The following is a 72,089-nucleotide window of genomic DNA, read 5'->3' on the forward strand; positions in this document are numbered from 1 at the left end:
GTACATAAAATATCAAAAAGTACACCAAATATGTGTTATATATAATGTAAATAAACTATCAAAACCTTCAGTAATTATATTTAATATACTGTACATTAAATATCAAAAATTACACCAAATGTATATTATACACTCTAAATAGAATATCAAAAAGGACAGTAAATATATACTAGACTCTATGTAAAATATCAAAACTACACCAAATATATATTATGTAATTTACATAAAATATCAAAAGTACACCAAATATATATTATATACTCTACATAAAATATCAAAAAGTACAGTAAATATATTTCATATGTTGTACATATAATATTAACTAAAAGTACACCAAATACATTTTACATACTGTAAATAAAATATCAAAAATTACAGTAAGTATATATTATCTACTGTACATAAAATATCAAAAAGTACACCAAATATGTGTTATATATACTGTAAATAAACTATTAAAATCTTCAGTAATTATATTTAATATACTGTACATAAAACATCAAAAATTACACCAAATGTATATTATACACTCTAAATAGAATATCAAAAAGGACAGTAAATATATATTACACTCTATGTAAAATATCAAAACCTACACCAAATATATATTATATAATTTACATAAAATATCAAAAGTACACCAAATATATATTATATAATCTACATAAAATATCAAAAAGTACAGTAAATATATTTCATATATTGTACATATAATATTAACTAAAAGTACACCAAATACATTTTACATACTGTAAATAAAATACCAAAAATTACAGTAAGTATATTTTATCTACTGTACATAAAATATCAAAAAGTACACCAAATATGTGTTATATATACTGTAAATAAACTATCAAAATCTTCAGTAATTATATTTAATATACTGTACATAAAATATCAAAAATTACACCAAATGTATATTATACACTCTAAATAGAATATCAAAAAGGACAGTAAATATATATTACACTCTATGTAAAATATCAAAAACTACACCAAATATATATTATATAATTTACATAAAATATCAAAAGTACACCAAATATATATTATATACTGTACATAAAATACCAAAAAGTACAGTAAATATATTTCATATATTGTACATATAATATTAACTAAAAGTACACCAAATACATTTTACATACTGTAAATAATATACCAAAAATTACAGTAAGTATATATTATCTACTGTACATAAAATATCAAAAAGTACACCAAATATGTGTTACATATACTGTAAATAAACTATCAAAATCTTCAGTAATTATATTTAATATACTGTACATAAAATATCAAAAATTACACCAAATGTATATTATACACTCTAAATAGAATATCAAAAAGGACAGTAAATATATATTACACTCTATGTAAAATATCAAAACTACACCAAATATATATTATATAATTTACATAAAATATCAAAAGTACACCAAATATATATTATATACTCTACATAAAATATGAAAAAGTACAGTAAATATATTTCATATGTTGTACATATAATATTAACTAAAAGTATACCAAATACATTTTACATACTGTAAATAAAATACCAAAATTACAGTAAGTATATATTATCTACTGTACATAAAATATCAAAAAGTACACCAAATATGTGTTATATATAATGTAAATAAACTATCAAAACCTTCAGTAATTATATTTAATATACTGTACATTAAATATCAAAAATTACACCAAATGTATATTATACACTCTAAATAGAATATCAAAAAGGACAGTAAATATATACTAGAATCTATGTAAAATATCAAAACTACACCAAATATATATTATATAATTTTCATAAAATATCAAATGTACACCAAATATATATTATATACTGTACATAAAATATCAAAAAGTACAGTAAATATATTTCATATGTTGTACATATAATATTAACTAAAAGTACACCAAATACATTTTACATACTGTAAATAAAATACCAAAAATTACAGTAAGTATATATTATCTACTGTACATAAAATATCTAAAAGTACACCAAATATGTGTTATATATACTGTAAATAAACTATCAAAACCTTCAGTAATTATATTTAATATACTGTACATAAAACATCAAAAATTACACCAAATGTATATTATACACTCTAAATAGAATATCAAAAAGGACAGTAAATATATATTACACTCTATGTAAAATATCAAAAACTACACCAAATATATATTATATAATTTACATAAAATATCAAAAGTACACCAAATATATATTATATACTGTACATAAAATATCAAAAAGTACAGTAAATATATTTCATATATTGTACATATAATATTAACTAAAAGTACACCAAATACATTTTACATACTGTAAATAAAGTATCAAAAATTACAGTAAGTATATATTATCAACTGTACATAAAATATCAAAAAGTACACCAAATATGTGTTATATATACTGTAAATAAACTGTCAAAATCTTCAGTAACTATATTTAATATACTGTACATAAAATATCAAAAATTACACCAAATGTATATTATACACTCTAAATAGAATATCAAAAAGGACAGTAAATATATATTACACTCTATGTAAAATATCAAAACTACACCAAATATATATTATATAATTTACATAAAATATCAAAAGTACACCAAATATATATTATATACTCTACATAAAATATGAAAAAGTACAGTAGATATATTTCATATGTTGTACATATAATATTAACTAAAAGTATACCAAATACATTTTACATACTGTAAATAAAATACCAAAATTACAGTAAGTATATATTATCTACTGTACATAAAATATCAAAAAGTACACCAAATATGTGTTATATATAATGTAAATAAACTATCAAAACCTTCAGTAATTTTATTTAATATACTGTACATTAAATATCAAAAATTACACCAAATGTATATTATACACTCTAAATAGAATATCAAAAAGGACAGTAAATATATACTAGACTCTATGTAAAATATCAAAACTACACCAAATATATATTATATAATTTACATAAAATATCAAAAGTACACCAAATATATATTATATACTCTACATAAAATATCAAAAAGTACAGTAAATATATTTCATATGTTGTACATATAATATTAACTAAAAGTACACCAAATACATTTTACATACTGTAAATAAAATATCAAAAATTACAGTAAGTATATATTATCTACTGTACATAAAATATCAAAAAGTACACCAAATATGTGTTATATATACTGTAAATAAACTATCAAAATCTTCAGTAATTATATTTAATATACTGTACATAAAACATCAAAAATTACACCAAATGTATATTATACACTCTAAATAGAATATCAAAAAGGACAGTAAATATATATTACACTCTATGTAAAATATCAAAAACTACACCAAATATATATTATATAATTTACATAAAATATCAAAAGTACACCAAATATATATTATATACTGTACATAAAATATCAAAAAGTACAGTAAATATATTTCATATATTGTACATATAATATTAACTAAAAGTACACCAAATACATTTTACATACTGTAAATAAAATATCAAAAATTACAGTAAGTATATATTATCTACTGTACATAAAATATCAAAAAGTACACCAAATATGTGTTATATATACTGTAAATAAACTGTCAAAATCTTCAGTAACTATATTTAATATACTGTACATAAAATATCAAAAATTACACCAAATGTATATTATACACTCTAAATAGAATATCAAAAGGACAGTAAATATATATTACACTCTATGTAAAATATCAAAACTACACCAAATATATATTATATAATTTACATACAATATCAAAAGTACACCAAATATATATTATATATTCTACATAAAATATCAAAAAGTACAGTAAATATGTTTCATATGTTGTACATATAATATTAACTAAAAGTACACCAAATACATTTTACATACTGTAAATAAAATACCAAAAATTACAGTAAGTATATATTATCTGCTGTACATAATATATCAAAAAATACACCAAATATGTGTTATATATACTGTAAATAAACTATCAAAATCTTCAGTAATTATATTTAATATACTGTACATAAAATATCAAAAATTACACTAAATGTATATTATACACTGTAAATAGAATATCAAAAAGGACAGTAAATATATATTACACTCTATTTAAAATATAAAAAACTACACCAAATATATATTATATAATTTACATAAAATATCAAAAGTACACCAAATATATATTACATACTCTACATAAAATATCAAAAAGTACAGTAAATATATTTCACATGTTGTACATATAATATTAACTAAAAGTACACCAAATACATTTTACATACTGTAAATGAAATACCAAAAATTACAGTAAGTATATATTATCTACTGTACATAAAATATTAAAAAGTACACTAAATATGTGTTATATATACTGTAAATAAACTATCAAAATCTTCAGTAATTATATTTAATATACTGTACATAAAATATCAAAAATTACACCAAATGTATATTATACACTCTAAATAGAATATCAAAAAGGACAGTAAATATATATTACACTCTTTGAAAAATATCAAAACTACACCAAATATATATTATATAATTTACATAAAATATCAAAAGTACACAAAATATATATTATATACCCTACATAAAATATCAAAAAGTACAGTAAATATATTTCATATGTTGTACATATAATATTAACTAAAAGTACACCAAATACATTTTACATACTGTAAATAAAATACCAAAATTTCAGTAACTATATATTATCTACTGTACATAAAATATCAAAAAGTACACCAAATATGTGTTATATATACTGTAAATAAACTATCAAAATCTTCAGTAATTATATTTAATATACTGTACATAAAATATCAAAAATTACACCAAATGTATATTATACACTCTAAATAGAATATCAAAAAGGACAGTAAATATATATTACACTCTATGTAAAATATCAAAACTACACCAAATATATATTATATAATTTACATAAAATATCAAAAGTACACCAAATATATATTATATACTCTACATAAAATATCAAAAAGTACAGTAAATATATTTCATATGTTGTACATATAATATTAACTAAAAGTACACCAAATACATTTTACATACTGTAAATAAAATACCAAAAATTACAGTAAGTATATATTATGTACTGTCCATAAAATATCAAAAAGTACACCAAATATGTGTTATATATACTGTAAATAAATTAACAAAATCTGCAGTAATTATATTTAATATACTGTACAATAAATATCAAAAATTACACCAAATGTATATTATACACTCTAAATAGAATATCAAAAAGGACAGTAAATATATATTACACTCTATTTAAAATATCAAAAATTACACCAAATATATATTATATAATTTACATAAAATATCAAAAGTACACCAAATATATTTTATATACTCTTCATAAAATATCAAAAAGTACAGTAAATATATTTCACATTTTGTACATATAATATTAACTAAAAGTACACCAAATACATTTTACATACTGTAAATAAAATACCAAAAATTACAGTAAGTATATATTATCTACTGTACATAAAATATCAAAGAGTACACCAAATATGTGTTATATATACTGTAAATAAACTATCAAAATCTGCAGTAATTATATTTAATATACTGTACATAAAATATCAAAAATTACACCAAATGTATATTATACACACTAAATAAAATATCAAAAAGGACAGTAAATATATATTACACTCTATTTAAAATATCAAAAACTACACCAAATATATATTATATAATTTACATAAAATATCAAAAGTACACCAAATATATATTATATAATCTACATAAAATATCAAAAAGTACAGTAAATATATTTCACATGTTGTACATATAATATTAACTAAAAGTACACCAAATACATTTTACATACTGTAAATAAAATACCAAAAATTACAGTAAGTATATATTATCTACTGTACATAAAATATTAAAAAGTACACTAAATATGTGTTATATATACTGTAAATAAACTATCAAAATCTGCAGTAATTATATTTAATATACTGTACATAAAATATCAAAAATTACACCAAATGTATATTATACACTCTAAATAGAATATCAAAAATGACAGTAAATATATATTACACTCTATTTAAAATATCAAAAACTACACCAAATATATATTATATAATTTACATAAAATATCAAAAGTACACCAAATATATTATATACTGTACATAAAATATCAAAAAGTACAGTAAATATATTTCATATGTTGTACATATAATATTAACTAAAAGTACACCAAATACATTTTACATACTGTAAATAAAATATCAAAAATTACAGTAAGTATATATTATCTACTGTACATAAAATATCAAAAAGTACACCAAATATGTGTTATATATACTGTAAATAAACTATCAAAATCTTCAGTAATTATATTTAATATACTGTACATAAAATATCAAAAATTACACCAAATGTATATTATACACTCTAAATAGAATATCAAAAAGGACAGTAAATATATATTACACTCTATGTAAAATATCAAAACTACACCAAATATATATTATATAATTTACATAAAATATCAAAAGTACACCAAATATATATTATATACTGTACATAAAATATCAAAAAGTACAGTAAATATATTTCATATGTTGTACATATAATATTAACTAAAAGTACACCAAATACATTTTACATACTGTAAATAAAATACCAAAAATTACAGTAAGTATATATTATATACTGTACATAAAATATCAAAAAGTACACCAAATATGTGTTACATATACTGTAAATAAACTATCAAAATCTTCAGTAATTATATTTAATATACTGTACATAAAATATCAAAAATTACACCAAATTTATATTATACACTCTAAATAGAATATCAAAAAGGACAGTAAATATATACTACACTCTATGTAAAATATCAAAAATTACACCAAATATATATTATATAATTTACATAAAATATCAAAAGTACACCAAATATATATTATATACTCTTCATAAAATATCAAAAAGTACAGTAAATATATTTCACATGTTGTACATATAATATTAACTAAAAGTACACCAAATACATTTTACATACTGTAAATAAAATACCAAAAATTACAGTAAGTATATATTATCTACTGTACATAAAATATCAAAGAGTACACCAAATATGTGTTATATATACTGTAAATAAACTATCAAAATCTGCAGTAATTATATTTAATATACTGTACATAAAATATCAAAAATTACACCAAATGTATATTATACACACTAAATAAAATATCAAAAAGGACAGTAAATATATATTACACTCTATTTAAAATATCAAAAACTACACCAAATATATATTATATAATTTACATAAAATATCAAAAGTACACCAAATATATATTATATAATCTACATAAAATATCAAAAAGTACAGTAAATATATTTCACATGTTGTACATATAATATTAACTAAAAGTACACCAAATACATTTTACATACTGTAAATAAAATACCAAAAATTACAGTAAGTATATATTATCTACTGTACATAAAATATCAAAGAGTACACCAAATATGTGTTATATATACTCTAAATAAACTATCAAAATCTTCAGTAATTATATTTAATATACTGTACATAAAATATCAAAAATTACACCAAATGTATATTATACACTCTAAATAAAATATCAAAAAGGACAGTAAATATATATTACACTCTATTTAAAATATCAAAAACTACACCAAATATATATTATATAATTTACATAAAATATCAAAAGTACATCAAATATATATTATATACTGTACATAAAATATCAAAAAGTACAGTAAATATATTTCATATGTTGTACATATAATATTAACTAAAAGTACACCAAATACATTATACATACTGTAAATAAAATATCAAAAATTACAGTAAGTATATATATCTACTGTACATAAAATATCAAAAAGTACACCAAATATGTGTTATATATACTGTAAATAAACTATCAAAATCTTCAGTAATTATATTTAATATACTGTACATAAAATATCAAAAATTACACCAAATGTATATTATACACTCTAAATAGAATATCAAAAAGGACAGTAAATATATATTACACTCTATGTAAAATATCAAAACTACACCAAATATATATTATATAATTTACATAAAATATCAAATGTACACCAAATATATATTATATACTCTACATAAAATATGAAAAAGTACAGTAAATATATTTCATATGTTGTACATATAATATTAACTAAAAGTACACCAAATACATTATACATACTGTAAATAAAATATCAAAAATTACAGTAAGTATATATTATCTACTGTACATAAAATATAAAAAAGTACACCAAATATGTGTTATATATACTGTAAATAAACTATCAAAACCTTCAGTAATTATATTTAATATACTGTACATAAAATATCAAAAATTACACCAAATGTATATTATACACTCTAAATAGAATATCAAAAAGGACAGTAAATATATATTACACTCTATGTAAAATATCAAATCTACACCAAATATATATTATATAATTTACATAAAATATCAAAAGTACACCAAATATATATTATATACTGTACATAAAATATCAAAAAGTACAGTAAATATATTTCATATGTTGTACATATAATATTAACTAAAAGTACACCAAATACATTTTACATACTGTAAATAATATACCAAAAATTACAGTAAGTATATATTATCTACTGTACATAAAATATCAAAATGTACACCAAATATGTGTTATATATACCGTAAATAAACTATCAAAATCTTCAGTAATTATAATTAATATACTGTACATAAAATATCAAAAATTACACCAAATGTATATTATACACTCTAAATAGAATATCAAAAAGGACAGTAAATATATACTACACTCTAAGTAAAATAACAAAACTACACCAAATATATATTATATAATTTACATAAAATATCAAAAGCACACCAAATATATATTATATACTCTACATAAAATATCAAAAAGTACAGTAAATATATTTCATATGTTGTACATATAATATTAACTAAAAGTACACCAAATACATTTTTCATACTGTAAATAAAATATCAAAAATTACAGTTAGTATATATTATCTACTGTACATAAAATATCAAAAAGTACACCAAATATGTGTTATATATACTGTAAATAAACTATCAAAATCTTCATTAATTATATTTAATATACTGTACATAAAATATCAAAAATTACACCAAATGTATATTATACACTCTAAATAGAATATCAAAAAGGACAGTAAATATATATTACACTCTATGTAAAATATCAAAACTACACCAAATATATATTATATAATTTACATAAAATATCAAAAGTACACCAAATATATATTATATACTCTACATAAAATATCAAAAAGTACAGTAAATATATTTCATATGTTGTACATATAATATTAACTAAAAGTACACCAAATACATTTTACATACTGTAAATAAAATACCAAAAATTACAGTAAGTATATATTATCTACTGTACATAAAATATCTAAAAGTACACCAAATATGTGTTATATATACTGTAAATAAACTATCAAAATCTTCAGTAATTATATTTAATATACTGTACATAAAATATCAAAAATTACACCAAATGTATATTATACACTCTAAATAGAATATCAAAAAGGACAGTAAATATATTCTACCATCTATGTAAAATATCAAAACTACACCAAATATATATTATATAATTTACATAAAATATCAAAAGTACACCAAATATATATTGTATACTCTACATAAAATATCAAAAAGTACAGTAAATATATTTCATATGTTGTACATATAATATTAACTAAAAGTACACCAAATACATTTTACATACTGTAAATAAATTACCAAAAATTACAGTAAGTATATATTATCTACTGTACATAAAATATCAAAAAGTACACCAAATATGTGTTATATATACTCTAAATAAACTATCAAAATCTTCAGTAATTATATTTAATATACTGTACATAAAATATCAAAAATTACACCAAATGTATATTATACACTCTAAATAAAATATCAAAAAGGACAGTAAATATATATTACACTCTATTTAAAATATCAAAAACTACACCAAATATATATTATATAATTTACATAAAATATCAAAAGTACATCAAATATATATTATATACTGTACATAAAATATCAAAAAGTACAGTAAATATATTTCATATGTTGTACATATAATATTAACTAAAAGTACACCAAATACATTATACATACTGTAAATAAAATATCAAAAATTACAGTATGTATATATATCTACTGTACATAAAATATCAAAATGTACACCAAATATGTGTTATATATACTGTAAATAAACTATCAAAATCTTCAGTAATTATATTTAATATACTGTACATAAAATATCAAAAATTACACCAAATGTATATTATACACTCTAAATAGAATATCAAAAAGGACAGTAAATATATATTACACTCTATTTAAAATATCAAAACTACACCAAATATATATTATATAATTTACATAAAATATCAAATGTACACCAAATATATATTATATACTCTACATAAAATATGAAAAAGTACAGTAAATATATTTCATATGTTGTACATATAATATTAACTAAAAGTACACCAAATACATTATACATACGGTAATTAAAATATCAAAAATTACAGTAAGTATATATTATCTACTGTACATAAAATATAAAAAAGTACACCAAATATGTGTTATATATACTGTAAATAAACTATCAAAACCTTCAGTAATTATATTTAATATACTGTACATAAAATATCAAAAATTACACCAAATGTATATTATACACTCTAAATAGAATATCAAAAAGGACAGTAAATATATATTACACTCTATGTAAAATATCAAATCTACACCAAATATATATTATATAATTTACATAAAATATCAAAAGTACACCAAATATATATTATATACTCTACATAAAATATCAAAAAGTACAGTAAATATATTTCATATGTTGTACATATAATATTAACTAAAAGTACACCAAATACATTTTACATACTGTAAATAAAATACCAAAAATTACAGTAAGTATATATTATCTACTGTACATAAAATATCAAAATGTACACCAAATATGTGTTATATATACCGTAAATAAACTATCAAAATCTTCAGTAATTATAATTAATATACTGTACATAAAATATCAAAAATTACACCAAATGTATATTATACACTCTAAATAGAATATCAAAAAGGACAGTAAATATATACTACACTCTAAGTAAAATAACAAAACTACACCAAATATATATTATATAATTTACATAAAATATCAAAAGTACACCAAATATATATTATATACTGTACATAAAATATCAAAAAGTACAGTAAATATATTTCATATGTTGTACATATAATATTAACTAAAAGTACACCAAATACATTTTTCATACTGTAAATAAAATATCAAAAATTACAGTTAGTATATATTATCTACTGTACATAAAATATCAAAAAGTACACCAAATATGTGTTATATATACTGTAAATAAACTATCAAAATCTTCATTAATTATATTTAATATACTGTACATAAAATATCAAAAATTACACCAAATGTATATTATACACTCTAAATAGAATATCAAAAAGGACAGTAAATATATATTACACTCTATGTAAAATATCAAAACTACACCAAATATATATTATATAATTTACATAAAATATCAAAAGTACACCAAATATATATTATATACTCTACATAAAATATCAAAAAGTACAGTAAATATATTTCATATGTTGTACATATAATATTAACTAAAAGTACACCAAATACATTTTACATACTGTAAATAAAATACCAAAAATTACAGTAAGTATATATTATCTACTGTACATAAAATATCTAAAAGTACACCAAATATGTGTTATATATACTGTAAATAAACTATCAAAATCTTCAGTAATTATATTTAATATACTGTACATAAAATATCAAAAATTACACCAAATGTATATTATACACTCTAAATAGAATATCAAAAAGGACAGTAAATATATATTACACTCTATTTAAAATATCAAAAATTACACCAAATATATATTATATAATTTACATAAAATATCAAAAGTACACCAAATATATTTTATATACTCTTCATAAAATATCAAAAAGTACAGTAAATATATTTCACATTTTGTACATATAATATTAACTAAAAGTACACCAAATACATTTTACATACTGTAAATAAAATACCAAAAATTACAGTAAGTATATATTATCTACTGTACATAAAATATCAAAGAGTACACCAAATATGTGTTATATATACTGTAAATAAACTATCAAAATCTGCAGTAATTATATTTAATATACTGTACATAAAATATCAAAAATTACACCAAATGTATATTATACACACTAAATAAAATATCAAAAAGGACAGTAAATATATATTACACTCTATTTAAAATATCAAAAACTACACCAAATATATATTATATAATTTACATAAAATATCAAAAGTACACCAAATATATATTATATAATCTACATAAAATATCAAAAAGTACAGTAAATATATTTCACATGTTGTACATATAATATTAACTAAAAGTACACCAAATACATTTTACATAATGTAAATAAAATACCAAAAATTACAGTAAGTATATATTATCTACTGTACATAAAATATCAAAGAGTACACCAAATATGTGTTATATATACTGTAAATAAACTATCAAAATCTGCAGTAATTATATTTAATATACTGTACATAAAATATCAAAAATTACACCAAATGTATATTATACACTCTAAATAGAATATCAAAAAGGACAGTAAATATATATTACACTCTATTTAAAATATCAAAAACTACACCAAATATATATTATATAATTTACATAAAATATCAAAAGTACACCAAATATATATTATATACTCTACATAAAATATCAAAAAGTACAGTAAATATATTTCACATGTTGTACATATAATATTAACTAAAAGTACACCAAATACATTTTACATACTGTAAATAAAATACCAAAAATTACAGTAAGTATATATTATCTACTGTACATAAAATATTAAAAAGTACACTAAATATGTGTTATATATACTGTAAATAAACTATCAAAATCTTCAGTAATTATATTTAATATACTGTACATAAAATATCAAAAATTACACCAAATGTATATTATACACTCTAAATAGAATATCAAAAATGACAGTAAATATATATTACACTCTATTTAAAATATCAAAAACTACACCAAATATATATTATATAATTTACATAAAATATCAAAAGTACACCAAATATATTATATACTGTACATAAAATATCAAAAAGTACAGTAAATATATTTCATATGTTGTACATATAATATTAACTAAAAGTACACCAAATACATTTTACATACTGTAAATAAAATATCAAAAATTACAGTAAGTATATATTATCTACTGTACATAAAATATCAAAAAGTACACCAAATATGTGTTATATATACTGTAAATAAACTATCAAAATCTTCAGTAATTATATTTAATATACTGTACATAAAATATCAAAAATTACACCAAATGTATATTATACACTCTAAATAGAATATCAAAAAGGACAGTAAATATATATTACACTCTATGTAAAATATCAAAACTACACCAAATATATATTATATAATTTACATAAAATATCAAAAGTACACCAAATATATATTATATACTGTACATAAAATATCAAAAAGTACAGTAAATATATTTCATATGTTGTACATATAATATTAACTAAAAGTACACCAAATACATTTTACATACTGTAAATAAAATACCAAAAATTACAGTAAGTATATATTATATACTGTACATAAAATATCAAAAAGTACACCAAATATGTGTTACATATACTGTAAATAAACTATCAAAATCTTCAGTAATTATATTTAATATACTGTACATAAAATATCAAAAATTACACCAAATTTATATTATACACTCTAAATAGAATATCAAAAAGGACAGTAAATATATACTACACTCTATGTAAAATATCAAAAATTACACCAAATATATATTATATAATTTACATAAAATATCAAAAGTACACCAAATATATATTATATACTCTTCATAAAATATCAAAAAGTACAGTAAATATATTTCACATGTTGTACATATAATATTAACTAAAAGTACACCAAATACATTTTACATACTGTAAATAAAATACCAAAAATTACAGTAAGTATATATTATCTACTGTACATAAAATATCAAGGAGTACACCAAATATGTGTTATATATACTGTAAATAAACTATCAAAATCTGCAGTAATTATATTTAATATACTGTACATAAAATATCAAAAATTACACCAAATGTATATTATACACACTAAATAAAATATCAAAAAGGACAGTAAATATATATTACACTCTATTTAAAATATCAAAAACTACACCAAATATATATTATATAATTTACATAAAATATCAAAAGTACACCAAATATATATTATATAATCTACATAAAATATCAAAAAGTACAGTAAATATATTTCACATGTTGTACATATAATATTAACTAAAAGTACACCAAATACATTTTACATACTGTAAATAAAATACCAAAAATTACAGTAAGTATATATTATCTACTGTACATAAAATATCAAAGAGTACACCAAATATGTGTTATATATACTCTAAATAAACTATCAAAATCTTCAGTAATTATATTTAATATACTGTACATAAAATATCAAAAATTACACCAAATGTATATTATACACTCTAAATAAAATATCAAAAAGGACAGTAAATATATATTACACTCTATTTAAAATATCAAAAACTACACCAAATATATATTATATAATTTACATAAAATATCAAAAGTACATCAAATATATATTATATACTGTACATAAAATATCAAAAAGTACAGTAAATATATTTCATATGTTGTACATATAATATTAACTAAAAGTACACCAAATACATTATACATACTGTAAATAAAATATCAAAAATTACAGTAAGTATATATATCTACTGTACATAAAATATCAAAAAGTACACCAAATATGTGTTATATATACTGTAAATAAACTATCAAAATCTTCAGTAATTATATTTAATATACTGTACATAAAATATCAAAAATTACACCAAATGTATATTATACACTCTAAATAGAATATCAAAAAGGACAGTAAATATATATTACACTCTATGTAAAATATCAAAACTACACCAAATATATATTATATAATTTACATAAAATATCAAAAGTACACCAAATATATATTATATAGTCTACATAAAATATCAAAAAGTACAGTAAATATATGTCATATGTTGTACATATAATATTAACTAAAAGTACACCAAATACATTTTACATACTGTAAATAAAATACCAAAAATTACAGTAAGTATATATTATCTACTGTACATAAATTATCAAAAAGTACACCAAATATGTGTTATATATACTGTAAATAAACTATCAAAATCATCAGTAATTATATTTAATATACTGTACATAAAATATCAAAAATTACACCAAATGTATATCATACACTCTAAATAGAATATCAAAAAGGACAGTAAATATATACTACACTCTATGTAAAACATCAAAACTACACCAAATATATATTATATAATTTACATAAAATATCAAAAGTACACCAAATATATATTATATACTGTACATAAAATATCAAAAAGTACAGTAAATATATTTCATATGTTGTACATATAATATTAACTAAAAGTACACCAAATACATTTTACATACTGTAAATAAATTACCAAAAATTACAGTAAGTATATTTTATCTACTGTACATAAAATATCAAAAAGTACACCAAATATGTGTTATATATACTGTAAATAAACTATCAAAATCTTCAGTAATTATATTTAATATACTGTACATAAAATATCAAAATTTACACCAAATGTATACTATACACTCTAAATAAAATATCAAAAAGGACAGTAAATATATATTACACTCTATGTAAAATATCAAAAACTACACCAAATATATATTATATAATTTACATAAAATATCAAAAGTACACCAAATATATATTATATACTGTACATAAAATACCAAAAAGTACAGTAAATATATTTCATATGTTGTACATATAATATTAACTAAAAGTACACCAAATACATTTTACATACTGTAAATAAAATACCAAAAATTACAGTAAGTATATATTATCTACTGTACATAAAATATCAAAAAGTACACCAAATATGTGTTATATATACTGTAAATAAACTATCAAAATCTTCAGTAATTATATTTAATATACTGTACATAAAATATCAAAAATTACACCAAATGTATATTATACACTCTAAATAGAATATCAAAAAGGACAGTAAATATATATTACACTCTATGTAAAATATCAAAACTACACCAAATATATATTATATAATTTACATAAAATATCAAATGTACACCAAATATATATTATATACTCTACATAAAATATGAAAAAGTACAGTAAATATATTTCATATGTTGTACATATAATATTAACTAAAAGTACACCAAATACATTATACATACTGTAAATAAAATATCAAAAATTACAGTAAGTATATATTATCTACTGTACATAAAATATAAAAAAGTACACCAAATATGTGTTATATATACTGTAAATAAACTATCAAAACCTTCAGTAATTATATTTAATATACTGTACATAAAATATCAAAAATTACACCAAATGTATATTATACACTCTAAATAGAATATCAAAAAGGACAGTAAATATATATTACACTCTATGTAAAATATCAAATCTACACCAAATATATATTATATAATTTACATAAAATATCAAAAGTACACCAAATATATATTATATACTGTACATAAAATATCAAAAAGTACAGTAAATATATTTCATATGTTGTACATATAATATTAACTAAAAGTACACCAAATACATTTTACATACTGTAAATAAAATACCAAAAATTACAGTAAGTATATATTATCTACTGTACATAAAATATCAAAATGTACACCAAATATGTGTTATATATACCGTAAATAAACTATCAAAATCTTCAGTAATTATAACTAATATACTGTACATAAAATATCAAAAATTACACCAAATGTATATTATACACTCTAAATAGAATATCAAAAAGGACAGTAAATATATACTACACTCTAAGTAAAATAACAAAACTACACCAAATATATATTATATAATTTACATAAAATATCAAAAGCACACCAAATATATATTATATACTCTACATAAAATATCAAAAAGTACAGTAAATATATTTCATATGTTGTACATATAATATTAACTAAAAGTACACCAAATACATTTTTCATACTGTAAATAAAATATCAAAAATTACAGTAAGTATATATTATCTACTGTACATAAAATATCAAAAAGTACACCAAATATGTGTTATATATACTGTAAATAAACTATCAAAATCTTCATTAATTATATTTAATATACTGTACATAAAATATCAAAAATTACACCAAATGTATATTATACACTCTAAATAGAATATCAAAAAGGACAGTAAATATATATTACACTCTATGTAAAATATCAAAACTACACCAAATATATATTATATAATTTACATAAAATATCAAAAGTACACCAAATATATATTATATACTCTACATAAAATATGAAAAAGTACAGTAAATATATTTCATATGTTGTACATATAATATTAACTAAAAGTACACCAAATACATTTTACATACTGTAAATAAAATATCAAAAATTACAGTAAGTATATATTATCTACTGTACATAAAATATCTAAAAGTACACCAAATATGTGTTATATATACTGTAAATAAACTATCAAAATCTTCAGTAATTATATTTAATATACTGTACATAAAATATCAAAAATTACACCAAATGTATATTATACACTCTAAATAGAATATCAAAAAGGACAGTAAATATATACTACACTCTATGTAAAATATCAAATCTACACCAAATATATATTATATAATTTACATAAAATATCAAAAGTACACCAAATATATATTATATACTGTACATAAAATATCAAAAAGTACAGTAAATATATTTCATATGTTGTACATATAATATTAACTAAAAGTACACCAAATACATTTTACATACTGTAAATAAAATACCAAAAATTACAGTAAGTATATATTATCTACTGTACATAAAATATCAAAATGTACACCAAATATGTGTTATATATACCGTAAATAAACTATCAAAATCTTCAGTAATTATAACTAATATACTGTACATAAAATATCAAAAATTACACCAAATGTATATTATACACTCTAAATAGAATATCAAAAAGGACAGTAAATATATACTACACTCTAAGTAAAATAACAAAACTACACCAAATATATATTATATAATTTACATAAAATATCAAAAGCACACCAAATATATATTATATACTCTACATAAAATATCAAAAAGTACAGTAAATATATTTCATATGTTGTACATATAATATTAACTAAAAGTACACCAAATACATTTTTCATACTGTAAATAAAATATCAAAAATTACAGTTAGTATATATTATCTACTGTACATAAAATATCAAAAAGTACACCAAATATGTGTTATATATACTGTAAATAAACTATCAAAATCTTCATTAATTATATTTAATATACTGTACATAAAATATCAAAAATTACACCAAATGTATATTATACACTCTAAATAGAATATCAAAAAGGACAGTAAATATATATTACACTCTATGTAAAATATCAAAACTACACCAAATATATATTATATAATTTACATAAAATATCAAAAGTACACCAAATATATATTATATACTCTACATAAAATATCAAAAAGTACAGTAAATATATTTCATATGTTGTACATATAATATTAACTAAAAGTACACCAAATACATTTTACATACTGTAAATAAAATACCAAAAATTACAGTAAGTATATATTATCTACTGTACATAAAATATCTAAAAGTACACCAAATATGTGTTATATATACTGTAAATAAACTATCAAAATCTTCAGTAATTATATTTAATATACTGTACATAAAATATCAAAAATTACACCAAATGTATATTATACACTCTAAATAGAATATCAAAAAGGACAGTAAATATATTCTACCCTCTATGTAAAATATCAAAACTACACCAAATATATATTATATAATTTACATAAAATATCCAAAGTACACCAAATATATATTGTATACTCTACATAAAATATCAAAAAGTACAGTAAATATATTTCATATGTTGTACATATAATATTAACTAAAAGTACACCAAATACATTTTACATACTGTAAATAAAATACCAAAAATTACAGTAAGTATATATTATCTACTGTACATAAAATATCAAAAAGTACACCAAATATGTGTTATATATACTCTAAATAAACTATCAAAATCTTCAGTAATTATATTTAATATACTGTACATAAAATATCAAAAATTACACCAAATGTATATTATACACTCTAAATAAAATATCAAAAAGGACAGTAAATATATATTACACTCTATTTAAAATATCAAAAACTACACCAAATATATATTATATAATTTACATAAAATATCAAAAGTACATCAAATATATATTATATACTGTACATAAAATATCAAAAAGTACAGTAAATATATTTCATATGTTGTACATATAATATTAACTAAAAGTACACCAAATACATTATACATACTGTAAATAAAATATCAAAAATTACAGTATGTATATATATCTACTGTACATAAAATATCAAAATGTACACCAAATATGTGTTATATATACTGTAAATAAACTATCAAAATATTCAGTAATTATATTTAATATACTGTACATAAAATATCAAAAATTACACCAAATGTATATTATACACTCTAAATAGAATATCAAAAAGGACAGTAAATATATATTACACTCTATGTAAAATATCAAAACTACACCAAATATATATTATATAATTTACATAAAATATCAAAAGTACACCAAATATATACTATATAGTCTACATAAAATATCAAAAAGTACAGTAAATATATGTCATATGTTGTACATATAATATTAACTAAAAGTACACCAAATACATTTTACATACTGTAAATAAAATACCAAAAATTACAGTAAGTATATATTATCTACTGTACATAAAATATCAAAAAGTACACCAAATATGTGTTATATATACTGTAAATAAACTATCAAAATCATCAGTAATTATATTTAATATACTGTACATAAAATATCAAAAATTACACCAAATGTATATTATACACTCTAAATAGAATATCAAAAAGGACAGTAAATATATATTACACTCTATGTAAAATATCAAAAACTACACCAAATATATATTATATAATTTACATAAAATATCAAAAGTACACCAAATATATATTATATACTGTACATAAAATACCAAAAAGTACAGTAAATATATTTCATATGTTGTACATATAATATTAACTAAAAGTACACCAAATACATTTTACATACTGTAAATAAAATACCAAAATTACAGTAAGTATATATTATCTACTGTACATAAAATATCAAAAAGTACACCAAATATGTGTTATATATAATGTAAATAAACTATCAAAATCTTCAGTAATTATATTTAATATACTGTACATTAAATATCAAAAATTACACCAAATGTATATTATACACTCTAAATAGAATATCAAAAAGGACAGTAAATATATACTAGACTCTATGTAAAATATCAAAACTACACCAAATATATATTATATAATTTACATAAAATATCAAAAGTACACCAAATATATATTATATACTCTACATAAAATATCAAAAAGTTCAGTAAATATATTTCATATGTTGTACATATAATATTAACTAAAAGTACACCAAATACATTTTACATACTGTAAATAAAATATCAAAAATTACAGTAAGTATATATTATCTACTGTACATAAAATATCAAAAAGTACACCAAATATGTGTTATATATACTGTAAATAAACTATCAAAATCTTCAGTAATTATATTTAATATACTGTACATAAAACATCAAAAATTACACCAAATGTATATTATACACTCTAAATAGAATATCAAAAAGGACAGTAAATATATATTACACTCTATGTAAAATATCAAAACCTACACCAAATATATATTATATAATTTACATAAAATATCAAAAGTACACCAAATATATATTATATAATCTACATAAAATATCAAAAAGTACAGTAAATATATTTCATATATTGTACATATAATATTAACTAAAAGTACACCAAATACATTTTACATACTGTAAATAAAATATCAAAAATTACAGTAAGTATATATTATCTACTGTACATAAAATATCAAAAAGTACACCAAATATGTGTTATATATACTGTAAATAAACTATCAAAATCTTCAGTAATTATATTTAATATACTGTACATAAAATATCAAAAATTACACCAAATGTATATTATACACTCTAAATAGAATATCAAAAAGGACAGTAAATATATACTACACTCTATGTAAAACATCAAAACTACACCAAATATATATTATATAATTTACATAAAATATCAAAAGTACACCAAATATATATTATATACTGTACATAAAATATCAAAAAGTACAGTAAATATATTTCATATGTTGTACATATAATATTAACTAAAAGTACACCAAATACATTTTACATACTGTAAATAAAATACCAAAAATTACAGTAAGTATATATTATCTACTGTACATAAAATATCAAAAAGTACACCAAATATGTGTTATATATACTGTAAATAAACTATCAAAATCTTCAGTAATTATATTTAATATACTGTACATAAAATATCAAAAATTACACCAAATGTATATTATACACTCTAAATAAAATATCAAAAAGGACAGTAAATATATATTACACTCTATGTAAAATATCAAAAACTACACCAAATATATATTATATAATTTACATAAAATATCAAAAGTACACCAAATATATATTATATACTGTACATAAAATACCAAAAAGTACAGTAAATATATTTCATATGTTGTACATATAATATTAACTAAAAGTACACCAAATACATTTTACATACTGTAAATAAAATACCAAAAATTACAGTAAGTATATATTATCTACTGTACATAAAATATCAAAAAGTACACCAAATATGTGTTATATATACTGTAAATAAACTATCAAAACCTTCAGTAATTATATTTAATATACTGTACATAAAATATCAAAAATTACACCAAATGTATATTATACACTCTAAATAGAATATCAAAAAGGACAGTAAATATATATTACACTCTATGTAAAATATCAAAACTACACCAAATATATATTATATAATTTACATAAAATATCAAAAGTACACCAAATATATATTATATACTCTACATAAAATATGAAAAAGTACAGTAAATATATTTCATATGTTGTACATATAACATTAATTAAAATTATACCAAATACATTTTACATACTGTAAATAAAATACCAAAATTACAGTAAGTATATATTATCTACTGTACATAAAATATCAAAAAGTACACCAAATATGTGTTATATATAATGTAAATAAACTATCAAAACCTTCAGTAATTATATTTAATATACTGTACATTAAATATCAAAAATTACACCAAATGTATATTATACACTCTAAATAGAATATCAAAAAGGACAGTAAATATATACTAGACTCTATGTAAAATATCAAAACTACACCAAATATATATTATATAATTTACATAAAATATCAAAAGTACACCAAATATATATTATATACTCTACATAAAATATCAAATAGTACAGTAAATATATTTCATATGTTGTACATATAATATTAACTAAAAGTACACCAAATACATTTTACATACTGTAAATAATATATCAAAAATTTCAGTAAGTATATATTATCTACTGTACATAAAATATCAAAAAGTACACCAAATATGTGTTATATATACTGTAAATAAACTATCAAAACCTTCAGTAATTATATTTAATATACTGTACATAAAACATCAAAAATTACACCAAATGTATATTATACACTCTAAATAGAATATCAAAAAGGACAGTAAATATATATTACACTCTATGTAAAATATCAAAACCTACACCAAATAAATATTATATAATTTACATAAAATATCAAAAGTACACCAAATATATATTATATAATCTACATAAAATATCAAAAAGTACAGTAAATATATTTCATATATTGTACATATAATATTAACTAAAAGTACACCAAATACATTTTACATACTGTAAATAAAATATCAAAAATTACAGTAAGTATATATTATCTACTGTACATAAAATATCAAAAAGTACACCAAATATGTGTTATATATACTGTAAATAAACTATCAAAATCTTCAGTAATTATATTTAATATACTGTACATAAAATATCAAAAATTACACCAAATGTATATTATACACTCTAAATAGAATATCAAAAAGGACAGTAAATATATATTACACTCTATGTAAAATATCAAAACTACACCAAATATATATTATATAATTTACATAAAATATCAAAAGTACACCAAATATATATTATATACTGTACATAAAATATCAAAAAGTACAGTAAATATATTTCATATGTTGTACATATAATATTAACTAAAAGTACAGCAAATACATTTTACATACTGTAAATAAAATACCAAAAATTACAGTAAGTATATATTATCTACTGTACATAAAATACCAAAAAGTACACCAAATATGTGTTATATATACTGTAAATAAACTATCAAAATCTTCAGTAATTATATTTAATATACTGTACATAAAATATCAAAAATTACACCAAATGTAAATTATACACTCTAAATAAAATATCAAAAAGGACAGTAAATATATATTACACTCTATGTAAAATATCAAAAACTACACCAAATATATATTATATAATTTACATAAAATATCAAAAGTACACCAAATATATATTATATACTGTACATAAAATACCAAAAAGTACAGTAAATATATTTCATATGTTGTACATATAATATTAACTAAAAGTACACCAAATACATTTTACATACTGTAAATAAAATATCAAAAATTACAGTAAGTATATATTATCTACTGTACATAAAATATCAAAAAGTACACCAAATATGTGTTATATATACTGTAAATAAACTATCAAAATCTTCAGTAATTATATTTAATATACTGTACATAAAATATCAAAAATTACACCAAATGTATATTATACACTCTAAATAGGATATCAAAAGGGACAGTAAATATATATTACACTCTATGTAAAATATCAAAACTACACCAAATATATATTATATAATTTACATAAAATATCAAAAGTACACCAAATATATATTATATACTCTACATAAAATCTCAAAAAGTACAGTAAATATATTTCATATGTTGTACATATAATATTAACTAAAAGTATACCAAATACATTTTACATACTGTAAATAAAATACCAAAATTACAGTAAGTATATATTATCTACTGTACATAAAATATCAAAAAGTACACCAAATATGTGTTATATATAATGTAAATAAACTATCAAAACCTTCAGTAATTATATTTAATATACTGTACATAAAATATCAAAAATTACACCAAATGTATATTATACACTCTAAATAGAATATCAAAAAGGACAGTAAATATATACTAGACTCTATGTAAAATATCAAAACTACACCAAATATATATTATATAATTTACATAAAATATCAAAAGTACACCAAATATATATTATATACTCTACATAAAATATGAAAAAGTACAGTAAATATATTTCATATGTTGTACATATAATATTAACTAAAAGTACACCAAATACATTTTACATACTCTAAATAAAATACCAAATATTACAGTAAGTATATATAATCTACTGTACATAAAATATCAAAAAGTACACCAAATATGTGTTATATATACTGTAAATAAACTATCAAAATCTTCAGTAATTATATTTAATATACTGAACATAAAATATCAAAAATTACACCAAATGTATATTATACACTCTAAATAGAATATCAAAAAGGACAGTAAATATATATTACACTCTATGTAAAATATCAAAACTACACCAAATATATATTATATAATTTACATAAAATATCAAAAGTACACCAAATATATATTATATACTCTACATAAAATATGAAAAAGTACAGTAAATATATTTCATATGTTGTACATATAATATTAACTAAAAGTATACCAAATACATTTTACATACTGTAAATAAAATACCAAAATTACAGTAAGTATATATTATCTACTGTACATAAAATATCAAAAAGTACACCAAATATGGGTTATATATAATGTAAATAAACTATCAAAACCTTCAGTAATTATATTTCATATACTGTACATTAAATATCAAAAATTACACCAAATGTATATTATACACTCTAAATAGAATATCAAAAAGGACAGTAAATATATACTAGACTCTATGTAAAATATCAAAACTACACCAAATATATATTATATAATTTACATAAAATATCAAAAGTACACCAAATATATATTATATACTCTACATAAAGTATCAAAAAGTACAGTAAATATATTTCATATGTTGTACATATAATATTTACTAAAAGTACACAAAATACATTTTACATACTGTAAATAAAATACCAAAAATTACAGTAAGTATATATTATCTACTGTACATAAAATATCAAAAAGTACACCAAATATGTGTTATATATACTGTAAATAAACTATCAAAATCTGCACTAATTATATTTAATATACTGTACATAAAATATCAAAAATTACACCAAATGTATATTATACACACTAAATAAAATATCAAAAAGGACAGTAAATATATATTACACTCTATTTAAAATATCAAAAACTACACCAAATATATATTATATAATTTACATAAAATATCAAAAGTACACCAAATATATATTATATAATCTACATAAAATATCAAAAAGTACAGTAAATATATTTCACATGTTGTACATATAATATTAACTAAAAGTACACCAAATACATATTACATACTGTAAATAAAATACCAAAAATTACAGTAAGTATATATTATCTACTGTACATAAAATATCAAAAAGTACACCAAATATGTGTTATATATACTGTAAATAAACTATCAAAATCTTCAGTAATTATATTTAATATACTGTACATAAAATATCAAAAATTACACCAAATGTATATTATACACTCTAAATAGAATATCAAAAAGGACAGTAAATATATATTACACTCTATTTAAAATATCAAAAACTACACCAAATATATATTATATAATTTACATAAAATATCAAAAGTACACCAAATATATATTATATACTCTTCATAAAATATCAAAAAGTACAGTAAATATATTTCACATGTTGTACATATAATATTAACTAAAAGTACACCAAATACATTTTACATACTGTAAATAAAATACCAAAAATTACAGTAAGTATATATTATCTACTGTACATAAAATATCAAAGAGTACACCAAATATGTGTTATATATACTGTAAATAAACTATCAAAATCTGCAGTAATTATATTTAATATACTGTACATAAAATATCAAAAATTACACCAAATGTATATTATACACACTAAATAAAATATCAAAAAGGACAGTAAATATATATTACACTCTATTTAAAATATCAAAAACTACACCAAATATATATTATATAATTTACATAAAATATCAAAAGTACACCAAATATATATTATATAATCTACATAAAATATCAAAAAGTACAGTAAATATATTTCACATGTTGTACATATAATATTAACTAAAAGTACACCAAATACATTTTACATACTGTAAATAAAATACCAAAAATTACAGTAAGTATATATTATCTACTGTACATAAAATATCAAAGAGCACACCAAATATGTGTTATATATACTCTAAATAAACTATCAAAATCTTCAGTAATTATATTTAATATACTGTACATAAAATATCAAAAATTACACCAAATGTATATTATACACTCTAAATAAAATATCAAAAAGGACAGTAAATATATATTACACTCTATTTAAAATATCAAAAACTACACCAAATATATATTATATAATTTACATAAAATATCAAAAGTACATCAAATATATATTATATACTGTACATAAAATATCAAAAAGTACAGTAAATATATTTCATATGTTGTACATATAATATTAACTAAAAGTACACCAAATACATTATACATACTGTAAATAAAATATCAAAAATTACAGTAAGTATATATATCTACTGTACATAAAATATCAAAAAGTACACCAAATATGTGTTATATATACTGTAAATAAACTATCAAAATCTTCAGTAATTATATTTAATATACTGTACATAAAATATCAAAAATTACACCAAATGTATATTATACACTCTAAATAGAATATCAAAAAGGACAGTAAATATATATTACACTCTATGTAAAATATCAAAACTACACCAAATATATATTATATAATTTACATAAAATATCAAAAGTACACCAAATATATATTATATAGTCTACATAAAATATCAAAAAGTACAGTAAATATATGTCATATGTTGTACATATAATATTAACTAAAAGTACACCAAATACATTTTACATACTGTAAATAAAATACCAAAAATTACAGTAAGTATATATTATCTACTGTACATAAATTATCAAAAAGTACACCAAATATGTGTTATATATACTGTAAATAAACTATCAAAATCATCAGTAATTATATTTAATATACTGTACATAAAATATCAAAAATTACACCAAATGTATATTATACACTCTAAATAGAATATCAAAAAGGACAGTAAATATATACTACACTCTATGTAAAACATCAAAACTACACCAAATATATATTATATAATTTACATAAAATATCAAAAGTACACCAAATATATATTATATACTGTACATAAAATATCAAAAAGTACAGTAAATATATTTCATATGTTGTACATATAATATTAACTAAATGTACACCAAATACATTTTACATACTGTAAATAAAATACCAAAAATTACAGTAAGTATATATTATCTACTGTACATAAAATATCAAAAAGTACACCAAATATGTGTTATATATACTGTAAATAAACTATCAAAATCTTCAGTAATTATATTTAATATACTGTACATAAAATATCAAAATTTACACCAAATGTATATTATACACTCTAAATAAAATATCAAAAAGGACAGTAAATATATATTACACTCTATGTAAAATATCAAAAACTACACCAAATATATATTATATAATTTACATAAAATATCAAAAGTACACCAAATATATATTATATACTGTACATAAATTACCAAAAAGTACAGTATATATATTTCATATGTTGTACATATAATATTAACTAAAAGTACACCAAATACATTTTACATACTGTAAATAAAATACCAAAAATTACAGTAAGTATATATTATCTACTGTACATAAAATATCAAAAAGTACACCAAATATGTGTTATATATACTGTAAATAAACTATCAAAATCTTCAGTAATTATATTTAATATACTGTACATAAAATATCAAAAATTACACCAAATGTATATTATACACTCTAAATAGAATATCAAAAAGGACAGTAAATATATATTACACTCTATGTAAAATATCAAAACTACACCAAATATATATTATATAATTTACATAAAATATCAAATGTACACCAAATATATATTATATACTCTACATAAAATATGAAAAAGTACAGTAAATATATTTCATATGTTGTACATATAATATTAACTAAAAGTACACCAAATACATTATACATACTGTAAATAAAATATCAAAAATTACAGTAAGTATATATTATCTACTGTACATAAAATATAAAAAAGTACACCAAATATGTGTTATATATACTGTAAATAAACTATCAAAACCTTCAGTAATTATATTTAATATACTGTACATAAAATATCAAAAATTACACCAAATGTATATTATACACTCTAAATAAAATATCAAAAAGGACAGTAAATATATATTACACTCTATTTAAAATATCAAAAACTACACCAAATATATATTATATAATTTACATAAAATATCAAAAGTACATCAAATATATATTATATACTGTACATAAAATATCAAAAAGTACAGTAAATATATTTCATATGTTGTACATATAATATTAACTAAAAGTACACCAAATACATTATACATACTGTAAATAAAATATCAAAAATTACAGTAAGTATATATATCTACTGTACATAAAATATCAAAAAGTACACCAAATATGTGTTATATATACTGTAAATAAACTATCAAAATCTTCAGTAATTATATTTAATATACTGTACATAAAATATCAAAAATTACACCAAATGTATATTATACACTCTAAATAGAATATCAAAAAGGACAGTAAATATATATTACACTCTATGTAAAATATCAAAACTACACCAAATATATATTATATAATTTACATAAAATATCAAAAGTACACCAAATATATATTATATAGTCTACATAAAATATCAAAAAGTACAGTAAATATATGTCATATGTTGTACATATAATATTAACTAAAAGTACACCAAATACATTTTACATACTGTAAATAAAGTACCAAAAATTACAGTAAGTATATATTATCTACTGTACATAAATTATCAAAAAGTACACCAAATATGTGTTATATATACTGTAAATAAACTATCAAAATCATCAGTAATTATATTTAATATACTGTACATAAAATATCAAAAATTACACCAAATGTATATTATACACTCTAAATAGAATATCAAAAAGGACAGTAAATATATACTACACTCTATGTAAAACATCAAAACTACACCAAATATATATTATATAATTTACATAAAATATCAAAAGTACACCAAATATATATTATATACTGTACATAAAATATCAAAAAGTACAGTAAATATATTTCATATGTTGTACATATAATATTAACTAAAAGTACACCAAATACATTTTACATACTGTAAATAAAATACCAAAAATTACAGTAAGTATATATTATCTACTGTACATAAAATATCAAAAAGTACACCAAATATGTGTTATATATACTGTAAATAAACTATCAAAATCTTCAGTAATTATATTTAATATACTGTACATAAAATATCAAAATTTACACCAAATGTATATTATACACTCTAAATAAAATATCAAAAAGGACAGTAAATATATATTACACTCTATGTAAAATATCAAAAACTACACCAAATATATATTATATAATTTACATAAAATATCAAAAGTACACCAAATATATATTATATACTGTACATAAAATACCAAAAAGTACAGTAAATATATTTCATATGTTGTACATATAATATTAACTAAAAGTACACCAAATACATTTTACATACTGTAAATAAAATACCAAAAATTACAGTAAGTATATATTATCTACTGTACATAAAATATCAAAAAGTACACCAAATATGTGTTATATATACTGTAAATAAACTATCAAAATCTTCAGTAATTATATTTAATATACTGTACATAAAATATCAAAAATTACACCAAATGTATATTATACACTCTAAATAGAATATCAAAAAGGACAGTAAATATATATTACACTCTATGTAAAATATCAAAACTACACCAAATATATATTATATAATTTACATAAAATATCAAATGTACACCAAATATATATTATATACTCTACATAAAATATGAAAAAGTACAGTAAATATATTTCATATGTTGTACATATAATATTAACTAAAAGTACACCAAATACATTATACATACTGTAAATAAAATATCAAAAATTACAGTAAGTATATATTATCTACTGTACATAAAATATAAAAAAGTACACCAAATATGTGTTATATATACTGTAAATAAACTATCAAAATCTTCAGTAACTATATTTAATATACTGTACATAAAATATCAAAAATTACACCAAATGTATATTATACACTCTAAATAGAATATCAAAAAGGACAGTAAATATATATTACACTCTATGTAAAATATCAAATCTACACCAAATATATATTATATAATTTACATAAAATATCAAAAGTACACCAAATATATATTATATACTCTACATAAAATATCAAAAAGTACAGTAAATATATTTCATATGTTGTACATATAATATTAACTAAAAGTACACCAAATACATTTTACATACTGTAAATAAAATACCAAAAATTACAGTAAGTATATATTATCTACTGTACATAAAATATCAAAATGTACACCAAATATGTGTTATATATACCGTAAATAAACTATCAAAATCTTCAGTAATTATAATTAATATACTGTACATAAAATATCAAAAATTACACCAAATGTATATTATACACTCTAAATAGAATATCAAAAAGGACAGTAAATATATACTACACTCTAAGTAAAATAACAAAACTACACCAAATATATATTATATAATTTACATAAAATATCAAAAGTACACCAAATATATATTATATACTCTACATAAAATATCAAAAAGTACAGTAAATATATTTCATATGTTGTACATATAATATTAACTAAAAGTACACCAAATACATTTTTCATACTGTAAATAAAATATCAAAAATTACAGTTAGTATATATTATCTACTGTACATAAAATATCAAAAAGTACACCAAATATGTGTTATATATACTGTAAATAAACTATCAAAATCTTCATTAATTATATTTAATATACTGTACATAAAATATCAAAAATTACACCAAATGTATATTATACACTCTAAATAGAATATCAAAAAGGACAGTAAATATATATTACACTCTATGTAAAATATCAAAACTACACCAAATATATATTATATAATTTACATAAAATATCAAAAGTACACCAAATATATATTATATACTCTACATAAAATATCAAAAAGTACAGTAAATATATTTCATATGTTGTACATATAATATTAACTAAAAGTACACCAAATACATTTTACATACTGTAAATAAAATACCAAAAATTACAGTAAGTATATATTATCTACTGTACATAAAATATCTAAAAGTACACCAAATATGTGTTATATATACTGTAAATAAACTATCAAAATCTTCAGTAATTATATTTAATATACTGTACATAAAATATCAAAAATTACACCAAATGTATATTATACACTCTAAATAGAATATCAAAAAGGACAGTAAATATATTCTACCCTCTATGTAAAATATCAAAACTACACCAAATATATATTATATAATTTACATAAAATATCAAATGTACACCAAATATATATTGTATACTCTACATAAAATATCAAAAAGTACAGTAAATATATTTCATATGTTGTACATATAATATTAACTAAAAGTACACCAAATACATTTTACATACTGTAAATAAAATACCAAAAATTACAGTAAGTATATATTATCTACTGTACATAAAATATCAAAAAGTACACCAAATATGTGTTATATATACTCTAAATAAACTATCAAAATCTTCAGTAATTATATTTAATATACTGTACATAAAATATCAAAAATTACACCAAATGTATATTATACACTCTAAATAAAATATCAAAAAGGACAGTAAATATATATTACACTCTATTTAAAATATCAAAAACTACACCAAATATATATTATATAATTTACATAAAATATCAAAAGTACATCAAATATATATTATATACTGTACATAAAATATCAAAAAGTACAGTAAATATATTTCATATGTTGTACATATAATATTAACTAAAAGTACACCAAATACATTATACATACTGTAAATAAAATATCAAAAATTACAGTATGTATATATATCTACTGTACATAAAATATCAAAATGTACACCAAATATGTGTTATATATACTGTAAATAAACTATCAAAATCTTCAGTAATTATATTTAATATACTGTACATAAAATATCAAAAATTACACCAAATGTATATTATACACTCTAAATAGAATATCAAAAAGGACAGTAAATATATATTACACTCTATGTAAAATATCAAAAACTACACCAAATATATATTATATAATTTACATAAAATATCAAAAGTACACCAAATATATATTATATACTGTACATAAAATACCAAAAAGTACAGTAAATATATTTCATATGTTGTACATATAATATTAACTAAAAGTACACCAAATACATTTTACATACTGTAAATAAAATACCAAAATTACAGTAAGTATATATTATCTACTGTACATAAAATATCAAAAAGTACACCAAATATGTGTTATATATAATGTAAATAAACTATCAAAACCTTCAGTAATTATATTTAATATACTGTACATTAAATATCAAAAATTACACCAAATGTATATTATACACTCTAAATAGAATATCAAAAAGGACAGTAAATATATACTAGACTCTATGTAAAATATCAAAACTACACCAAATATATATTATATAATTTACATAAAATATCAAATGTACACCAAATATATATTATATACTCTACATAAAATATCAAAAAGTTCAGTAAATATATTTCATATGTTGTACATATAATATTAACTAAAAGTACACCAAATACATTTTACATACTGTAAATAAAATATCAAAAATTACAGTAAGTATATATTATCTACTGTACATAAAATATCAAAAAGTACACCAAATATGTGTTATATATACTGTAAATAAACTATCAAAATCTTCAGTAATTATATTTAATATACTGTACATAAAACATCAAAAATTACACCAAATGTATATTATACACTCTAAATAGAATATCAAAAAGGACAGTAAATATATATTACACTCTATGTAAAATATCAAAACCTACACCAAATATATATTATATAATTTACATAAAATATCAAAAGTACACCAAATATATATTATATAATCTACATAAAATATCAAAAAGTACAGTAAATATATTTCATATATTGTACATATAATATTAACTAAAAGTACACCAAATACATTTTACATACTGTAAATAAAATATCAAAAATTACAGTAAGTATATATTATCTACTGTACATAAAATATCAAAAAGTACACCAAATATGTGTTATATATACTGTAAATAAACTATCAAAATCTTCAGTAATTATATTTAATATACTGTACATAAAATATCAAAAATTACACCAAATGTATATTATACACTCTAAATAGAATATCAAAAAGGACAGTAAATATATACTACACTCTATGTAAAACATCAAAACTACACCAAATATATATTATATAATTTACATAAAATATCAAAAGTACACCAAATATATATTATATACTGTACATAAAATATCAAAAAGTACAGTAAATATATTTCATATGTTGTACATATAATATTAACTAAAAGTACACCAAATACATTTTACATACTGTAAATAAAATACCAAAAATTACAGTAAGTATATATTATCTACTGTACATAAAATATCAAAAAGTACACCAAATATGTGTTATATATACTGTAAATAAACTATCAAAATCTTCAGTAATTATATTTAATATACTGTACATAAAATATCAAAAATTACACCAAATGTATATTATACACTCTAAATAAAATATCAAAAAGGACAGTAAATATATATTACACTCTATGTAAAATATCAAAAACTACACCAAATATATATTATATAATTTACATAAAATATCAAAAGTACACCAAATATATATTATATACTGTACATAAAATACCAAAAAGTACAGTAAATATATTTCATATGTTGTACATATAATATTAACTAAAAGTACACCAAATACATTTTACATACTGTAAATAAAATACCAAAAATTACAGTAAGTATATATTATCTACTGTACATAAAATATCAAAAAGTACACCAAATATGTGTTATATATACTGTAAATAAACTATCAAAACCTTCAGTAATTATATTTAATATACTGTACATAAAATATCAAAAATTACACCAAATGTATATTATACACTCTAAATAGAATATCAAAAAGGACAGTAAATATATATTACACTCTATGTAAAATATCAAAACTACACCAAATATATATTATATAATTTACATAAAATATCAAATGTACACCAAATATATATTATATACTCTACATAAAATATGAAAAAGTACAGTAAATATATTTCATATGTTGTACATATAATATTAACTAAAAGTACACCAAATACATTATACATACTGTAAATAAAATATCAAAAATTACAGTAAGTATATATTATCTACTGTACATAAAATATAAAAAAGTACACCAAATATGTGTTATATATACTGTAAATAAACTATCAAAATCTTCAGTAACTATATTTAATATACTGTACATAAAATATCAAAAATTACACCAAATGTATATTATACACTCTAAATAGAATATCAAAAAGGACAGTAAATATATATTACACTCTATGTAAAATATCAAATCTACACCAAATATATATTATATAATTTACATAAAATATCAAAAGTACACCAAATATATATTATATACTCTACATAAAATATCAAAAAGTACAGTAAATATATTTCATATGTTGTACATATAATATTAACTAAAAGTACACCAAATACATTTTACATACTGTAAATAAAATACCAAAAATTACAGTAAGTATATATTATCTACTGTACATAAAATATCAAAATGTACACCAAATATGTGTTATATATACCGTAAATAAACTATCAAAATCTTCAGTAATTATAATTAATATACTGTACATAAAATATCAAAAATTACACCAAATGTATATTATACACTCTAAATAGAATATCAAAAAGGACAGTAAATATATACTACACTCTAAGTAAAATAACAAAACTACACCAAATATATATTATATAATTTACATAAAATATCAAAAGTACACCAAATATATATTATATACTCTACATAAAATATCAAAAAGTACAGTAAATATATTTCATATGTTGTACATATAATATTAACTAAAAGTACACCAAATACATTTTTCATACTGTAAATAAAATATCAAAAATTACAGTTAGTATATATTATCTACTGTACATAAAATATCAAAAAGTACACCAAATATGTGTTATATATACTGTAAATAAACTATCAAAATCTTCATTAATTATATTTAATATACTGTACATAAAATATCAAAAATTACACCAAATGTATATTATACACTCTAAATAGAATATCAAAAAGGACAGTAAATATATATTACACTCTATGTAAAATATCAAAACTACACCAAATATATATTATATAATTTACATAAAATATCAAAAGTACACCAAATATATATTATATACTCTACATAAAATATCAAAAAGTACAGTAAATATATTTCATATGTTGTACATATAATATTAACTAAAAGTACACCAAATACATTTTACATACTGTAAATAAAATACCAAAAATTACAGTAAGTATATATTATCTACTGTACATAAAATATCTAAAAGTACACCAAATATGTGTTATATATACTGTAAATAAACTATCAAAATCTTCAGTAATTATATTTAATATACTGTACATAAAATATCAAAAATTACACCAAATGTATATTATACACTCTAAATAGAATATCAAAAAGGACAGTAAATATATTCTACCCTCTATGTAAAATATCAAAACTACACCAAATATATATTATATAATTTACATAAAATATCAAATGTACACCAAATATATATTGTATACTCTACATAAAATATCAAAAAGTACAGTAAATATATTTCATATGTTGTACATATAATATTAACTAAAAGTACACCAAATACATTTTACATACTGTAAATAAAATACCAAAAATTACAGTAAGTATATATTATCTACTGTACATAAAATATCAAAAAGTACACCAAATATGTGTTATATATACTCTAAATAAACTATCAAAATCTTCAGTAATTATATTTAATATACTGTACATAAAATATCAAAAATTACACCAAATGTATATTATACACTCTAAATAAAATATCAAAAAGGACAGTAAATATATATTACACTCTATTTAAAATATCAAAAACTACACCAAATATATATTATATAATTTACATAAAATATCAAAAGTACATCAAATATATATTATATACTGTACATAAAATATCAAAAAGTACAGTAAATATATTTCATATGTTGTACATATAATATTAACTAAAAGTACACCAAATACATTATACATACTGTAAATAAAATATCAAAAATTACAGTATGTATATATATCTACTGTACATAAAATATCAAAATGTACACCAAATATGTGTTATATATACTGTAAATAAACTATCAAAATCTTCAGTAATTATATTTAATATACTGTACATAAAATATCAAAAATTACACCAAATGTATATTATACACTCTAAATAGAATATCAAAAAGGACAGTAAATATATATTACACTCTATGTAAAATATCAAAAACTACACCAAATATATATTATATAATTTACATAAAATATCAAAAGTACACCAAATATATATTATATACTGTACATAAAATACCAAAAAGTACAGTAAATATATTTCATATGTTGTACATATAATATTAACTAAAAGTACACCAAATACATTTTACATACTGTAAATAAAATACCAAAATTACAGTAAGTATATATTATCTACTGTACATAAAATATCAAAAAGTACACCAAATATGTGTTATATATAATGTAAATAAACTATCAAAACCTTCAGTAATTATATTTAATATACTGTACATTAAATATCAAAAATTACACCAAATGTATATTATACACTCTAAATAGAATATCAAAAAGGACAGTAAATATATACTAGACTCTATGTAAAATATCAAAACTACACCAAATATATATTATATAATTTACATAAAATATCAAATGTACACCAAATATATATTATATACTCTACATAAAATATCAAAAAGTTCAGTAAATATATTTCATATGTTGTACATATAATATTAACTAAAAGTACACCAAATACATTTTACATACTGTAAATAAAATATCAAAAATTACAGTAAGTATATATTATCTACTGTACATAAAATATCAAAAAGTACACCAAATATGTGTTATATATACTGTAAATAAACTATCAAAATCTTCAGTAATTATATTTAATATACTGTACATAAAACATCAAAAATTACACCAAATGTATATTATACACTCTAAATAGAATATCAAAAAGGACAGTAAATATATATTACACTCTATGTAAAATATCAAAACCTACACCAAATATATATTATATAATTTACATAAAATATCAAAAGTACACCAAATATATATTATATAATCTACATAAAATATCAAAAAGTACAGTAAATATATTTCATATATTGTACATATAATATTAACTAAAAGTACACCAAATACATTTTACATACTGTAAATAAAATATCAAAAATTACAGTAAGTATATATTATCTACTGTACATAAAATATCAAAAAGTACACCAAATATGTGTTATATATACTGTAAATAAACTATCAAAATCTTCAGTAATTATATTTAATATACTGTACATAAAATATCAAAAATTACACCAAATGTATATTATACACTCTAAATAGAATATCAAAAAGGACAGTAAATATATACTACACTCTATGTAAAACATCAAAACTACACCAAATATATATTATATAATTTACATAAAATATCAAAAGTACACCAAATATATATTATATACTGTACATAAAATATCAAAAAGTACAGTAAATATATTTCATATGTTGTACATATAATATTAACTAAAAGTACACCAAATACATTTTACATACTGTAAATAAAATACCAAAAATTACAGTAAGTATATATTATCTACTGTACATAAAATATCAAAAAGTACACCAAATATGTGTTATATATACTGTAAATAAACTATCAAAATCTTCAGTAATTATATTTAATATACTGTACATAAAATATCAAAAATTACACCAAATGTATATTATACACTCTAAATAAAATATCAAAAAGGACAGTAAATATATATTACACTCTATGTAAAATATCAAAAACTACACCAAATATATATTATATAATTTACATAAAATATCAAAAGTACACCAAATATATATTATATACTGTACATAAAATACCAAAAAGTACAGTAAATATATTTCATATGTTGTACATATAATATTAACTAAAAGTACACCAAATACATTTTACATACTGTAAATAAAATACCAAAAATTACAGTAAGTATATATTATCTACTGTACATAAAATATCAAAAAGTACACCAAATATGTGTTATATATACTGTAAATAAACTATCAAAACCTTCAGTAATTATATTTAATATACTGTACATAAAATATCAAAAATTACACCAAATGTATATTATACACTCTAAATAGAATATCAAAAATGACAGTAAATATATATTACACTCTATGTAAAATATCAAAACTACACCAAATATATATTATATAATTTACATAAAATATCAAAAGTACACCAAATATATATTATATACTCTACATAAAATATGAAAAAGTACAGTAAATATATTTCATATGTTGTACATATAATATTAATTAAAATTATACCAAATACATTTTACATACTGTAAATAAAATACCAAAATTACAGTAAGTATATATTATCTACTGTACATAAAATATCAAAAAGTACACCAAATATGTGTTATATATAATGTAAATAAACTATCAAAACCTTCAGTAATTATATTTAATATACTGTACATTAAATATCAAAAATTACACCAAATGTATATTATACACTCTAAATAGAATATCAAAAAGGACAGTAAATATATACTAGACTCTATGTAAAATATCAAAACTACACCAAATATATATTATATAATTTACATAAAATATCAAAAGTACACCAAATATATATTATATACTCTACATAAAATATCAAATAGTACAGTAAATATATTTCATATGTTGTACATATAATATTAACTAAAAGTACACCAAATACATTTTACATACTGTAAATAATATATCAAAAATTACAGTAAGTATATATTATCTACTGTACATAAAATATCAAAAAGTACACCAAATATGTGTTATATATACTGTAAATAAACTATCAAAACCTTCAGTAATTATATTTAATATACTGTACATAAAACATCAAAAATTACACCAAATGTATATTATACACTCTAAATTGAATATCAAAAAGGACAGTAAATATATATTACACTCTATGTAAAATATCAAAACCTACACCAAATATATATTATATAATTTACATAAAATATCAAAAGTACAACAAATATATATTATATACTCTACATAATATATCAAAAAGTACAGTAAATATATTTCACATGTTGTACATATAATATTAACTAAAAGTACACCAAATACATTTTACATACTGTAAATAAAATACCAAAAATTACAGTAAGTATATATTATCTACTGTACATAAAATATCAAAAAGTACACCAAATATGTGTTATATATACTGTAAATAAACTATCAAAATCTTCAGTAATTATATTTAATATACTGTTCATAAAATATCAAAAAATACACCAAATGTATATTATACACTCTAAATAAAATATCAAAAAGGACAGTAAATATATATTACACTCTATGTTAAATATCAAAAACTACACCAAATATATACTATATAATTTACATAGAATATCAAAAGTACACCAAATATATATTATATACTGTATATAAAATATCAAAAAGTACAGTAAATATATTTCATATATTGTACATATAATATTAACTAAAAGTACACCAAATACATTTTATATACTGTAAATAAAATATAAAAAATTACAGTAAGTATATATTATCTACTGTACATAAAATATCAAAAAGTACACCAAATATGTGTTATATATACTGTAAATAAACTATCAAAACCTTCAGTAATTATATTTAATATACTGTACATGAAATATCAATAATTACACCAAATGTATATTATACACTCTAAATAAAATATCAAAAAGGACAGTAAATATATATTACACACTGTGTAAAATATCAAAAACTACACCAAATATATATGATATAATTTACATAAAATATCAAAAGTACACCAAATATGTATTATATACTGTACATAAAATATCAAAAAGTACAGTAAATATATTTCATATATTGTACATATAATATTAACTAAAAGTACACCAAATACATTTTACATACTGTAAATAAAATATCAAAAATTACAGTAAGTGTATATTATCTACTGTACATAAAATATCAAAAAGTACACCAAATATGTGTTATATATAGTGTAAATAAACTATCAAAATCTTCAGTAATTATATTTAATATACGGTACGTAAAATATCAAAAATTATACCAAATGTATATAATACACTCTAAATAAAATATCAAAAATGACAGTAAATATATATTACACTCTATGTAAAATATCAAAAACTACACCAAATATATATTATATAATTTACATAAAATATCAAAAGTACACCAAATATATATTATATACTCTACAGAAAATATCAGAAAGTACAGTAAATATATTTCATATATTGTACATATAATATTAACTAAAAGTACACCAACTACATTTTACATACTGTAAATAAAATATAAAAAATTACAGAAAGTACATATTATCTGCTGTACATAAAATATCAAAAAGTACACCAAATATGTGTTATATATACTGTAAATAAACTATCAAAATCTTCAGTAATTATATTTAATATACTGTTCATAAAATATCAAAAAATACAACAAATGTATATTATACACTCTAAATAAAATATCAAAAAGGACAGTAAATATATATTACACTCTATGTAAAATATCAAAAACTACACCAAATTTATACTTTATAATTTACATAAAATATCAAAAGTACACCAAATATATGTTATATACTGTACTTAAAATATCAAAAAGTACAGTAAATATATTTCATATATTGTACATATAATATTAACTAAAAGTACACCAAATACATTTTACATACTGTAAATAAAATATAAAAAATTACAGTAAGTGTATTATCTACTGTACATAAAATATCAAAAAGTGCAGTAAATATATTTCATATAATGTACATATAATATTAACTAAAAGTACACCAAATACATTTTACATACAGTAAATAAAATATAAAAACTTACAGTAAGTATATATTATCTACTGTACATAAAATATCAAAAAGTACACCAAATATGTGTAATATATACTGTAAATAAACTATCAAAATCTTCAGTAATTATATTTAATATACTGTTCATAAAATATCAAAAAATACAACAAATGTATATTATACACTCTAAATAAAATATCAAAAAGGACAGTAAATATATATTACACTCTGTAAAATATCAAAAACTACACCAAATATATATTATATAATTTACATAAAATATCAAAAGTACACCAAATATTTATTATATACTGTACATAAAATATCAAAAAGTACAGTAAATATATTTCATATATTGTACATATAATATTAACTAAAAGTACACCAAATACATTTTATATACTGTAAATTAAATATAAAAAATTACAGTAAGTATATATTATCTACTGTACATAAAATATCAAAAAGTACACCAAATATGTGTTATATATACTGTAAATAAACTATCAAAATCTTCAGTAACTATATTTAATATACTGTTCATAAAATATCAAAAATTACACCAAATGTATATTATACACTCTAAATAAAATATCAAAAGGGACAGTAAATATATATTCCACTCTATGTAATATATGAAAAACTACACCAAATATATATTATATAATTTACATAAAATATCAAAAGTACACCAAATATATATTATATACTGTACATAAAATATCAAAAAGTACAGTAAATATATTTCATATATTGTACATATAGTATTAACTAAAAGTACACCAACTACATTTTACGTACTGTAAATAAATTATAAAAAATTACAGTAAGTACATATTATCTACTGTACATAAAATATCAAAAAGTACAATAAATATATTTCATATATTGTACATATAATATTAACTAAAAGTACACCAAATACATTTTACATACTGTTAATAAAATATCAAAAATTACAGTAAGTATATATTATCTACTGTACATAAAATATCAAAAAGTACACCAAATATGTGTTATATATACTGTAAATAAACTATCAAAATCTTCAGTAATTATATTTAATATACTGTTCATAAAATATCAAAAAATACACCAAATGTATATTATACACTCTAAATAAAATATCAAAAAGGACAGTAAATATATATTACACTCTATGTAAAATATCATAAACTACACCAAATATATACTATATAATTTACATAGAATATCAAAAGTACACCAAATATATATTATATACTGTACATAAAATATCAAAAAGTACAGTAAATATATTTCATATATTGTACATATAATATTAACTAAAAGTACACCAAATACTTTTTATATACTGTAAATAAAATATAAAAAATTACAGTAAGTATATATTATCTACTGTACATAAAATATCAAAAAGTACACCAAATATGTGTTATATATACTGTAAATAAACTATCAAAATCTTCAGTAATTATATTTAATATACTGTACATGAAATATCAATAATTACACCAAATGTATATTATACACTCTAAATAAAATATCAAAAAGGACAGTAAATATATATTACACACTATGTAAAATATCAAAAACTACACCAAATATATATTATATAATTTACATAAACTATCAAACGTACACCAAATATATATTATATACTGTACATAAAGTATCAAAAAGTACACTAAATATATTTCATATATTGTACATATAATATTAACTAAAAGTACACCAAATACATTTTACATACTGTAAATAAAATATCAAAAATTACAGTAAGTATATATTATCTACTGTACATAAAATATCTAAAAGTACACCAAATATGTGTTATATATACTGTAAATAAACTATCAAAATCTTCAGTAATTATATTTAATATACTGTACGTAAAATATCAAAAATTACACCAAATATATATAATACACTCTAAATAAACTATCAAAAATGACAGTAAATATATATTACACTCTATGTAAAATATCAAAAACTACACCAAATATATATTATATAATTTACATAAAATATCAAATGTACACAAAATATATATTATATACTGGACATAAAATATCAAAAAGTACAGTAAATATATTTCATATATTGTACATATAATATTAACTAAAAGTACACCAACTACATTTTACATACTGTAAATAAAATACAAAAAATTACAGTAAGTACATATTATCTACTGTACATAAAATATCAAAAAGTACACCAAATATGTGTTATATATACTGTAAATAAACTATGAAAATCTTCAGTAATTATAATTAATATACTGTTCATAAAATATCAAAAATTACACCAAATGTATATCACACACTGTAAATAAAATATCAAAAAGTTCAGTAAATATATATTACACTCTATGTAATATATGAAAAACTACACCAAATATATATTATATAATTAACATAAAATATCAAAAGTACACCAAATATATATTATATACAGTACATAAAATATCAAAAAGTACAGTAAATATATTTCATATATTGTACATATAATATTAACTAAAAGTACACCAACTACGTTTTACATACTGTAAATAACATATAAAAAATTACAGTAAGTATATATTATCTACTGTACATAAAATATCAAAAAGTGCACCAAATATGTGTTATATATACTGTAAATAAACTATCAAAATCTTCACTAATTATATTTAATATACTGTTCATAAAATATCAAAAAATACACCAAATGTATATTATACACTCTAAATAAATATCAAAAAGGACAGTAAATATATATTACACTCTATGTAAAATATCAAAAGCTACACCAAATATATACTATATAATTTACATAGAATATCAAAAGTACACCAAATATATATTATATACTGTACATAAAATATCAAAAAGTACAGTAAATATATTTCATATATTGTACATATAATATTAACTAAAAGTACACCAAATACATTTTCTATACTGTAAATAAAATATAAAAAATTACAGTAAGTATATATTATCTACTGTACATAAAATATCAAAAAGTACACCAAATATGTGTTATATATACTGTAAATAAACTATCAAATCTTCAGTAATTATATTTAACATAATGTTCATAAAATATCAAAAAATACACCAAATATATATTATACACTCTAAATAAAATATCAAAAAGGACAGTAAATATATATTACACTCTATATAAAATATCAAAAACTACACCAAATATATATTATATAATTTATATAAAATATCAAAAGTACACCATATATACATTATATACTCTACATAAAATATCAAAAAGTACAGTAAATATATTTCATATATTCTACATATAATATTAACTAAAAGTACACCAAATACAGTTTATATACTGTAAATAAAATATAAAAAATTACAGTAAGTATATATTATCTACTGTACATAAAATATCAAAAAGTACACCAAATATGTGTTATATATACTGTAAATAAACTATCAAAATCTTCAGTAATTATATTTAATATACTTTATATGAAATATCAATAATTACACCAAATGAATAGTATACACTCTAAATAAAATGTCAAAAATGACAGTAAATATATATTACACACTGTGTAAAATATCAAAAACTACACCAAATATATATTTTATAATTTACATAAAATATCAAAAGTACACCAAATATATATTATATACTGTACATAAAATATCAAAAAGTACAGTAAATATATTTCATATAATGTACATATAATATTAACTAAAAGTACACCAACTACATTTTACATACTGTAAATAAAATATAAAAAATTACAGTAAGTACATATTATCTACTGTACATAAAATATCAAAAAGTACAGTAAATATATTTCATATTTTGTACATATAATATTAACTAAAAGTACACCAAATACATTTTACATACTGTAAATAAAATATCAAAAATTACAGTAAGTATATATTATCTACTGTACATAAAATATCAAAAAGTACACCAAATATGTGTTATATATACTGTAAATAAACTATCAAAATCTTCAGTAATTATATTTAATATACTGTACATGAAATATCAATAATTACACCAAATGTATATTATACACTCTAAATAAAATATCAAAAAGGACAGTAAATATATATTACACACTATGTAAAATATCAAAAACTGCACCAAATATATATTATATAATTTACATAAAATATCAAAAGTACACCAAATATATATTATATACTGTACATAAAATATCAAAAAGTACAGTATATATATTTCATATATTGTACATATAACATTAACTAAAAGTACACCAAATACATTTTACATACTGTAAATAATATATAAAATTTACAGTAAGTATATATTATCTACTGTACATAAAATATCAAAAAGTACACCAAATATGTGTTATATATACTGTAAATAAACTATCAAAATCTTCAGTAATTATATTTAATATACTGTTCATAAAATATCAAAAATTACACCAAATGTATATTATACACTCTAAATAAAATATCAAAAAGGACAGTAAATACATATTACACTCTATGTAATATATGAAAAACTACACCAAATATATATTATATAATTTACATAAAATATCAAAAGTACACCAAATATATATTATATACTGTACATAAAATATCAAAAAGTACAGTAAATATATTTCATATATTGTACATATAATATTAACTAAAAGTACACCAACTACATTTTATGTAATGTAAATAAAATATAAAAAATTACAGTAAGTACATATTATCTACTGTACATAAAATATCAAAAAGTACAATAAATATATTTCATATATTGTACATATAATATTAACTAAAAGTACACCAAATATATTTTACATACTGTTAATAAAATATCAAAAATTACAGTAAGTATATATTATCTACTGTACATAAAATATAAAAAAGTACACCATATATGTGTTATATATACTGTAAATAAACTATCAAAATCTTCAGTAATTATATTTAATATACTGTTCATAAAATATCAAAAAATACACCAAATGTATATTATACACTCTAAATAAAATATCAAAAAGGACAGTAAATATATATTACACTCTATGTAAAATATCATAAACTACACCAAATATATACTATATAATTTACATAGAATATCAAAAGTACACCAAATATATATTATATACTGTACATAAAATATCAAAAAGTACAGTAAATATATTTCATATATTGTACATATAATATTAACTAAAAGTACACCAAATACTTTTTATATACTGTAAATAAAATATAAAAAATTACAGTAAGTATATATTATCTACTGTACATAAAATATCAAAAAGTACACCAAATATGTGTTATATATACTGTAAATAAACTATCAAAATCTTCAGTAATTATATTTAATATACTGTACATGAAATATCAATAATTACACCAAATGTATATTATACACTCTAAATAAAATATCAAAAATGACAGTAAATATATGTTACACACTATGTAAAATATCAAAAACTACACCAAATATATATTATATAATTTACATAAAATATCAAACGTACACCAAATGTATATTATATACAGTATATAAAATATCAAAAAGTACAGTAAATATATTTCATATATTGTACATATAATATTAACTAAAAGTACACCAACTACGTTTTACATACTGTAAATAACATATAAAAAATTACAGTAAGTTTATATTATCTACTGTCCATAAAATATCAAAAAGTGCACCAAATATGTGTTATATATACTGTAAATAAACTATCAAAATCTTCAGTAATTATATTTAATATACTGTTCATAAAATATCAAAAAATACACCAAATGTATATTATACACTCTAAATAAAATATCAAAAAGGACAGTAAATATATATTACACTCTATGTAAAATATCAAAAACTACACCAAATATATATTATATAATTTACATAAAATATCAAAAGTACACAAAATATATATTATATACTGTATATAAAATATCAAAAAGTACAGTAAATATATTTCATATATTCTACATATAATATTAACTAAAAGTACACCAAATACATTTTATATACTGTAAATAAAATATAAAAAATTACAGTAAGTATATATTATCTACTGTACATAAAATATCAAAAAGTACACCAAATATGTGTTATATATACTGTAAATAAACTATCAAATCTTCAGTAATTATATTTAACATACTGTTCATAAAATATCAAAAAATACACCAAATGTATATTATACACTCTAAATAAAATATCAAAAAGGACAGTAAATATATATTACACTCTATGTAATATATGAAAAACTACACCAAATATATATTATATAATTTACATAAAATATCAAAAGTACACCAAATATATATTATATACTGTACATAAAATATCAAAAAGTACAGTAAATATATTTCATATATTGTACATATAATATTAACTAAAAGTACACCAACTACATTTTACGTACTGTAAATAAAATATAAAAAATTACAGTAAGTACATATTATCTACTGTACATAAAATATCAAAAAGTACAATAAATATATTTCATATATTGTACATATAATATTAACTAAATGTACACCAAATACATTTTACATACTGTTAATAGAATATCAAATATTACAGTAAGTATATATTATCTACTGTACATAAAATATCAAAAAGTACACCAAATTTGTGTTATATATACTGTAAATAAACTATCAAAATCTTCAGTAATTATATTTAATATACTGTTCATAAAATATCAAAAAATACACCAAATGTATATTATACACTATAAATAAAATATCAAAAAGGACAGTAAATATATATTACACTCTATGTAAAATATCAAAAACTACACCAAATATATACTATATAATTTACATAGAATATCAAAAGTACACCAAATATATATTATATACTGTACATAAAATATCAAAAAGTGCAGTAAATATATTTCATATATTGTACATATAATATTAACTAAAAGTACACCAAATACTTTTTATATACTGTAAATAAAATATAAAAAATTACAGTAAGTATATATTATCTACTGTACATAAAATATCAAAAAGTACACCAAATATGTGTTATATATACTGTAAATAAACTATCAAAATCTTCAGTAATTATATTTAATATACTGTACATGAAATATCAATAATTACACCAAATGTATATTATACACTCTAAATAAAATATCAAAAAGGACAGTAAATATATATTACACACTATGTAAAATATCAAAAACTACACCAAATATATATTATATAATTTACATAAAATATCAAACGTACACCAAATATATATTATATACTGTACATAAAATATCAAAAAGTACACTAAATATATTTCATGTATTGTACATATAATATTAACTAAAAGTACACCAAATACATTTTATATACTGTAAATAAAATATCAAAAGTTACAGTAAGTGTATATTATCTACTGTACAAAAAATATCAAAAAGTACACCAAATATGTGTTATATATACTGTAAATAAACTATCAAAATCTTCAGTAATTATATTTAATATACTGTACGTAAAATATCAAAAATTACACCAAATGTATATAATACACTCTAAATAAAATATCAAAAATGACAGTAAATATATATTACACTCTATGTAAAATATCAAAAACTACACCAAATATATATTATATAATTTACATAAAATATCAAAAGTACACCAAATATATATTATATACTGGACATAAAATATCAAAAAGTACAGTAAATATATTTCATATATTGTACATATAATATTAACTAAAAGTACACCAACTACATTTTACATACTGTAAATAAAATATAAAAAATTACAGTAAGTACATATTATCTACTGTACATAAAATATCAAAAAGGACACCAAATATGTGTTATATATACTGTAAATAAACTATCAAAATCTCCAGTAATTATAATTAATATACTGTTCATAAAATATCAAAAATTACACAAAATGTATATTATACACTGTAAATAAAATATCAAAAGTTCAGTAAATATATATTACACTCTATGTAATATATGAAAAACTACACCAAATATATATTATATAATTTACATAAAATATCAAAAGTACACCAAATATATATTATATACAGTACATAAAATATCAAAAAGTACAGTAAATATATTTCATATATATTACATATAATATTAACTAAAAGTACACCAACTACGTTTTACATACTGTAAATAACATATAAAAAATTACAGTAAGTATATATTATCTACTGTACACAAAATATCAAAAAGTGCACCAAATATGTGTTATATATACTGTAAATAAACTATCAAAATCTTCAGTAATTATATTTAATATACTGTTCATAAAATGTCAAAAAATACACCAAATGTATATTATACACTCTAAATAAAATATGAAAAAGGACAGTAAATATATATTACACTCTATGTAAAATATCAAAAACTACACCAAATATATACTATATAATTTACATAGAATATCAAAAGTACACCAAATATATATTATATACTGTACATAAAATATCAAAAAGTACAGTAAATATATTTCATATATTGTACATATAATATTAACTAAAAGTACACCAAATACATTTTCTATACTGTAAATAAAATCTAAAAAATTACAGTAAGTATATATTATCTACTGTACATAAAATATCAAAAAGTACACCAAATATGTGTTATGTATACTGTAAATAAACTATCAAAATCTTCAGTAATTATATTTAACATACTGTTCATAAAATATCAAAAAATACACCAAATATATATTATACACTCTAAATAAAATATCAAAAGGACAGTAAATATATATTACACTCTATGTAAAATATCAAAAACTACACCAAATATATATTATATAGTTTACATAAAATATCAAAAGTACACCAAATATATATTATATACTGTACATAAAATATCAAAAAGTACAGTAAATATATTTCATATATTCTACATATAATATTAACTAAAAGTACACCAAATACATTTTATATACTGTAAATAAATTATAAAAAATTACAGTAAGTATATATTATCTACTGTACATAAAATATCAAAAAGTACACCAAATATGTGTTATATATACTGTAAATAAACTATCAAAACCTTCAGTAATTATATTTAATATACTGTACATATAATATCAAAAATTACACCAAATATATATTATACACTCTAAATAAAATATCAAAAAGGACAGTAAATGTATATTACACTCTATGTAAAATATCAAATACTACACCAAATATATATTATAGAATTTACATAAAATATCAAAAGTACACCAAATATATATTATATACTGTACATAAATTATCAAAAAGTACAGTAAATATATTTCATATATTGTACATATAATATTAACTAAAAGTACACCAAATACATTTTACATACTGTAAATAAAATATCAAAAATTACAGTAAGTATATATTATCTACTGTACATAAAATATCAAAAAGTACACCAAATATGTGTTATATATACTGTAAATAAACTATCAAAATCTTCAGTAATTATATTTAATATACTGTTCATAAAATATCAAAAATTACACCAAATGTATATTATACACTCTAAATAAAATATCAAAAAGGACAGTAAATATATATTACACTCTATGTAATATATGAAAAACTACACCAAATATATATTATATAATTTACATAAAATATCAAAAGTACACCAAATATATATTATATACTGTACATAAAATATCAAAAAGTACAGTAAATATATTTCATATATTGTACATATAATATTAACTAAAAGTACACCAACTACATTTTACATACTGTAAATAAAATATAAAAAATTACAGTAAGTACATATTATCTACTGTACATAAAATATCAAAAAGTACAGTAAATATATTTCATATATTGTACATATAATATTAACTAAAAGTACACCAAATACATTTTACATACTGTAAATAAAATATCAAAAATTACAGTAAGTATATATTATCTACTGTACATGAAATATCAAAAAGTACATCAAATATGTGTTATATATACTGTAAATAAACTATCAAAATCTTCAGTAATTATATTTAATATACTGTTCATAAAATATCAAAAAATACACCAAATGTATATTATACACTCTAAATAAAATATCAAAAAGGACAGTAAATATATATTACACTCTATGTAAAATATCAAAAACTACACCAAATATATACTATATAATTTACATAGAATATCAAAAGTACACCAAATATATATTATATACTGTATATAAAATATCAAAAAGTACAGTAAATATATTTCATATATTGTACATATAATATTAACTAAAAGTACACCAAATACATTTTATATACTGTAAATAAAATATAAAAAATTACAGTAAGTATATATTATCTACTGTACATAAAATATCAAAAAGTACACCAAATATGTGTTATATATACTGTAAATAAACTATCAAAATCTTCAGCAATTATATTTAGTATACTGTACATGAAATATCAATAATTACACCAAATGTATATTATACACTCTAAATAAAATATCAAAAAGGACAGTAAATATATATTACACACTATGTAAAATATCAAAAACTACACCAAATATATTTTATATAATTTACATAAAATATCAAAAGTACACCAAATATGTATTATATACTGTACATAAAATATCAAAAAGTACAGTAAATATATTTCATATATTGTACATATAATATTAACTAAAAGTACACCAAATACATTTTACATACTGTAAATAAAATATCAAAAATTACAGTAAGTGTATATTATCTACTGTACATAAAATATCAAAAAGTACACCAAATATGTGTTATATATAGTGTAAATAAACTATCAAAATCTTCAGTAATTATATTTAATATACTGTACATTAAATATCAAAAATTACACCAAATGTATATAATACACTCTAAATAAAATATCAAAAATGACAGTAAATATATATTACACTCTATGTAAAATATCAAAAACTACACCAAATATATATTATATAATTTACATAAAATATCAAAAGTACACCAAATATATATTATATACTCTACAGAAAATATCAAAAAGTACAGTAAATATATTTCATATATTGTACATATAATATTAACTAAAAGTACACCAACTGCATTTTACATACTGTAAATAAAATATAAAAAATTACAGAAAGTACATATTATCTGCTGTACATAAAATATCAAAAAGTACAGTAAATATATTTCATATATTGTACATATAATATTAACTAAAAGTACACCAAATACATTTTACATACTGTAAATAAAATATAAAAAATTACAGTAAGTGTATTATCTACTGTACATAAAATATCAAAAAGTGCAGTAAATATATTTCATATAATGTACATATAATATTAACTAAAAGTACACCAAATACATTTTACATACAGTAAATAAAATATAAAAAGTTACAGTAAGTATATATTATCTACTGTACATAAAATATCAAAAAGTACACCAAATATGTGTTATATATACTGTAAATAAACTATCAAAATCTTCAGTAATTATATTTAATATACTGTTCATAAAATATCAAAAAATACAACAAATGTATATTATACACTCTAAATAAAATATCAAAAAGGACAGTAAATATATATTACACTCTGTAAAATATCAAAAACTACACCAAATATATATTATATAATTTACATAAAATATCAAAAGTACACCAAATATTTATTATATACTGTACATAAAATATCAAAAAGTACAGTAAATATATTTCATATATTGTACATATAATATTAACTAAAAGTACACCAAATACATTTTATATACTGTAAATTAAATATAAAAAATTACAGTAAGTATATATTATCTACTGTACATAAAATATCAAAAAGTACACCAAATATGTGTTATATATACTGTAAATAAACTATCAAAATCTTCAGTAACTATATTTAATATACTGTTCATAAAATATCAAAAATTACACCAAATGTATATTATACACTCTAAATAAAATATCAAAAGGGACAGTAAATATATATTCCACTCTATGTAATATATGAAAAACTACACCAAATATATATTATATAATTTACATAAAATATCAAAAGTACACCAAATATATATTATATACTGTACATAAAATATCAAAAAGTACAGTAAATATATTTCATATATTGTACATATAGTATTAACTAAAAGTACACCAACTACATTTTACGTACTGTAAATAAAATATAAAAAATTACAGTAAGTACATATTATCTACTGTACATAAAATATCAAAAAGTACAATAAATATATTTCATATATTGTACATATAATATTAAATAAAGTACACCAAATACATTTTACATACTGTTAATAAAATATCAAAAATTACAGTAAGTATATATTATCTACTGTACATAAAATATCAAAAAGTACACCAAATATGTGTTATATATACTGTAAATAAACTATCAAAATCTTCAGTAATTATATTTAATATACTGTTCATAAAATATCAAAAAATACACCAAATGTATATTATACACTCTAAATAAAATATCAAAAAGGACAGTAAATATATATTACACTCTATGTAAAATATCATAAACTACACCAAATATATACTATATAATTTACATAGAATATCAAAAGTACACCAAATATATATTATATACTGTACATAAAATATCAAAAAGTACAGTAAATATATTTCATATATTGTACATATAATATTAACTAAAAGTACACCAAATACTTTTTATATACTGTAAATAAAATATAAAAAATTACAGTAAGTATATATTATCTACTGTACATAAAATATCAAAAAGTATACCAAATATGTGTTATATATACTGTAAATAAACTATCAAAATCTTCAGTAATTATATTTAATATACTGTACATGAAATATCAATAATTACACCAAATGTATATTATACACTCTAAATAAAATATCAAAAAGGACAGTAAATATATATTACACACTATGTAAAATATCAAAAACTACACCAAATATATATTATATAATTTACATAAACTATCAAACGTACACCAAATATATATTATATACTGTACATAAAATATCAAAAAGTACAGTAAATATATTTCATATATTGTACATATAATATTAACTAAAAGTACACCAACTACATTTTACATACAGTAAATAAAATATAAAAAATTACAGTAAGTACATATTATCTACTGTACATAAAATATCAAAAAGTACACCAAATATGTGTTATATATACTGTAAATAAACTATCAAAATCTTCAGTAATTATAATTAATATACTGTTCATAAAATATCAAAAATTACACCAAATGTATATTACACACTGTAAATAAAATATCAAAAAGTTCAGTAAATATATATTACACTCTATGTAATATATGAAAAACTACACAAAATATATATTATATAATTAACATAAAATATCAAAAGTACACCAAATATATATTATATACAGTACATAAAATATCAAAAAGTACAGTAAATATATTTCATATATTGTACATATAATATTAACTAAAAGTACACCAACTACGTTTTACATACTGTAAATAACTTATAAAAAATTACACTAAGTATATATTATCTACTGTACATAAAATATCAAAAAGTGAACCAAATATGTGTTATATATACTGTAAATAAACTATCAAAAGCTTCACTAATTATATTTAATATACTGTTCATAAAATATCAAAAAATACACCAAATGTATATTATACACTCTAAATAAATATCAAAAAGGACAGTAAATATATATTACACTCTATGTAAAATATCAAAAACTACACCAAATATATACTATATAATTTACATAGAATATCAAAAGTACACCAAATATATATTATATACTGTACATAAAATATCAAAAAGTACAGTAAATATATTTCATATATTGTACATATAATATTAACTAAAAGTACACCAAATACATTTTCTATACTGTAAATAAAATATAAAAAATTACAGTAAGTATATATTATCTACTGTACATAAAATATCAAAAAGTACACCAAATATGTGTTATATATACTGTAAATAAACTATCAAATCTTCAGTAATTATATTTAACATAATGTTCATAAAATATCAAAAAATACACCAAATATATATTATACACTCTAAATAAAATATCAAAAAGGACAGTAAATATATATTACACTCTATATAAAATATCAAAAACTACACCAAATATATATTATATAATTTATATAAAATATCAAAAGTACACCAAATATACATTATATACTCTACATAAAATATCAAAAACTACAGTAAATATATTTCATATATTCTACATATAATATTAACTAAAAGTACACCAAATACAGTTTATATACTGTAAATAATATATAAAAAATTACAGTAAGTATATATAATCTACTGTACATAAAATATCAAAAAGTACACAAAATATGTGTTATATATACTGTAAATAAACTATCAAAATCTTCAGTAATTATATTTAATATACTGTACATAAAATATCAATAATTACACCAAATGAATAGTATACACTCTAAATAAAATATCAAAAAGGACAGTAAATATATATTACACACTGTGTAAAATACCAAAAACTACAACAAATATATATTTTATAATTTACATAAAATATCAAAAGTACACCAAATATATATTATATACTGTACATAAAATATCAAAAAGTACAGTAAATATATTTCATATATTGTACATATAATATTAACTAAAAGTATAACAAATACATTTTACATACTGTAAATAAAATATCAAAAATTACAGTAAGTATATATTATCTACTGTACATAAAATATCAAAAAGTACACCAAATATGTGTTATATATACTGTAAATAAACTATCAAAACCTTCAGTAATTATATTTAATATACTGTACATATAATATCAAAAATTACACCAAATGTATATTATACACTCTAAATAAAATATCAAAAAGGACAGTAAATGTATATTACACTCTATGTAAAATATCAAATACTACTCCAAATATATATTATAGAATTTACATAAAATATCTAAAGTACACCAAATATATATTATATACTGTACATAAATTATCAAAAAGTACAGGAAATATATTTCATATATTGTACATATAATATTAACTAAAAGTACACCAAATACATTTTACATACTGTAAATAAAATATCAAAAATTACAGTAAGTATATATTATCTACTGTATATAAAATATCAAAAAGTACACCAAATATGTGTTATATATACTGTAAATAAACTATCAAAATCTTCAGTAATTATATTTAATATACTGTTCATAAAATATCAAAAAATACACCAAATGTATATTATACACTCTAAATAAAATATCAAAAAGGACAGTAAATATATATTACACTCTATGTTAAATATCAAAAACTACACCAAATATATACTATATAATTTACATAGAATATCAAAAGTACACCAAATATATATTATATACTGTATATAAAATATCAAAAAGTACAGTAAATATATTTCATATATTGTACATATAATATTAACTAAAAGTACACCAAATACATTTTATATACTGTAAATAAAATATAAAAAATTACAGTAAGTATATATTATCTACTGTACATAAAATATCAAAAAGTACACCAAATATGTGTTATATATACTGTAAATAAACTATCAAAATCTTCAGTAATTATATTTAATATACTGTACATGAAATATCAATAATTACACCAAATGTATATTATACACTCTAAATAAAATATCAAAAAGGACAGTAAATATATATTACACACTGTGTAAAATATCAAAAACTACACCAAATATATATTATATAATTTACATAAAATATCAAAAGTACACCAAATATGTATTATATACTGTACATAAAATATCAAAAAGTACAGTAAATATATTTCATATATTGTACATATAATATTAACTAAAAGTACACCAAATACATTTTACATACTGTAAATAAAGTATCAAAAATTACAGTAAGTGTATATTATCTACTGTACATAAAATATCAAAAAGTACACCAAATATGTGTTATATATAGTGTAAATAAACTATCAAAATCTTCAGTAATTATATTTAATATACGGTACGTAAAATATCAAAAATTACACCAAATGTATATAATACACTCTAAATAAAATATCAAAAATGACAGTAAATATATATTACACTCTATGTAAAATATCAAAAACTACACCAAATATATATTATATAATTTACATAAAATATCAAAAGTACACCAAATATATATTATATACTCTACAGAAAATATCAGAAAGTACAGTAAATATATTTCATATATTGTACATATAATATTAACTAAAAGTACACCAACTACATTTTACATACTGTAAATAAAATATAAAAAATTACAGAAAGTACATATTATCTGCTGTACATAAAATATCAAAAAGTACACCAAATATGTGTTATATATACTGTAAATAAACTATCAAAATCTTCAGTAATTATATTTAATATACTGTTCATAAAATATCAAAAAATACAACAAATGTATATTATACACTCTAAATAAAATATCAAAAAGGACAGTAAATATATATTACACTCTATGTAAAATATCAAAAACTACACCAAATTTATACTTTATAATTTACATAAAATATCAAAAGTACACCAAATATATGTTATATACTGTACATAAAATATCAAAAAGTACAGTAAATATATTTCATATATTGTACATATAATATTAACTAAAAGTACACCAAATACATTTTACATACTGTAAATAAAATATAAAAAATTACAGTAAGTGTATTATCTACTGTACATAAAATATCAAAAAGTGCAGTAAATATATTTCATATAATGTACATATAATATTAACTAAAAGTACACCAAATACATTTTACATACAGTAAATAAAATATAAAAACTTACAGTAAGTATATATTATGTACTGTACATAAAATATCAAAAAGTACACCAAATATGTGTTATATATACTGTAAATAAACTATCAAAATCTTCAGTAATTATATTTAATATACTGTTCATAAAATATCAAAAAATACAACAAATGTATATTATACACTCTAAATAAAATATCAAAAAGGACAGTAAATATATATTACACTCTGTAAAATATCAAAAACTACACCAAATATATATTATATAATTTACATAAAATATCAAAAGTACACCAAATATTTATTATATACTGTACATAAAATATCAAAAAGTACAGTAAATATATTTCATATATTGTACATATAATATTAACTAAAAGTACACCAAATACATTTTATATACTGTAAATTAAATATAAAAAATTACAGTAAGTATATATTATCTACTGTACATAAAATATCAAAAAGTACACCAAATATGTGTTATATATACTGTAAATAAACTATCAAAATCTTCAGTAACTATATTTAATATACTGTTCATAAAATATCAAAAATTACACCAAATGTATATTATACACTCTAAATAAAATATCAAAAGGGACAGTAAATATATATTCCACTCTATGTAATATATGAAAAACTACACCAAATATATATTATATAATTTACATAAAATATCAAAAGTACACCAAATATATATTATATACTGTACATAAAATATCAAAAAGTACAGTAAATATATTTCATATATTGTACATATAGTATTAACTAAAAGTACACCAACTACATTTTACGTACTGTAAATAAATTATAAAAAATTACAGTAAGTACATATTATCTACTGTACATAAAATATCAAATAGTACAATAAATATATTTCATATATTGTACATATAATATTAACTAAAAGTACACCAAATACATTTTACATACTGTTAATAAAATATCAAAAATTACAGTAAGTATATATTATCTACTGTACATAAAATATCAAAAAGTACACCAAATATGTGTTATATATACTGTAAATAAACTATCAAAATCTTCAGTAATTATATTTAATATAGTGTTCATAAAATATCAAAAAATACACCAAATGTATATTATACACTCTAAATAAAATATCAAAAAGGACAGTAAATATATATTACACTCTATGTAAAATATCATAAACTACACCAAATATATACTATATAATTTACATAGAATATCAAAAGTACACCAAATATACATTATATACTGTACATAAAATATCAAAAAGTACAGTAAATATATTTCATATATTGTACATATAATATTAACTAAAAGTACACCAAATACTTTTTATATACTGTAAATAAAATATAAAAAATTACAGTAAGTATATATTATCTACTGTACATAAAATATCAAAAAGTACACCAAATATGTGTTATATATACTGTAAATAAACTATCAAAATCTTCAGTAATTATATTTAATATACTGTACATGAAATATCAATAATTACACCAAATGTATATTATACACTCTAAATAAAATATCAAAAAGGACAGTAAATATATATTACACACTATGTAAAATATCAAAAACTACACCAAATATATATTATATAATTTACATAAACTATCAAACGTACACCAAATATATATTATATACTGTACATAAAGTATCAAAAAGTACACTAAATATATTTCATATATTGTACATATAATATTAACTAAAAGTACACCAAATACATTTTACATACTGTAAATAAAATATCAAAAATTACAGTAAGTATATATTATCTACTGTACATAAAATATCTAAAAGTACACCAAATATGTGTTATATATACTGTAAATAAACTATCAAAATCTTCAGTAATTATATTTAATATACTGTACGTAAAATATCAAAAATTACACCAAATATATATAATACACTCTAAATAAAATATCAAAAATGACAGTAAATATATATTACACTCTATGTAAAATATCAAAAACTACACCAAATATATATTATATAATTTACATAAAATATCAAATGTACACAAAATATATATTATATACTGGACATAAAATATCAAAAAGTACAGTAAATATATTTCATATATTGTACATATAATATTAACTAAAAGTACACCAACTACATTTTACATACTGTAAATAAAATATAAAAAATTACAGTAAGTACATATTATCTACTGTACATAAAATATCAAAAAGTACACCAAATATGTGTTATATATACTGTAAATAAACTATGAAAATCTTCAGTAATTATAATTAATATACTGTTCATAAAATATCAAAAATTACACCAAATGTATATCACACACTGTAAATAAAATATCAAAAAGTTCAGTAAATATATATTACACTCTATGTAATATATGAAAAACTACACCAAATATATATTATATAATTAACATAAAATATCAAAAGTACACCAAATATATATTATATACAGTACATAAAATATCAAAAAGTACAGTAAATAAATTTCATATATTGTACATATAATATTAACTAAAAGTACACCAACTACGTTTTACATACTGTAAATAACATATAAAAAATTACAGTAAGTATATATTATCTACTGTACATAAAATATCAAAAAGTGCACCAAATATGTGTTATATATACTGTAAATAAACTATCAAAATCTTCACTAATTATATTTAATATACTGTTCATAAAATATCAAAAAATACACCAAATGTATATTATACACTCTAAATAAATATCAAAAAGGACAGTAAATATATATTACACTCTATGTAAAATATCAAAAGCTACACCAAATATATACTATATAATTTACATAGAATATCAAAAGTACACCAAATATATATTATATACTGTACATAAAATATCAAAAAGTACAGTAAATATATTTCATATATTGTACATATAATATTAACTAAAAGTACACCAAATACATTTTCTATACTGTAAATAAAATATAAAAAATTACAGTAAGTATATATTATCTACTGTACATAAAATATCAAAAAGTACACCAAATATGTGTTATATATACTGTAAATAAACTATCAAATCTTCAGTAATTATATTTAACATAATGTTCATAAAATATCAAAAAATACACCAAATATATATTATACACTCTAAATAAAATATCAAAAAGGACAGTAAATATATATTACACTCTATATAAAATATCAAAAACTACACCAAATATATATTATATAATTTATATAAAATATCAAAAGTACACCATATATACATTATATACTCTACATAAAATATCAAAAAGTACAGTAAATATATTTCATATATTCTACATATAATATTAACTAAAAGTACACCAAATACAGTTTATATACTGTAAATAAAATATAAAAAATTACAGTAAGTATATATTATCTACTGTACATAAAATATCAAATAGTACACCAAATATGTGTTATATATACTGTAAATAAACTATCAAAATCTTCAGTAATTATATTTAATATACTGTACATAAAATATCAATAATTACACCAAATGAATAGTATACACTCTAAATAAAATATCAAAAAGGACAGTAAATATATATTACACACTGTGTAAAATACCAAAAACTACACCAAATATATATTTTATAATTTACATAAAATATCAAAAGTACACCAAATATATATTATATACTGTACATAAAATATCAAAAAGTACAGTAAATATATTTCATATATTGTACATATAATATTAACTAAAATTATAACAAATTCATTTTACATACTGTAAATAAAATATCAAAAATTACAGTAAGTATATATTATCTACTGTACATAAAATATCAAAAAGTACACCAAATATGTGTTATATATACTGTAAATAAACTATCAAAACCTTCAGTAATTATATTTAATATACTGTACATATAATATCAAAAATTACACCAAATGTATATTATACACTCTAAATAAAATATCAAAAAGGACAGTAAATGTATATTACACTCTATGTAAAATATCAAATACTACTCCAAATATATATTATAGAATTTACATAAAATATCTAAAGTACACCAAATATATATTATATACTGTACATAAATTATCAAAAAGTACAGTAAATATATGTCATATATTGTACATATAATATTAACTAAAAGTACACCAAATACATTTTACATACTGTAAATAAAATATCAAAAATTACAGTAAGTATATATTATCTACTGTACATAAAATATCAAAAAGTACACCAAATATGTGTTATATATACTGTAAATAAACTATCAAAATCTTCAGTAATTATATTTAATATACTGTTCATAAAATATCAAAAATTACACCAAATGTATATTATACACTCTAAATAAAATATCAAAAAGGACAGTAAATATATATTACACTCTATGTAATATATGAAAAACTACACCAAATATATATTATATAATTTACATAAAATATCAAAAGTACACCAAATATATATTATATACTGTACATAAAATATCAAAAAGTACAGTAAATATATTTCATATATTGTACATATAATATTAACTAAAAGTACACCAACTACATTTTACATACTGTAAATAAAATATAAAAAATTACAGTAAGTACATATTATCTACTGTACATAAAATATCAAAAAGTACAGTAAATATATTTCATATATTGTACATATAATATTAACTAAAAGTACACCAAATACATTTTACATACTGTAAATAAAATATCAAAAATTACAGTAAGTATATATTATCTACTGTACATAAAATATCAAAAAGTACACCAAATATGTGTTATATATACTGTAAATAAACTATCAAAATCTTCAGGAATTATATTTAATATACTGTTCATAAAATATCAAAAAATACACCAAATGTATATTATACACTCTAAATAAAATATCAAAAAGGACAGTAAATATATATTACACTCTATGTAAAATATCAAAAACTACACCAAATATATACTATATAATTTACATAGAATATCAAAAGTACACCAAATATATATTATATACTGTATATAAAATATCAAAAAGTACAGTAAATATATTTCATATATTGTACATATAATATTAACTAAAAGTACACCAAATACATTTTATATACTGTAAATAAAATATAAAAAATTACAGTAAGTATATATTATCTACTGTACATAAAATATCAAAAAGTACACCAAATATGTGTTATATATACTGTAAATAAACTATCAAAAACTTCAGTAATTATATTTAATATACTGTACATGAAATATCAATAATTACACCAAATGTATATTATACACTCTAAATAAAATATCAAAAAGGACAGTAAATATATATTACACACTGTGTAAAATATCAAAAACTACACCAAATATATATTATATAATTTACATAAAATATCAAAAGTACACCAAATATATATTATATACTGTACATAAAATATCAAAAAGTACAGTAAATATATTTCATATATTGTACATATAATATTAACTAAAAGTACACCAAATACATTTTACATACTGTAAATAAAATATCAAAAATTACAGTAAGTGTATATTATCTACTGTACATAAAATATCAAAAAGTACACCAAATATGTGTTATATATACTGTAAATAAACTATCAAAATCTTCAGTAATTATATTTAATATACTGTACGTAAAATATCAAAAATTACACCAAATGTATATAATACACTCTAAATAAAATATCAAAAATGACAGTAAATATATATTACACTCTATGTAAAATATCAAAAACTACAACAAATATATATTATATAATTTACATAAAATATCAAAAGTACACCAAATATATATTATATACTCTACAGAAAATATCAAAAAGTACAGTAAATATATTTCATATATTGTACATATAATATTAACTAAAAGTACACCAACTACATTTTACATACTGTAAATAAAATATAAAAAATTACAGAAAGTACAAATTATCTGCTGTACATAAAATATCAAAAAGTACACCAAATATGTGTTATATATACTGTAAATAAACTATCAAAATCTTCAGTAATTATATTTAATATACTGTTCATAAAATATCAAAAAATACAACAAATGTATATTATACACTCTAAATAAAATATCAAAAAGGATAGTAAATATATATTACACTCTATGTAAAATATCAAAAACTACACCAAATATATACTTTATAATTTACATAAAATATCAAAAGTACACCAAATATATGTTATATACTATACATAAAATATCAAAAAGTACAGTAAATATATTTCATATATTGTACATATAATATTAACTAAAAGTACACCAAATACATTTTACATACTGCAAATAAAATATAAAAAATTACAGTAAGTGTATTATCTACTGTACATAAAATATCAAAAAGTACAGTAAATATATTTCATATAATGTACATATAATATTAACTAAAAGTACACCAAATACATTTTACATACAGTAAATAAAATATAAAAAATTACAGTAAGTATATATTATCTACTGTACATAAAATATCAAAAAGTACACCAAATATGTGTTATATATACTGTAAATAAACTATCAAAATCTTCAGTAATTATATTTAATATACTGTTCATAAAATATCAAAAAATACAACAAATGTATATTATACACTCTAAATAAAATATCAAAAAGGACAGTAAATATATATTACACTCTGTAAAATATCAAAAACTACACCAAATATATATTATATAATTTACATAAAATATCAAAAGTACACCAAATATTTATTATATACTGTACGTAAAATATCAAAAAGTACAGTAAATATATTTCATATATTGTACATATAATATTAAATAAAAGTACACCAAATACATTTTATATACTGTAAATAAAATATAAAAAATTACAGTAAGTATATATTATCTACTGTACATAAAATATCAAAAAGTACACCAAATATGTGTTATATATACTGTAAATAAACTATCAAAATCTTCAGTAATTATATTTAATATACTGTTCATAAAATATCAAAAATTACACCAAATGTATATTATACACTCTAAATAAAATATCAAAAGGGACAGTAAATATATATTCCACTCTATGTAATATATGAAAAACTACACCAAATATATATTATATAATTTACATAAAATATCAAAAGTACACCAAATATATATTATATACTCTACATAAAATATCAAAAAGTACAGTAAATATATTTCATATATTGTACATATAGTATTAACTAAAAGTACACCAACTACATTTTACGTACTGTAAATAAAATATAAAAAATTACAGTAAGTACATATTATCTACTGTACATAAAATATCAAAAAGTACAATAAATATATTTCATATATTGTACATATAATATTAACTAAAAGTACACCAAATACATTTTACATACTGTTAATAAAATATCAAAAATTACAGTAAGTATATATTATCTACTGTACATAAAATATCAAAAAGTACACCAAATATGTGTTATATATACTGTAAATAAACTATCAAAATCTTCAGTAATTATATTTAATATACTGTTCATAAAATATCAAAAAATACACCAAATGTATATTATACACTCTAAATAAAATGTCAAAAAGGACAGTAAATATATATTACACTCTATGTAAAATATCATAAACTACACCAAATATATACTATATAATTTACATAGAATATCAAAAGTACACCAAATATATATTATATACTGTGCATAAAATATCAAAAAGTACAGTAAATATATTTCATATATTGTACATATAATATTAACTAAAAGTACACCAAATACTTTTTATATACTGTAAATAAAATATAAAAAATTACAGTAAGTATATATTATCTACTGTACATAAAATATCAAAATGTACACCAAATATGTGTTATATATACTGTAAATAAACTATCAAAATCTTCAGTAATTATATTTAATATACTGTACATGAAATATCAATAATTACACCAAATGTATATTATACACTCTAAATAAAATATCAAAAAGGACAGTAAATATATATTACACACTATGTAAAATATCAAAAACTACACCAAATATATATTATATAATTTACATAAAATATCAAACGTACACCAAATATATATTATATACTGTACATAAAATATCAAAAAGTACACTAAATATATTTCATATATTGTACATATAATATTAACTAAAAGTACACCAAATACATTTTACATACTGTAAATAAAATATCAAAAATTACAGTAAGTATATATTATCTACTGTACATAAAATATCTAAAAGTACACCAAATATGTGTTATATATACTGTAAATAAACTATCAAAATCTTCAGTAATTATATTTAATATACTGTATGTAAAATATCAAAAATTACACCAAATGTATATAATACACTCTAAATAAAATATCAAAAATGACAGTAAATATATATTACACTCTATGTAAAATATCAAAAACTACACCAAATATATATTATATAATTTACATAAAATATCAAAAGTACACAAAATATATATTATATACTGGACATAAAATATCAAAAAGTACAGTAAATATATTTCATATATTGTACATATAATATTAACTAAAAGTATAACAAATACATTTTACATACTGTAAATAAAATATAAAAAATTACAGTAAGTACATATTATCTACTGTACATAAAATATCAAAAAGTACACCAAATATGTGTTATATATACTGTAAATAAACTATCAAAACCTTCAGTAATTATATTTAATATAGTGTACATATAATATCAAAAATTACACCAAATGTATATTATACACTCTAAATAAAATATCAAAAAGGACAGTAAATGTATATTACACTCTATGTAAAATATCAAATACTACTCCAAATATATATTATAGAATTTACATAAAATATCTAAAGTACACCAAATATATATTATATACTGTACATAAATTATCAAAAAGTACAGTAAATATATTTCATATATTGTACATATAATATTAACTAAAAGTACACCAAATACATTTTACATACTGTAAATAAAATATCAAAAATTACAGTAAGTATATATTATCTACTGTACATAAAATATCAAAAAGTACACCAAATATGTGTTATATATACTGTAAATAAACTATCAAAATCTTCAGTAATTATATTTAATATACTGTTCATATAATATCAAAAATTACACCAAATGTATATTATACACTCTAAATAAAATATGAAAAAGGACAGTAAATATATATTACACTCTATGTAATATATGAAAAACTACACCAAATATATATTATATAATTTACATAAAATATCAAAAGTACACCAAATATATATTATATACTGTACATAAAATATCAAAAAGTACAGTAAATATATTTCATATATTGTACATATAATATTAACTAAAAGTACACCAACTACATTTTACATACTGTAAATAAAATATAAAAAATTACAGTAAGTACATATTATCTACTGTACATAAAATATCAAAAAGTACAGTAAATATATTTCATATATTGTACATATAATATTAACTAAAAGTACACCAAATACATTTTACATACTGTAAATAAAATATCAAAAATTACAGTAAGTATATATTATCTACTGTACATAAAATATCAAAAAGTACACCAAATATGTGTTATATATACTGTAAATAAACTATCAAAATCTTCAGTAATTATATTTAATATACTGTTCATAAAATATCAAAAAATACACCAAATGTATATTATACACTCTAAATAAAATATCAAAAAGGACAGTAAATATATATTACACTCTATGTAAAATATCAAAAACTACACCAAATATATACTATATAATTTACATAGAATATCAAAAGTACACCAAATATATATTATATACTGTATATAAAATATCAAAAAGTACAGTAAATATATTTCATATATTGTACATATAATATTAACTAAAAGTACACCAAATACATTTTATATACTGTAAATAAAATATAAAAAATTACAGTAAGTATATATTATCTACTGTACATAAAATATCAAAAAGTACACCAAATATGTGTTATATATACTGTAAATAAACTATCAAAATCTTCAGTAATTATATTTAATATACTGTACATGAAATATCAATAATTACACCAAATGTATATTATACACTCTAAATAAAATATCAAAAAGGACAGTAAATATATATTACACACTGTGTAAAATATCAAAAACTACACCAAATATATATTATATAATTTACATAAAATATCAAAAGTACACCAAATATATATTATATACTGTACATAAAATATCAAAAAGTACAATAAATATATTTCATATATTGTACATATAATATTAACTAAAAGTACACCAAATACATTTTACATACTGTAAATAAAATATCAAAAATTACAGTAAGTGTATATTATCTACTGTACATAAAATATCAAAAAGTACACCAAATATGTGTTATATATACTGTAAATAAACTATCAAAATCTTCAGTAATTATATTTAATATACTGTACGTAAAATATCAAAAATTACACCAAATGTATATAATACACTCTAAATAAAATATCAAAAATGACAGTAAATATATATTACACTCTATGTAAATATCAAAAACTACACCAAATATATATTATATAATTTACATAAAATATCAAAAGTACACCAAATATATATTATATACTCTACAGAAAATATCAAAAAGTACAGTAAATATATTTCATATATTGTACATATAATATTAACTAAAAGTACACCAACTACATTTTACATACTGTAAATAAAATATAAAAAATTACAGAAAGTACATATTATCTGCTGTACATAAAATATCAAAAAGTACACCAAATATGTGTTATATATACTGTAAATAAACTATCAAAATCTTCAGTAATTATATTTAATATACTGTTCATAAAATATCAAAAAATACAACAAATGTATATTATACACTCTAAATAAAATATCAAAAAGGACAGTAAATATATATTACACTCTATGTAAAATATCAAAAACTACACCAAATATATACTTTATAATTTACATAAAATATCAAAAGTACACCAAATATATGTTATATACTGTACATAAAATATCAAAAAGTACAGTAAATATATTTCATATATTGTACATATAATATTAACTAAAAGTACACCAAATACATTTTACATACTGTAAATAAAATATAAAAAATTACAGTAAGTGTATTATCTACTGTACATAAAATATCAAAAAGTACAGTAAATATATTTCATATAATGTACATATAATATTAACTAAAAGTACACCAAATACATTTTACATACAGTAAATAAAATATAAAAAATTACAGTAAGTATATATTATCTACTGTACATAAAATATCAAAAAGTACACCAAATATGTGTTATATATACTGTAAATAAACTATCAAAATCTTCAGTAATTATATTTTATATACTGTTCATAAAATATCAAAAAATACAACAAATGTATATTATACACTCTAAATAAAATATCAAAAAGGACAGTAAATATATATTACACTCTGTAAAATATCAAAAACTACACCAAATATATATTATATAATTTACATAAAATATCAAAAGTACACCAAATATTTATTATATACTGTACATAAAATATCAAAAAGTACAGTAAATATATTTCATATATTGTACATATAATATTAAATAAAAGTACACCAAATACATTTTATATACTGTAAATAAAATATAAAAAATTACAGTAAGTATATATTATCTACTGTACATAAAATATCAAAAAGTACACCAAATATGTGTTATATATACTGTAAATAAACTATCAAAATCTTCAGTAATTATATTTAATATACTGTTCATAAAATATCAAAAATTACACCAAATGTATATTATACACTCTAAATAAAATATCAAAAGGGACAGTAAATATATATTCCACTCTATGTAATATATGAAAAACTACACCAAATATATATTATATAATTTACATAAAATATCAAAAGTACACCAAATATATATTATATACTCTACATAAAATATCAAAAAGTACAGTAAATATATTTCATATATTGTACATATAGTATTAACTAAAAGTACACCAACTACATTTTACGTACTGTAAATAAAATATAAAAAATTACAGTAAGTACATATTATCTACTGTACATAAAATATCAAAAAGTACAATAAATATATTTCATATATTGTACATATAATATTAACTAAAAGTACACCAAATACATTTTACATACTGTTAATAAAATATCAAAAATTACACTAAGTATATATTATCTACTGTACATAAAATATCAAAAAGTACACCAAATATGTGTTATATATACTGTAAATAAACTATCAAAATCTTCAGTAATTATATTTAATATACTGTTCATAAAATATCAAAAAATACACCAAATGTATATTATACACTCTAAATAAAATATCAAAAAGGACAGTAAATATATATTACACTCTATGTAAAATATCATAAACTACACCAAATATATACTATATAATTTACATAGAATATCAAAAGTACACCAAATATATATTATATACTGTACATAAAATATCAAAAAGTACAGTAAATATATTTCATATATTGTACATATAATATTAACTAAAAGTACACCAAATAATTTTACATACTGTAAATAAAATATAAAAAATTACAGTAAGTATATATTATCTACTGTACATAAAATATCAAAAAGTACACCAAATATGTGTTATATATACTGTAAATAAACTATCAAAATCTTCAGTAATTTTATTTAATATACTGTACGTAAAATATCAAAAATTACACCAAATGTATATAATACACTCTAAATAAAATATCAAAAATGACAGTAAATATATATTACACTCTATGTAAAATATCAAAAACTACACCAAATATATATTATATAATTTACATAAAATATCAAAAGTACACAAAATATATATTATATACTGGACATAAAATATCAAAAAGTGCAGTAAATATATTTCATATATTGTACATATAATATTAACTAAAAGTACACCAACTACATTTTACATACTGTAAATAAAATATAAAAAATTACAGTAAGTACATATTATCTACTGTACATAAAATATCAAAAAGTACACCAAATATGTGTTATATATACTGTAAATAAACTATCAAAATCTTCAGTAATTATAATTAATATACTGTTCATAAAATATCAAAAATTACACCAAATGTATATTATACACTGTAAATAAAATATCAAAAAGTTCAGTAAATATATATTACACTCTATGTAATATATGAAAAACTACACCAAATATATATTGTATAATTAACATAAAATATCAAAAGTACACCAAATATATATTATAT

This window comes from Pan paniscus, chromosome 17, assembly GCF_029289425.2.
Source record: "Pan paniscus chromosome 17, NHGRI_mPanPan1-v2.0_pri, whole genome shotgun sequence".
Lineage (NCBI taxonomy): Eukaryota > Metazoa > Chordata > Mammalia > Primates > Hominidae > Pan > Pan paniscus.